Below are 72,089 nucleotides of genomic sequence, written 5' to 3'. Positions count from 1 at the left end.
GCCTTTTCCCATCCCCTCACTTTCAGTCTGTGTGTCTTTAGATATGAAATTATTCTTTTGTAGGGAGTATATAATGTGGGTCTTGTTTTTATAATTATATGTCTTTTGATTGGAGAATTTATCCTTTTCACATTTAAAGTAATTACTTGTACATATGTACTTATTGTCATTTTACTAATTGTTTGGGGGTAGACTTGTTTTGTTTTGGTTTTTTTCAGTTGTTCCTTTCTTCTTTTTTTCTCTTCCCTTGTGATTCAATGACTATCTTTAGTGTTATGTGTGGATTTCTTTCTCTTTCTTGTGTGTATGTATCTAGTATAGATTTTTGGCTTGTGGTTACTACAAGGTTCATATATAGAAATCTATATGTAGCTATCTCTATCTCTATATATGATTATTTTATGTTGCTCATCTCTTAAGCTGAATGCATTTTAAAAACATTTCATTTTTAATCCACACCACTATGTTTACTATTTGTGACATTACATTCTACATCCTTTTGTTTTGTGTATCCCTTATCTACTTATTGTGGATATAGATTATTTTACTACTTTTGTCTTTAACTTTCTTACTAGCTTTATAAGTGTTTGATCTACTACATTTACTGTATATTTGCCTTCACCAGTGAGTCTTCCCCTTCCATAATTTTACCTTTCTAGTTGCAGCCTTTTCTTTTTCACTTAGAAGTCCCTTTACATTTCTTGTAAATTTCTTGTACATTTCTTGTAAAACTGGTTTGGTGGTGCTGAACTCTTTTAGCTTTTGCTTGTTTAAAACTTTTGATGTTTCCATGAAATCTTTGCTAGGTAGGGTGATCTTGGTTGTAGGTATTTTTCCTATCATGCCATTCCCTTCTGGCCTGTAGAGTTTCTGCTGACAGTCTTGAGAGTTACCTTTTATGTAACTTGTTTTTCCCTTGCTGCCTTTAATATTCTCCTTTTATCTTTAATTTTTTTTTCCATTTTAATAATAATACATCTTGAGGTGATTGATCCTGTTTGGGAGTCTCTGTGCTTCCTGGATCTGGATGTCTGTTTTCTTTCTCAGGTAAGGGATGTTTTCAGCTACTATGTCTTCAAATATACTACCTGTGCCTTTCTCTCTCTCTTCTCCTTCTGGGATCCCCATTATGCAAATGTTGTATGCTTGATGTTGTCCCAGAATTCTCTTAAATTTACCCAATTTCTTTTCGTTTTCCTTTTTTCTGTTCAGTTTCTGTAATTTCCACTATTCTGTCTTCCAGTTTGCTTCTATTGTCCTCTGTATTATCTAATCTACTTGTTCATTCCTTCTAGTGTTTTTTTAATTTCAGTTTTCATGTTCCTCAACTTTGTTTGACTCTTTATATTTTCTAGCTCTTGGATAAAAACCTCTAGCTTCTCACTGTAAACATACATTCTTTTCCTGAGTTCTTTGATCATATTTATGGTCATTACCTTAAACTCTTTTGTGCTAGATTGCTTATTTCCACTTCAGTTAGTTCTTCTTCTATGGTTTTATCTTGTTCATTCATCTGGAACATATTTTTATGTCACCTCATTTGTTGTTTCTATTTCTAATTAATTGGTTAGATTGGTTCTATTTCCTAATCTTCAATAAGTGACCTCATGTAGAAAACATCCCATGGGTCCCAGCAGCACACACACCTCTAGTCTCAAGAGCTATATGCTCTAGGTTATGCCCCCTATGTGGGCTGTGTGGGTCCTTCCATTGTGAAAGGCTGACTACCATGGGCAGTTTGGTAGGTCCCTTTGTTTGCCACATCCTGCCTAGTGAAGAGGCTGCTGACTGTTGGTGGGCAGAGCTGGGTCATGAGACAGCTGTGGTGCTCTGGAGGATCTTGGGGGTAATTCTGGCCTACCAAGATGGCTGATTATGGGACTGGGGTGGGGAGGGTCACAGAGTTAGTTTTGGCCTGCTGGTGGCCAGTTCCTGACATGGCTGGCTGTGGGATCTGATGTGTCCCAGTGCTGATATTAGCCTGCTAGTGAGTGGGACTGGATCCCAGGGTGGGTGGCTGAGGGTCCAAAAGCATCTCAAAGCTAGTGTCAGCCTGTAGGGCAGGATCAGGGCATAGGTACTCCTGAGGCTGGTACCTGTCCCTGGTGGATGATGCTGTGTCCTCAGGATAGTGCTGGCCTGCTAGTGAGCAGGGCCATATCTGACAGATTGCTGCATGAAATCCTGGGTTTTCCAGGGTTAATGCAGGCCCTGTGGTGGGCAGGGCTGTGTTCTAGGGTGGCAGAGGTCTTAAGGAGTCCTATGGCAGCCAGCCTGCTAGTGGGAAGGGCTATGTCCACACCTAGCTAGCTGCCTGGCTGGGGTGTCTCAGTACCGGTTTTGACCAGCTAGTGGCAGGATTAACTTCCCAAAATAGCTGCTGCTAGCGTTTATGTCCCCAGGGTAAGTTTTAACTGCATCCTGCTTTTCCAGTAGGTTCTCCAAGATCAGCAGATGGATCTAACCCAGTTTTCTTTTAAATTGCTGTTTCTGCCCTGGGTCTTGCATCTCAGGGCATGCGAGATTTTGTGTACACACCTTAAGAGTGTAGTCTCTATTTCCCACAGCCTTCTGGCTCTCCCAAAGTAAATCTAACTGACCTTCCAAGCCAAACGTTTTGGGGGTTCATCTTGCTGGTGCAGGATCCCCAGACTGGGGAGACTGATGTGGCACTTGGACCCCTCATTTCTTGGGGAGAACCCCTGCAATTGTAATTATCCTCTTATGTGTGGGTTGTCTATGGTTATGGTTATGGTTCTTGACTATACCACAACCCTACCCCTCCTATCAGTCTCATTTTGGCTCCTTCTTTATACCTTTAACTGTAGAAGATCTTTTCTGCCAGTCTTCTGGTTGCTCTCATAGATAGTTGCTCTGAAAATTGTTGCAATTTTGGTGTGCCTGTGGAAGGAGGTAAGGTCAAAGTCTCCCTACCCTGAAATCTTAGCCACTCCTCTAATATGATTTTATAAAAAAAAAATTATAAGAAAATCCTAAAGACTTCCCAATAAACTGTTAGTACTAATTAACAAATTTAGTGAAGTTGCAGGATATAAAATCAACATATAGAAATCAGTTATTTATATACACTAACAACAAAACATCTGAAAAAGCAATAAAGGAAGCAATCTCATTCACAATAGCATCAAAAACAATAAAATACTTAGGAATAAATTTAACCAATGAGGTAGAAGATCTATATATTGTGTTGGCCAAAACTTTCTGTAACATCTTATGGAGAAAGCTGAATGAACTTTTTTGGCCAACCCGCTACTTAAAACTACAACACTTTGATGAAAGAAATTGAGAAAGACACAAACAAATATGAAGATATCCCTTACTCATGGATCAGAAGAAATGATATTGTTAAAACTTCCATACTAGCAAAAGCCACCTATAGATTTAATGCAATCTCAATCAAAATTCCAATGGAAATTTTCACAGTAATATAAAAAAAATCCTAAAAGTTGTATGGAACCATAAAAGATCCCAAACAGCCAAAGCAATCCTGAGAAAGAAGAACAAAGCTGTAGGCATCACAATTCCTACTGTACTACAAAGGTATAGTAATGAAACAGGATGAGATTGGCATAAAAATAGACACATAGACCAATGTAACAGAACTGAGAGCCTAGAAATAAACCTGCACAACTAATATTTGACAAGGGAGACAAGAATATTCAACAAGGAAAAAAATAATCTCTTCAATACGTGGTGTTGGGTGAATGGGATAACCACAAGCAGGAGAATGAAACTGGACCCTTATCTTACACCATACACAAAAATTAACGCAAAATGGATTAAAGACTTAAAAATATAAGAACTGAAACCATAAAACTCCTAGAAGCAAACAGGAAAAATCTCCTTGATATTGTTCCTAGAAACAACTTTTTGGATATGACACCAAAAACACAAGCAACAAAAGCAAAAATTAATAAATGGGACTATGTCAAACTAAAAATCTTCTGCAGAGCAAAAGAAATAATCAATGAAATGGAAAAGCAATGTATGGAATGGGAGAAAATATTTACAAATCATATATTTCAGAAGGGGCTAGTATTTGAAATATATAAAGAACTCATGCAGCTCAATAACAAAAAACTGGACTTCCCTGGAGGCCCAGTGGTTAAGAATCTGTGCTTCCACTGCAGGGGGTGTAGGTTCGATCCCCAGTCAGGAAACTAAGATCCCACATACCACACAGCAAGAAAGAAAAATAGAAAAAATAATAATAATAATCCAATTAAAAAAATAGGCAGAGAAACTAAATAGACATTTTTCCAAAGAAGATATACAAATGACCAACGGGTACATGCAAAGTTCCTCAACTTCACTAGTTATCAGGAAAATGCAAATCAAAACTGCAATGAGATATCACCTCATACCCTTAGAATGACTATCATCAAAATGATAAGTGTAGGTGAGGATGTGGAGAAAAGGGAACCTTTGTGCACTGTTTGTGGGAATGTAATTTGGTGCTATGGAAAATGGAATGGAGATTCCTCAAAAACTTAAAAATAGAGTTATCATAAAATCCACCAATCCCACTTCTGGGTATATATCCAAAAGAAATGAAAACAGGATTTCAAGGAGATATATGAACCCTATGTTCATTAAAGCATTATTTACAATAGCCAAGATATGGAAACAACCTAAGTGCCCATTAATAGATGAATAAAGAAGATGTGTACATATATATAGTGGAATATTATTCAGCTATGAGAAAAAAGAAAATCCTGCCACAAGTAACAACATGGAAAAATTTGAGGGCACTATGCTAAGTAAAATAAGTCAAACAGCAAAAGACAGTTACTCAACATCATCACTTATATGTGGAATATAGAAAGCCAAATTCAGAGAAACAGAGAGTAGAATGGTTGCTACCAGGGACTGGGGGGCTGGGGAAATGGAGAGATGTAGGTTAAAGGGTACAAAATTCCAGTAATAAGATGAGTAAGTTCTTTGGATCTAATGTACAGCATGTTGATTATAGTTAACAATACTGTATTATAGTATTGAAAGTTGCTAAGAAAGTAGACCTTAAATATACTCACCACAAAAAAAGAAATGGTAATTATGTGAGGTGACTGAGTTCTCAGGTAAAGTTATGGTGGTAATCATTTTGCAATATATAAACAAGTGTATCAAATCAACATGTACACCTTAAACTTACAGAATGTTATATGTCAATTATATCTCAATAAAGTTAAGGGAAAGTTGGAAAAGCTACTTTAAAAAGGAAAATAAAGGTCTTAAATGTTCCCATCATACACCAAACAAAAAAATAAAATATTTGCTCTGTCACCTATAGAAGGAATCCTTCCCAAAACTAGTACCTCTAGTTCAGCAGACAATAAATTTAAGGGGACAGGAAACACAAAGTCACTATGAGGGTTACTGACTGAGAAGGGCCACTCTTACCTCTGCACCTTGGTTCTTACTTCCATGTATTCCACCAGTCAGAGATCAATGCTATAAAATAACTGTTGCTTAAATATATTACTACATCTTGAGGGACAGCACCCCAAATAACAGGATGTCATCACTGAACTGGTGCTTTAGTCAAGGCTTTATGAGGTCGTTTCAATGTTCTAATAGGCTGACAGCTAAAGGGTTTAGGGTATATGTCTATATGGTACAACTAGTGGGTCCTGCGACCATGTGCCCATTGTTGCATCTTCTTCACCATCTTCCTTGGTCTGAAACATCATTCTACATGATCTCATGACAAAAATCAGACACTCTGTGAACATTTGGAAAGTGCTGCTGGCCAAAGTACCATGGTTGGCAAGGCAAACCATAAGTCTGACTCACTCCCTGTCTGCGGTAGGACTCCGGTATGAATCTGCCATTGAGTGGCCGGCTTGTGATCTTGAGGGATTGTATCACACCTTCATGGTGATGATGGTCTGACATAATCAACTTGCCTTCACTGGATGGTTAGTGTCCTAAAGGGATGGTATTTCAAAGAAAGGACATAAATGTGAGCTGCATAGATGCAGCAGAGGTAGGTGACTTGGGCTCTGTGATATCCATGTTTGTGACTTATTTGTGCCCTCCAGGCCTGCTTGGGCTTGATCCCAAAGGTACAATTTCCATTGCACTGTGGATTAATGCTGTACCTTATGACTTTGTTGGTATGAAAATACTTAGGGTGTGGTAAGCAGTTCTGATTGCATAGTCACTTGATTTTCCATAGTCAGGCATTCAGCATCCTATAACCACAGAAAAAAACACATAATGGCTATTATTTCAATGTGCACACCACATTCTTAAAGGACTTGCCCCAAATATGCAGGGTACCTTTGCCAAGATAGTGCTTTAGTTGGGCCTTTATGAGGCCACTGCACTCAGGATACTGTATGGCTTCTGCGGATTCACTTCATATATTGGCTATGGGGGAGAGGACAATTTCAGGGGTCTCCACTTGTTTTTTCCTTTATTATAGCTCATATTCCACTAGTCTGGGAACCAATGTGAGTGAATGCTAAGTATGTCCATCCTAATTATGCTTATAATGAACTAGGGAAATGATCATTGGACCAACTATAATGCATACTTGGGCCAAGACTCCATACTTGTGACAAGACTTTCACATGCCACATCTTAACAGCATGGTAGGACCAATTTATCACTGTATATTCAATGAGTGGGGGAAAGGGACATATATTTTAAAATTTATTTTTATTTAGATGTTTCTATATAACATTCTTAAATTTATTTTTATTTTTTATTTACTTTTATTTAGATCATAGGAGCCATATCTGAATCTGATGAGAAGATTGCCTTGACCTTGAACTAGATGCAGTGGTTGGATGGGATAATGAATGTATTCTTTGTGAGGGAGGAAAAGAGAAACAGACACATTGTGACAAGAAAGGAAAGTTCTGAAGTCAATTCCTAGTGCCAGATAGCCATCAGTTCCATTTGGTCTTCTTGGACACACAGGAAGATTATGTATCCCAGCAAACTTTTGGATTAGGCTGGGGCCACCAGATTACGTTCTAACCAATGAAAAGAGTATCACTTCCTGATCTAGAAATTTAATGTGTCACATGATCCTATCCTCTCTCACTTTGCTCATTAGCCAGTAGAATGCAGAATATCCAAGGTCTCTGAGGAGGCTTTAGGAAATAGTGCTACAACACAGAAGGAGCCGAAATCCCAGTCACAATGTAAATAGAGATATGAACAATAAATAAACTTTTATTTTGTTAAGCCATTGCAACTTGGGGGAGGATATATTGTATTGTAGCAGATAACACTGATTATGTGAATACAAGCCCATTTTTGGAGTATTTCTATTCATTACTTGGCTGACTGAAATCCTTTTTCTAATACTTTTATCAAGGAAGCTTAATTGAAACTATATTCCTTGTTTTCTGGCATATTTTTAAATGCCTGTCTGTGGCTTTTATCCTGAAATAATGGTTTTATTGGGCATAAAATTCTTTGTTTATACTTTCTTTCCCTGAGAAATTCACAAGCAATACTAAATTCTGTTCTGACATTTAATGTCACTAGAGAGAAATCTGAGGCCAGTTTGAATTTTTCTGCTTTTTGGGTGAGTTTATTTTTTTTTAACTATAGTCAAAGAGTATTCTTTTTTCCAACAGCTTTATTGCGGTATAATTGACATATAAACATTGTTTATGTTTACAACTTGATGTTTTGATACATGTACATTGTGAAATGATCACAACCAAGCTAATTAATATATACATCACCTCCACATAGTTACCATTTCTTTTTATTTTCTGTGTGTGTGTGTGTGTGTGTGTGTGTGTGAGATAAGAAAACTTAATTTAAAACTATTCTCTTAGCAAATTCCAGATATACATTACAGTATTGTTAACTATAGACACTATGTTGTATGCTAGATCTCAGGAACTGATTAATCTTGCATAACTGATGCTTTCTACACTTTGACCAACATCTCCCCATTTCCCCCTCTACCCTAGCAACAACCATTCTATTCCCGGCTTCTATGAGTTTGACTGTTTTAGATTGTACTTATAAGTGAAATTATTTAGTAATTGTCTTTCTCTCTCTGACTTCTCTCACTTAGCATAATGTCCTCATAGTTTATCTATGTTGTTACAAATGACAGGATTTACTTCTTTTATGAGGTTTCTTTATCCATTCATCCATCAATGAACGTTTAGGTTCTCTCCATATCTTAGCTATTGTGAATAGTGCTGCTCTCTTTTTTGTTGTTTTCTTAAAGTCCAGTAATATTTCTAGGATATGTGTCAATTTTTATTATTCTGCATTTATTTATTTACTTACTATTAAGAATTTTTATGAACAGTTTTAAGTTCACAGCAAAATTGAGGTGAACGTTCAGAGATTTTGCATATACCCCTGCCCCTACACATGTATAGCCTACTCCATTATCAATAGCCCCACCAGAGCAGTACATTTGTTTCAACTGATGAACCTATATTGACACATCATTATCATCCAAAGTCCATAGTTTACATTACCATTCTCTTTTGATGTACATTCTATGGGTTTGGACAAATATACAATGATATGAATCCATCATTACATTATCTGCATTCATTTTTAAGGACAGCTTGCCCTTTGAAACTATAAGTTTAATTCTTCCTTTAGTTTGGAGGAATTTTTTACAGTTATATTTTTGTGTTAGGCAGGATTCTAAAAATGACCCCCAGTATTCCCCATTCCAATCTTTGGATCCTGTGATTATGATGAGTTATCTCTCCCATGATCATGTTACATTAATGGCACAATTTATCTCATAATAAGGAGTTTATCTAGATGAGTCAAATATAATAACATGAGCCCTTTAAAAAGCAGAGTTTTCTCAGGTTAATAGCAGAAGAAAAAGAGAGATTGGAAGCACAAGAATAATCTGATGTGCTGTTGCTTGCTTTGAAGATAGATGCAGTCACATAATGAGGAAGGCATGCAGCTCTCTAAAAGGTGAGGGTGACCCACAGTTAACAGCCAAGAAACAGGGACATCAGTCCTATAGTTGCCAAAAACCTGAATTTTGCCATCAACCTGAATAAGCTTGGAAGCAGGTTTATTCCCAGGTCATTCAGGTAAGAACTTGGTCAAATTGATTTCAGCTTCGTGAAACCCTAAGCAGAAGAACTCAATACAACCATGCTGTATTTCTATTCTGCAGAAGCTATGAGATAATAAATGAGTGTTGTTTTGAGCTATTAAATTTGTGGAATTTGTTATGCAGCAATAGAAAATGAAGACAATTTTAAAGTATTTCTCCTATGTTTTATTCTCTTTTTCAAAACCACCTATTACACTTGGGTTGAATTTTCTTTGTGCCCAGTATATATCTTTCTCTCTATTTTTAATCCTTTGTTCATTACTACTTCATCTCAATCCTGTCCTTATACCTTACATTTTCAATAGTGGCAAGTCTCCCTTGTGCTACTTACAAAATTGTCTTTATATTGAGAATGGTATTTTTTTTCTTTTCTTTCATTCCTGAATTATAACTGCTTCTGTTTATCTCCTCTGGTTGTCATCATGTCTCCCCTACACTCCTAAATATCTACTCTGGATTCATACTTGCAAAATATATTTGTTTTATAAGTCATAGCAATATGTTTGGTCTCTTTTTTTATACAATTTTTAGTAACATTTTTCTAGTGAATGTTCTTCATCTGTCATTTATTTTCCTTATTCCTTTCTTCCATCTTACTTATAGTGTTTTTGTATTGATCCTGTGCTATTATCTTGTTTATATCATTTTTGAATGATAATATTTCTCCCTGGATCATCAATCTGGGAGAGATCTATGTAGAGGGAGAGACCAGGTCAGAATTCCAGGCCAGCAGAAATTCTCCCTGGTATACCTTGAGGTTTCTTTAAATAAAAAGTTGTGCATGTGAGTGAACTGTTTTAGTATTTACATTTCTCTCACAACAGGTTGTCATCATAAGGCTGACATCACTCAAAGATATCCTCTTGCGCTCTGCAAAAATGGCACATCTATTGGTTTCCTCACCATCACCACTGCATCATCCTCATTTCCTTATTCCATCATCCCACCCAAATAGGACGGAAGTTCTGACCACTGGCCCATATACCCTGTTTTTAATTGTTTGAAATAGGAAATTATTTCATTTTTCTCTCAGATTGTGCTTCTTACTTTGTAGAGCTGTTCTCAACTAATTTTTCTGAGATCTACACCTTTCAGCATGCTTTCTAGGTATTCTTCTAAGCCCTCTTCAATCTTAACTCTATTAAGCATATATTGTGGCTTGAGCCAAACTTATAAATGGAGAACTTGTGAGCAGGAAGAAACGTTGACCAGCTTAGACAAATTTCAGACTATTAGAGTTTCATTGGGTTTGTTTGCTTATTTGTTTTTTAAATTCTTTTAGGGAGAAGATGCCTAAAGAAAACAGTATTTTTAAGAAGCTAAAACAGTAATGGATAAGGTATATATGTGAGTGCATATACCTATAGGGTGAAGGGGAAAAAAAGAATGATTAGGCTGTCTACTTGACTGGTAGAAAGTTTTCTAGAAGACAAACAACCTGGCCACATATGCTTTTCACTACATTACTCACTATGATGTACAAAAGCATAAACATCAACATTTTCCAAATACATAATGTGAAGTAGCCATTATTGGATACGTGAAAATAATTCTATCATAAAGGATAACAGAATATGAATGAGGATATGAAAAGCAGTTCAAAAATGTATATAAAACCATCAGAATAATCATTCAAAAGTATTATATTATAGACAGAATTTGTTGGTAAAAATTGTAGGTGTTATCCAAAATATTCTTATGACCCTTAGAATAATTAGTCTTGAATGTTAAATTTCAGATAAATCAATATGAAAGTGGTGGTGGCACTGCTTTCCTAATTATTGGAATCACAAATAGACTTCAAAATATCATTTTAGTCAACAATTCTCACCCAATCAAACATTTGTTATAACAAAGAACCAAATAACTGGTTTCTTTCCCTTCCCTGCATAAAAGTAAATGAATCAATGGAGAGGAATGGTAAAGAAACATGCAGACTCTAAATAACCCCAAACTGACTGTCAAATGTGTTGTGTCACTTGGCTACAGGGAAAATCTTGAACTAAATTGGTCAAAAGTAGAGTTGTTATTAAAAACCTAAAGGTTCTGTTTGTCTTCACTATTCATCAAATAAGACCTTCCTTTGGGAGCTTTAGAACAAACTGCTTTAAAACCTCGATTACCTGTATTATTTACACAAAAACATCTCCACAGTTTCCTCCAGTACTCACACTGATCCACTCACCAACAGCATGGAAGCTACTTGGAAAGTCATTTTTTTTCTTTTTATTCTTTTTCATCTTGTGATTTTTTAAAAAAGAGTTTAACTATTCACTGTAGGCTATCCAGATGTTCTTCAGACTATCTATAAACTCATTTTAGAACTATGTCTTAAAATCTTCTTTTTGCTTTCATTTGTTTCTCTAACCAAACAATCTTCTCTTTTCTATGTTACTTTTTGTCTTGAATGAATATATCAGTAATAATCTCATTCTTAGTTGCATGAGCAGAAGAACTTATTAAATAATTCTTTGTGAAATTTCCAGTGGCTTCCCTCAGGCTTAGAAATAGTATTCTCCCTGACACATCTGCTACAGTATGCTTTAATCACTTTTTTTTTTCACACCATGAGTGCAATGTCATGTATCTCATTAAGTCAGAAGGTAGTAAAAACTAGAGTAGTGTGATGATCTAGTTGAACAGGGTAAAGAAAATTTGGGAGCAAAAAGTGAAGGGCAGAGAGTAAGCATGTTTGTTTCAAATATGCAAATAAAGATTAACCCACTCCCTGTCCCTTAGGAAGAAGTCCCTTTTAGATTATTTTAAAATTAGAATCAAATGAGCCAGGAGAGCATAAACTCAAGCCTGTATGAAAAGACACAGAAAGTTCTAGAATAAGCCCATCTCTTGTTTAATAAAGTGGCTCGCTGACTTCACTTCTCTCTTTGCAGAAGCACTTTTGGAATCAACAACAACAGAGTAACTATAATAGAGAGACCAGAAATGCTCCAATGGAGTTCTCTCCCTAAATAGGTCAGAGGTTAAACAAGATGATCTCTCCAAAGAGGCCTCTTTGGATTTTTGCCCTCCCAGAAGATTAATTACTTTCCAGAAGTATATAATTATTTAATCTCTAAGGCAGATGTAGTACAGATCAAGAAATCAAGGAGGTGACTTTGTCAAATAAATTTTCTCTTTATCAGCCACTTGTAGCAAGAGTATGTTAAGAGAATTTGAAGTGAGAATCACAATAGTGAGATTATTAACTACTTAAAAGGTGGATGGAACTAAAACCATACTAAAGTAGCAAAACTACTTAACAACATTGCCTTAGTGCAACCAAGTTTCTGCAAGTGTCATCAGTTTATGTATTTTATGTAATTCATTATTATATAATGAACTCTGATACAGAACCAAATCAGATCTCACTGGCATTTGTCACTAAGTACTCCTGTCAGATCTTTGATTTCCTAGGAAGATGCCAACTACCCCAATAAGAGACCCCAGAGTATCATATATGCTTATTCATCAATAAGTTTTTCCTTCCAGGTGTTGTTGCTATTTCAACAGGCATTCCAACAGCTGTTTCTAGGTTGACTCTCTTTGGGGTCATTTTCCCATTAGAGGTATTTGGAGTCTGGATAGTACCAAAGTCCTCTGTGGAGAAGAAGGGCACAGTGGACCTCCACTGGGTGCCACCATGTTCCCAGTCCTTTACAGGGCATTCTGTCTGTCCCTCCCAGGTAGAGTGCCGGATTAAAAAAAAAAAAGTCAACATTCTCCAGATTATAACAAGTCCTAGAGTCTACACAATATGAGTCACAAGGTTATATATGCTACCATTAACATATCAATAAATAAATAAACAAAACAAAACAAATGTGACAGATTCTCAAGAGAAAAGACAACCAACAGATACCAACCCTGAGATGACCTGGATGCTGGAGCTGTAATACAAGGATTTTATAGTAGCTATTACAACTATGCTCATTGAAGTAATAGAAAACACACTTGAATTTAATGAAGATAGAAACTCAGCTGAGACATGGAGACTATAAAAAAGGGATAAGTGCAGGTTTTAGGACAAAAAATACAATATCTGAAAATTTTAAAAAGTCTCACTGTGTGGACTTAATAACAGAATTAAAATGTCAGAAGGAATAGTGAGTGAAATTGAAGCCAGGTGAATAGAAATTATCCAATCTGTAAAACAGAGAAAAAATACTGAATAAATGGACAGAGCCTAAATAATGTGAGGCACAATATCAAATGTCTAATATGAATGTAATTAGAGTTTCATGTGAAAAAGAGAAAAACTAAGTCAGGAAAAGTATTTGAAAAATAATGGCTGAAATTATCCCAGATTTACTAAAAGACATAAATTTACAGACTCAAAACATTCAACAAACCCCAAACAAATGAGATCAAAGAAAATCACACCTCAACACATCATAAACAAACTGAGAGAAAATAAAAATACAGAAAAAATTAAGCAACTAGAGAGAAATTATAAGGTACTTACAGGGAAACAACAATTCTAATGACCCTGGATTTCTCATTAAAAACCACAGAGGCTATAAGGTAGAACATCTTCAAAGTGAAGAAATAAAGGAAATGTCAAACCGTATTTCTATAGCCAGTGAAATTATCTTTCAAAAATAAAAATAAAGATATTTTCAGATAAAGAAAAATTAAAGACAAATTTCCTATGAATTGATCTACAAAAGATGCTAAAAGAAGTTCTTCAAGATGAATAAAACTGATACTAGAGGAAAATTATATCTTTGGGAATGGAGGATGAGCAATAGAAATGGTAAGTATTGGGGTGCTGTGAGTTGAATTATTGTGTGCCCCCCCAATAGTAAAGTCCTAACCGCTGTGAATGTTGGAACTTGCGTCTTTACAAATGTAAGTTAAGATGGGGTCATAATGGTGTGGAGGGAGTGCTTAATCTAATATTGCTGGTGTCCTTATAAGACAAGAAAGGCAAAGAGATCAAGGTGGCAGAGTAAGAGGACGTGGAGTTCACCTCCGCCCATGAACACATCAAAAATACATCTACATGTGGAACAATTCCCACAGAAAACTAACTGAAAGCTGGTAGAAAGACTCTTAAACAACTGAGGCTATTAAAAAAAATATACACATAATCAGGTAGGATGGGAAGAAAAGCATTGGGTCAGGACCTGTACCCCTGAGAGGGGACTAAGCAGAAAAAGATCACACTGGTGTACACTTGCACTAGAGAGTAAGTGGGTTGAGCTACATACTGGGCATCCCAGTTCTGGGTCCTATGCATAGGAAATAAGCCCCCTTGGCTGCTTGGAAACCCACTGGGACAGATAGAAAGACTGAAGAAGACTAGATTCCACTTGTGAGGAGCACATAGGTGCTGCCTTGCCTCCAGGCAGGCAGAAAGTGATCTGCCCTAGTAGCTGCTGCCTCACCACATTCTCCATTCCAAGCTGAGTGAACATCACTCTATGCCAGGACTTGGCACTGCATCTAGGGTAGAGATAACCTGGCAAAATACTTTATCTAGGGATGCAGAGGTGACCAGAAGCCTGAGACATAGTCCCAGTGGGGTGACAGAAGCCACTGTCAGCACTTACTCAAGCAAAGCCCCAGAATTAGCTCACACTTCTGACTGTAGCACATCTGCCAGAATTCCTGCGACTGCCTTGCTGTAAGCCTCAGCCCAAGCTGAGGCAATGCACTATCCCCACCCACTGCACACCACAGCCTAGCACTAGAGCTGGGGCAGCCATGACAGGGGAAAAGATGCAACCATGTACTGCATCTCAGCAGAGCTGCAGATGCATACACAGGTAGTCATCAGACTTAGTAAGTTCACAGGCTGCACTTTCTTCAGCACTCCCCTCCTTTGGGACAGAGGCCCCAGTGCAGGGAGAAGGAAAAACACATACTTAAAGGAAACAGAGCCAACTTCAGCTCAACCACCAGGGCTTCTGCTACAGCAACTTGGGAGCAGACCCCACCCCTGACAAGGTGGGGATGACCACTGAGCAGAGAAGTCCTGCCGCACACACTGTGTAGGCTCTAGCTCCTCCATCACCAGCCACAACCCCTACTGAAGTAATAGTGATCAGCACACCCTGAGGAAAGATGTGACTGGTGTCTACATCAAATCCTGCCCTCTTACCAAAGGCATTGGGCAAATGCAGTATACACAGGGGACACTCACACATAAGAAGCCCCCTTCAAGACCACAGTCATTTTCACCTAAATTCATTGAGACAGAGAAAGTTAAATAAAATGAAAAGGCAGAGGAAGTACTCTCAATTGAAATAGTAAGAGAACACGAATGAAAATAAATTAATAATGAAACATAAATAAGCAATCTACGTGACAAAGAATTCAAACATTGGTAATAAAAATGAACTGAATTAGGGAAGAGAACTGATTTAAGAGAGCTCATTTTAACAAGGAACTCAAAACTACAATGAAGACCCAATCAAAAATAGATAATTCAATAGCTGAGATAAAAAGCATCCTAGAAGCAATGAATAGCAGACTAAATGACAAAGAATGCATAAATGATCAGGAAGACAGAATAATGAAAATCACCCAATCAGAACAGCAAACAGAAAGTCAGATTTAAAAAAAAAAAAGAGTGCAACATACAAGATCTATCGGATAACATTAAACATGGCAGCAGTCACATTATAGTGGTTCCAGAAGGAGAATAGACAGAGAGAAGGGTATCAAAATATATGTGAAGAAATTATGGCTGAGAACTTCCCAAAACTAAAGAAGGAAACAGATATCCAGGTTCAGTAAGCATGGAGGGTCCCAAACAAGATGAAGCATAACAGACTCACACTAAGACATATCATAATTAAAATAGCAAAATTTAAAGATATAGACATAACTCTAAAGGCAGAAAGAGAAAAACAAGGAGTCATATATATACAAGGGAATCCCCCTAAGGCTATCAGCTAATTTATCTGCAGAAACATTGCAGGCTAGAGGAAGTGACATGATATATTCAAGGTGCTGAAAGGGAAAAACCTGCAATCTATGATACTCCATCCAGCAGGTTTATCATTTAGAATGGAAGGAGAGATAAAGAACTTCTCAGAAAAGCAAAAACTGAAAGAAATCAATAATACTAAACCATCCAAAAGGAAATTTTGGGGCTTCCCTGGTGGCACAGTGGTTGAGAGTCTGCCTGCTGATTCAGGGGACACGGGTTCTTGCCCTGGTCTGGGAAGATCCCACATGCCACGGAGCAGCTGGGCCCGTGAGCCATGGCCGCTGAGCCTGTGCATCCAGAGCCTGTGCTCCACAATGGGAGAGGCCACAACAGTGAGAGGCCCATGTACCGCAAAAAAAAAATAAAGGAAATTTTGAAGGATCTTTTCTAAATGGAAAGGAGTAAGAACATATAGGAAAGGGAAAGTCCCAACAGGAAAGGCAAATATATAGCAAGGATTAAAGATCACATAAATAAGCCAGTACATAGACTAATAGACAAAAAATTGTAAAAGCAACTATAACTACAATAAACAGCAAAGGAATATACATGAAGATGTAAAATATATCAAAATTACAAAAATGTGGAAGAGTAGGGTAAAACATGTAGCTTTTAGAATGTATTTGAACTTAAATGACTATCAGTTTAAATTAAATAGATAAAACTATGGATCAGCATATATGAACCCAATGTAACCACAAATCAAGAATGTAGAATAGATATACAAAAGCCAAAAAGAAAGGAACTCAAACATACTAGAAAAGAAAATCATCAAATCACAACAATAGAAACAAAAACAAGAAATGAACAGAAAAGAACTACAAAAAAAAGCTGGAAAACAAGGAATAAAATGGCAATAAGTACATATCTATCAATAATTACTCTAAATATCAATGGACTAAGTGCCTCAATCAAAAGACATAAGGTGGCTAATTAGATTAAAAAGAAAGACCCTTCAATTTCTGCCTACAGGAGCCTCACTTCAGGATAAAAGACACACACAGACTAAAGGTGAAAGGATGGAAAAAGATATTTCATGTCAGTGGAAATGACAAGAAAGGGGGCAACAATACTCGTATCAAACAAAATAGATTTTAAAATAAAGGCTATTACAAGAGACAAAGGAGCATTATACAATGATAAAGGGATCTATATAAGAAGAGGATATTAGACTCACTAACATATATGCACCCAATACAGAATCACCTAAATATATAAAGCAAATAGTAGCAGATATAAAAACAGGAAATTGACAATAATACAATAGTAGTAGGAGACTTTAACATCCAACTGACATCAGTGGACAGATCATCCAGGCAGAAAAATAAAAAAAGGAAAGAGCGGACTTAAATGACACAATAGACCAGCTGGACTTACTTGATATCTGCAGGACATTTCATCCAAAAACATCAAAATACACATTCTTTTCAAGTGCACATGAAATGTTGTTGAGGAATAAGTCACAATCCTAAGTGACAAAACAAGCCTCAACAAATTTAAGAAGTTAGAAATTATAAAGTGTTGTCTCCGACCCCAAGAGTATGAAAATAGAAATCAACTACAGAAAGAAAAACAAGAAAAGAACCAAGACAAGGAGAGTAAACTACATACTGCTAAAACACCAATGGGTCAATGATGAAATCAAAGAAAAAAATCATAAAATACCTTGAAACAAATGAAAATGGAAACAAATTGATCCAAAATTTATGGGACACAGAAAAAGTAGTTTTAAGAGGGACGTTCACAGTGATACAGGCCTTCCTCAAGAAACAAAAATATCTAAAATAAACAACATAACCTACCACCTAAAATTAGAAAAAGAATAACAAACAAAGCCCAAAGTCAGGAGAAGGAAGAAAATAATAAAGATCAGAGAGGAAATAAATAAAATAGAGAAAAAAGATAGAAAAGATCAATAAAACCAAGAGCTGGCTTTTTGAAAAGATAAACAAAATTGATAAACCTTTAGCCAAGGTCACCAAGAAGAAAAAAGAAAGGACCCAAATCAACAAAGTAAGAAAGGAAATAGGAGGACGAGCAGTACGAGCACCCAAGATGGCATAGTAGAAAGACCCTGAGCTCACCTCCTCTCATGAACACACCAAAATCACAACTATCAGCAGAACAACTATTAATGAAAAAGACTGGATCATACCAGATAAGATCCTCTACAACTAAAGACATAAAGAAGGAACCACAATGAGATAGGTAGGAGGGGCAGACTCACAATATAATCAAATCCCATACCCCTCGGTGGGCAACCCACAACCTGGAAAATAACTATATTTCAGAGGTTCTCCCACAGGAGTGAGGGTTCTAAGCCTCACATTGGGCTCCCCAGCCCAGGGGTCCTGCACTGGGAAGACAATCCCCAAGAGCATTTGGCTTGGGAGACTAGCAGGGCTTCATTTCAGAAGCCCCATAGGACTGGGAAAACAGAGGCTTCACTCTTAAGAGGTGCAGACAAAATCTCACATGCACCAGGACCCAGAGCAATAGAAGTAATTAGATAGGAGCCTGGGCCAGACATAACTGCTCATCTTTGAGCATCTCTGGAGAGGTAAGGGGAGGAAACAACTCACCCTAGAGACATAGACACTGGTGGCAGCCATATTTGAGAACATATTACATTGTGAACACTGCTGCTGGCAGCTGCCATCTTGACCCATTCTTGCCAAGTCCTGGCTTCACCCAATAGCCTCAGACCAAACAGTTAACTGGGCAGTCCACTCGTCAGCAGAAAGACTGCCTAAAGACTTACTGAGCCCATCTAGATATGCCTGTAGATGCAGCTCTGCCCACCAGAAAGCCAAGACCCAGCCCCACTTACCAGTGGACAGGCACCAGCCCCTCCCTCTAGGAAGCCTGCACTAGCCTCTAGACCAGCCTCATTCACCAGGGAGCAGACACTGGACACAAGAAAACTACAGTCCCACAGTGTACAGACCTAGCCTGCTCACAGCAGGCAAGACCCTATCCTAGAACCAACAGGGCCCTGGCCCTGTCCAACAGCATGCCAACATAAGCTTCAGGACATCCTGGACCCCATACACAACTGCGTCAGGAACTGGCCCCCCTCAACCAGCTATCTGACACAAGCTCTGGGATCCCTTGGCCCTACAGCCAGACTCCACAAACTGGCTCTCTTTGCCAGTAGTCCAGCACTAACCCCAGGATCTGACTTGATTGTCAGTTGGTGGACAACAGCTCCAGAGACTTCAGGACCTTGACTCCACCCACCAGTGAGCCAGCACTAACCCCAGGGCCCCATAGTGTTCTGCAGCCAGCCACCTCATGACCTGGCCCTGCTAAACAGCATCCAGCAGCATCCACACAAGGCAAGGCCTGGCACTCAACTGGGCTAGGAGCCAACCAATCCTACCAGACTGTGCACATAGCCCACCACAAGAGAAGGACACTCACAGCCCTTTAAGAGATAATCCCCAGAGCAAATAGCTTGTGTGACTAGAGGTGAATGCACTGCTAGGAAACATAGAACATCTACAGAAGGCCACTTCTCTGAGGTTGAGAAACATAACCAACCTACCACATATGTAAAATTACAAATATCAACTTAAGACAAAATGAGGTAGCAGAAGAACATGTTCCAGATAAAGGAATAAGATCAAACCCCAGAAGAAGAAATAAGTGAAATGGAGATAGGCAATCTATCTGAGAAAGAGTTTAGAGTAATGATTGCAAAGATGATCAAAGGACTTGGGAGAAGAATGGATACACAGAGCGAGAAGTTAGAAGTTTTTAACAAAGAATTAGAAAATATAATAACCAAACAGATGAAAAATACAATAACTGAAATGAAAAATACACTAGAAGGAATCAATAGGAGATAAAATGATACAAAGGAGTGGATCAGGAAGACAGAATAATGGTAATCATTACCACTGGACAGAAAAAAAGGAATGAAAAGACATTAGGATAATTTATGAGTCCTCTGTGACAACATGAAGTACAGTAATATTCACATTATAGGGGTCCCTGAAGAAAAAGAGATAGAGAAAGGGACTGAGAATTCTTTCCAAATCTGGGAAATGAAACAGTCACTCAAGTCTAGGAAGTTCAGAGTCCCATACAGTTAGAACCCTAAGAGAACCACACCAAGACACAGTGTAATTAAAATTACAAAAACTAAAGATAAGGAGAAAATATCAAAAGCAGTAAGGGAAAATAAATAAATAATATACAAGGCTATCCACTGAATTTTCAGCAGAAATTCTGCAGTCCAAAAGGGAGTGACACAATATACTTAAAGTGATTAAAGGGAAAAATCTATGAACAAGAATATGCTACCCAGCAAGACTTTTGTTCAGATTTGATGGAGAAATTAAGAGTTTTATAGACAAGCAAAAGATGAAAGAGTTCAGTACCATTGAACCAGCTTTACGACAAATGTTAAAGGAACTTCTCTAGGTAAAAAAAAAAAGAAAGGGCCACAACTAGAAAAAAGAAAATTATGAAATGAAAAAGCTCACAAGTAAAGGCAAATATATAGCAATGGTAGTAAATCATCAACTCACAAAGCTAGTAGGGAAGTTAAAAGACAAAAGTAGTAAAATTATCTATATACACAATAAGAAGTTAAGAGATACACAAGACAATTAGGTATAAAATATAATATCAAAAAGAATAATTGTGAGGGGATGAGAGTATAAATATATGGTTTTTGAAATGCATTTGAAATTAAGAAAGCAACAACTTAAAATAATCACATATATAAAACATACTGGTCTACAAAATTCTCATGGTGACCAAAAACAAAAATCTATAATAGATATACACACAAAAAAGGAAAAGGAATCCAAACATAACACTAAAAATAGTCATAAAATCACAAGAGAAGAGAAGAAAAGAAGAAGAAAGGGGGGAAAAAGACCTACAAAAACAAATCCAAAACAATTAACAAAATGGCAATAAGAACATACATATTGATAATTACCTTCAATGTAAACAAACAAAACACTCCAACCAAAAGAAATAGAGTGACTGAATGAATACTAAATCAAGACTTGTATATATGTTGCCTACAAGAGACCCACTTCAGATCTAGAGACACATACAAACTGAAAGGGGTAGAAGAAGGTATTCCATGCAAAAGGAAACCAAAAGAAAGCTAGAGTAGCAATACTTATATCAGACAAAATATACTTTAAAATAAAGACTGTTAGAAGAGACAAAGAAGGACATTACATAATGATCAAGAAATCAGTCCAAGAAGAAGATATACAAATTGTGTATATATATAGAAGCACATCAATATATAAGGCAAATATTAACAGACATAAAAGGAGAACTCGACAGTAACACAATAATAGTAGAGGACTTTAACACCCCACTTACATGCAAGGACAAATCATCCAGAGAGAAAATCAATAAGGAAACACAGGCCTTAAATAACACATTAGACCAAATGGACTTAACGGATATAGAGAGAGCATTGCATCTGAAAGTAGTAGAATACACATTTCTTTAAAGTGCCTATGGAACATTCTCTAGGATAGATCACATACTAGGCCACAAAAGAAGTCTTGGTAAATTTATGAAAATTGAAATCATATCAAGCACCTTTTCTGACCACAACACAATGAAACTAGAAATAAACCACCAGAAAAAAAACTGCAGAAAACACAAACACATGGAGACTAAACAATATGCTACTAAATAACCAATGGATCACTGAAGAAAGCAAAGAGGAAATCAAAAAATACCTAGAGACAAATGAAAACCAAAACAGGATGATCCAAAACCTATGGGACGTGGCAAAAGCGTTTTAAAAGAGAAGTTTAGGGCTTCCCTTGTGGCTCAGTGGTTGAGAGTCTGCCTGCTGATGCAGGGGACACGGGTTCATGCCCCAGTCTGGGAAGATCCCACATGCCATGGAGCGGTTGGGCCCATGAGCCATGGCTGCTGAGCCTGCACGTCCAGAGCCTGTGCTCCACAGTGGGAGAGGCCACAGCAGTGAGAGTCCCACATATCACAAAATAATAAATAAATAAAAAATAAATAAAAGGGAAGTTTACAGTGAAAAAAAGCCTACCTCAGGAAAGAAGAAAAATCTCAAATAAAAAACCCCTAAACTTACACCTAAAGCAACTAGAGAAAGAAGAACAAACAAAACCCAAAGTTAGTAGAAGGAAAGAAATCATAAAGATTAGAGCAGAAATAAATAAAATAGGACTAAAAAAAGAAAAAGTCCAATGAAACTAAAACTCGGTTCTTTGAAAAGAAAAACAAAATTGACAACCCTTTAGCCAGACTTATCAAGTAAAAAGGGAGAGGGCCCAAATCAATAAAATCAGAAATGAAAAAGGAGAAGTTACAACTGGCACAACAGAAATACAAAGGATCATAAGAGACCACTATGAACAATTATATACCAATAAAACAGACAACCAAGAAGAAATGGACAAATTCTTAAAAAGGTACAAGCTCCCAAGACTGAACCAGGAAGAAATAGAAAACATGAACTGACGAATTACCAGTAACAAAATTGAATCAGTAATTTTGCAATTCCCAGCAAACAAAAGTCCAGGACAAGATGGCTTCACAGGTGAATTCTACAAAACATTTAGAGAAGAGTTGACACCTAACCTTCTCAAAATATTTCAAAAAATTGCAGAGGAAGGAATATTTCCAAACACATTTTATGAGGCCACCAACACCCTGATACCAAGAACAAAGATATCACAAAAAAAGAAAATTACAGGGCAATATCACTGATGAACAATGATGCAAAGATCCTCAGCAAAATATTAGCAAACCAAACCCAACAATGCATTAAAAGGATTATATGCCATGATCAAATGGGATTTATTTATAACAGGGATTTAAGAATGCTTCAAATAGCCACAAATCAGTCAATGTGATACATTGCATTAACAAATCAAAGAATAAAAACCATATGATCATCTCAATAGAAGCAGAGAAAGCTTTTGATAAAATTCAACATCCATTTATCATTTATGATAAAACTCTCCAGAAAGCAGGTATAGAGGGAACATACCTAAATATAATAAAGGCCATATATGAAAAACTCATAGCTAATATCATACTCAATTGTGAACAGCTGAAAGTGTCTTCACTAAGATCAGGAATAAGCCAAGGATGTACATTTTCACCTCTTTTATTTAACATAGTTTTGGAAGTCCTTGCCAGAGCAATCAGAGAAGAAAAATAAATAAAAGAATGTCAAATTGGAAACAGAGAAGTAAAACTGTCACTGTTGGGAGATGACATGATACTCAACATCAAATATCCTAAAAATGTTACCAAAAAACTAGTAGAGGTCACTGATGAATTTGGTAAAGTTGCAGGATACAAAATTAATATTCAGAAATCTTTTGCATTTCTATACACAAACAATGAAATATCAGAAAGAGAAATTAAGGAAACCACCCCCTTTACCATTGCATTAAAAAGAATAAAATACATAGGAATAAATCTATCTAAGGAGGCAAAAGACCTGTACTCTGAAAACTATGAGACACTAATGAAAGAAATTGAAGATGAGACAAACAGATAGAAAGATATACCATGTTCTTGGATTGGGAGAATCAATATTGTTAAAATGACCATACTACCCAAGACAATCTACAGATTCAATGCAATCCCTAACAAAATGCCAATGGCATTTTTCACAGAACTAGAACAAATAATTTTAAAATTTGTATGGAAACACAAAAGACCCTAAATAGCCAAAACATTCTTGAGAAAGAAGAACAGAGCTGGAGGAATTACACTCCCAGACTTAAGACTATACTACAAAGCTACAGTAATCAAAACAATATAGTAATGGTACAAAAACAGGCACATAGATCAATGGAAGAGGATAGACAGCTCACTCACTTATGGTCAATTAATTTATGTCAAAGAGGCAACAATATACAATGGTTATAAGACAGTCCCTTTCACAAGTGATGCTGGGAAATCTGGACAGCAACATGTAAAAGAGGGAAATTAGAATTTCTCTAACATCATACACAAAAATAAACTCAAATGGTTAAAGACCTAAATGTAAGACTGGCTACTATGAAACTACTAGGGAAAAACATAGGAAAACACCCTTTGACCTAAATTGCAGCAATAAGTTTTTTGGATCCATCTCTTAAACTAAAGGAAATAAAAGCAAAAACAAACAAATGGGACCTAATTATACTTAAAAGGTTTGCACAGCAAAGGAAACCATAAACCAAATGAAAAGGCAACCTATTGAATGGGAGAAGATATTTGAAAATGATATGATCAATAAGGGGTTAATATCCAACATATATGAACAGCTCATATAACTCAACACAAAAAAACCCCAAACAATCCAATTAAAAAATGGGCATAAATAAACTATACTCCAATAAAAAATTTTAAAAAGCAATTTTAAAAAATGGCAGAACTAAATAGACATTTTCCAGAGGAGATGCAGATGATCAACAGGCACAAGAAAAGATGCTCAACATTGCTAATTGTCAGGGAAATGCAAATCAAAACCACAATGATATATCACCTGACACCTGTCAGAATGGCTGTCATCAAAAAGAACACAAATAGCAAATGTTGGTGAGGATGTAGAGAAAAGTGAACACTTGTACACTGTTGGTGGGAACGTAAATTGGTGCAGCCACTGTGGAAAACAGTATGGACGTTTCTCAAAAAACTAAAAATAGAACTACCATATGACTGGCAATTTCAATCCTGGGTACATATCTGAAAAAAACAGAAAAACTAATTGTAAAAGATATATGCACCCCAATGTTCATAGCAGCATTATTTATAATTGCTAAGAAATGGAAGCAAACTCAGTGTCCATCAACAGATGAATGGATAAAGACTATATATATATATATATATATATACACATATATATATATATATATATATATACACACACACACACATACATACAATAGAATACTGATCATCCATAAAAAAGAATGACATTTTGCCATTTGCAGCAATGTGCTATTAAGTAGCAGACACGGGAGTCAAACCAATGGAGTTCAGCTTCAAAGTCTATATCTTAATTGCCTTACCTAGTCACTGTTGGTTCAGCTATTAAAAAAGATGAGTATCATGGAATTCTAAAAATTCTCTGAAGAAAATACTAGGCCTGAAGCAAATGTTGAAAGTATTACACTTATTTAGCATCTTTAGTTGAATTCATTCAGGTGTAATATAAAGGGAATTGAAATAATTTCTATCCGGAAAATATCAATATATATATAACAAGATCTATTCTTTGATTCTTAGGAAACCATAATTAGAGAATCATTACATTGCCATAAGGTTTCTTGTGCTTTATTATAAGGTAAGTATTCTTGAGAGTAACAAAACATTGATCTTAAACTTTGTGTTTTGTTACAATTCTATAAAATCCTCTCCTGAGTTTGGGGTTTGATTAAGAATGTGAAGAACTGTAGACAGTTTTGATACAGCAGGCAATTGAAGTGGGTTAGGAAAGAGTGAGAATACCATTGGGTAGGAAAATGGAAGAAAAAAATAAGTTGGGGATTTCCAGAAGTCTTTTCCTATTCAACAATTTATCCTAGACAGAACCAACTTTGAAGAAGTTTTTTTTAAATTTAAACATGGAAAATGAACTTTTTGTCATAAATATTGCAAATTCAATGCTTGATTAAAAGCAGTGGAAGCTAGATTACAGCTAGGATTACCAGGAGTTGCTAAGGATGCTTGAAATGATGACTACAGTAGGTATACAATTTGTTTCTGAACACTATCTGCTCTCTACATCCTGCCTTTAACCTATGAGCTATCTTTCGTAAATCTCAGAAAAGTGTGCAATATGCACGCAGTATTCATATGGCAGTCATGCTTCAGCCAGTCACAGTTTTGCCAAGCTAATATTTTCTTGAATATTCAAAGATCTTCCCAGGCATTAAGTCACTATTCTCCACAATAACAATGGGTGGGCTAACCTATTGTACAGATGGAAAGATGGAGACTCAGGCTCTGATCTAAATGTTCCTGGCCAGAAACACGATGGGAAATCTTCCTGAAAATAAATGTAACTTTAAAAATTAACTGAAAAAGTAGTTTCAGATAGTTGAAAAGAGTTTAGTATATTTAAGAAGCTACCTATAGCTCAGCTCCGCATCTTAACATTTTCCACTTGTTATAATAGAAAACCTGAAAAAAAAAAAACAGGTATAAGAAAATAATTAGAATCAAGAGCCAAAAGTGAAAAGGAAAAAAGAAAATAGAGATTTAAACCTTCCTAGAATCCTGTGGGACAATCAGGTTAAAAAAAAAAAAACATATAAGAGAAAATCTTAAAGTGTATATGTCAATAGTTTTAGTACATTAAAAGAATAATAAGCTGTACTGTTTAAAGAGATGTTATCCAAGCAAGTCAGGAAGAGTATTGTTTCTGGCACAACAAATGGCTTATGCAAACCTCAGGGAAAAACTGGAGTGTATGAAGTATAGAATGTTCTTTAAATAGCCAGTTTATTAAAAATTGAGTAAAGCAAGCCTTTCAACACTACCCCTAAAATACATAGGAAAATAAGAAAGATGTATTTTTTTCCCAAATGACTTAGAGTTTGGAGGAAGAGTATTTAAATTTAAGTCGGTTCCATTCAACATGCATTTGAGCAACCCAATATACCTAGTAGCATGGGTTAGGCAACTTGGCAATACCTTTGTGATTTGCACTTTCCCCTAGAAAACACATATGTGAAAAAATCCAAGGGCGATACATGAAACGTGAAACAATATAGAATGCAATGTGGTACAAAAAGTAGAGGTTCAGAAAACTCTGTGCAGTGACATCAGAAAGGAAGGAGTAGCTTTGGACTGATACTCTCTGGGCTGGCTATGCAGAGAACAGGAGGTATCTTCCAGGTTCCATTGTGGTTGGAGGCTGCACTGAGGTTGGCCCAAGCCCAGAATGTCAGATGAATAACATGAGACTGGAAAGCCATGTGTAACTTTCTGGGGGGAAACAGAGGTTTGTACAGATTTTGAAACGAATCATGGTAATGAAAGAACAAAACCAAAGGGACATCAGTGCTGTTATGGAAAAAGTGCTGAACCAAGGTTGGGAAAACGTGGGTCCTACCCATCATGCAGCCACTATTGCACTGCGTGATTCTAGTCCAAGGACTTAACCAATTGTGGTGGAGTGGCGGCACTGTTTCCTCGTCTATAACATAAAGGCATAGAGCCAAGTGGGCTTGAGATGTTCCTTCTCACTTCTAAGAGTGCTTTCCTCAGCTAAATTTAATTCTCAGCTGTAATAATCATTTTATACTAGATTCCTCTTATTTAAGTTGATACCTGAATGCCAGATTTATGCAGAGTGGGTAAAAAATAGCTGGTAGTTCTCTGAGTAGATTTCAAACAGATTAAAACAACAATCTCAATGGTTCTACAAAATGTAGAAGACTGCTGCTTCTTCAAAAAGTCTATGTTCATTTTATGCATGTCATAGAATAAGCCACACTCTTTTATTACTGTCTGGTTATGTGTGTTTTCCAACAGATTATGAAATTCTTGATGGCAGGAGCTGTGCTTTATGCATTTTTGTGTCTTCACTATCTAAGCTTAGAGCTTGGCTCCTAGAAATAGTTAATCATTAAGATGATGGTGATGATTATAATATGGCTAAATATTTTGAGTTATTAATATGTTATGGATACTTTTAAAATAATTTTGTTATTTAATCTGCCCACAAACCATGTAAGATAGGCATTATAATTATCCCCATTTCACAGAGGAGGAAACTGGAGCATACACAGAAGTTAAGCAAATTGTCCAAGTTCACATAACTACTAGATCAGTCAGAAAGCGCTCAAACCCAAGGCATACGGCCCCAGAACTCATGTTTTTAAGTACTTGAAGAGGCTTGATTGATGCTTGTTGAATAAATAAGTGGAGCATCTTTATTACAAAGGGTAAGAGCATCTAACCCAGGGTGGGAAGAGGTGGACTGGGGATGGCAGCCAGTAGAAAAAGCATATCAGTCAGAGGGGAGGCCATTAAAAAAATGCATGGAGAGAAAAAAAGGCATGGTAGGAAAGAAGCAGCAAGCATTCTGGTGTTGTTGAAGATGGGTACAATGTTGTTGTTAAAGAGATAAACCATGGCCATATCACGGAGGGCCTTATACTTTGTGAGTTGTCTGGGAAACCAGGACTATTGAAGAATCTGACAAGTATAAGAATTCTTATGAGGACAATGAGACAAAATATTTGAGAAAAGAGATGCTCTGAAAAATCTTAGCTATGCCCAAATAGTTGCCCACAAAATTTTTTAAAATTCTTCCTTTTACTTTGTATCTTTGCTGTTTCCTCTGCCTCTAGCATCCTTCTTCCTATTTTTCCTTACTCGTTACTCCTGGGTTTTTGAAATGCAGCTCAAATGTTGTCTTCTCTAAGAAATTTCCTTTCTCTCCTTTTCCCCAGTTTCTGACCTACATAGCACCTTGTCATAACATTTATGACATTTCATTGTAATTATTTGTTCACTTGCTTTTTCAGTCTTTTCTCCCTGGCTGTGGACACTTTGCAAGCCAGCATCATACTTCATTCTCTTGTCTATAGGTTTTTGGAGCAAAATAAGGAGTAAGTAAATGCTGTTTAATGAATCAATTGTTAATCTGATTTTTAATCAATTTTTAATAATTGTTAATCTAATTTCAAATTTACAGTCACTTCACTATGATATTTGTATATAGCCTTGGTATAAGATATTCAAAATAACTTCCCTACATTATGTCTACCTCAAGACTACTCCTTATGATATCAAAAGGTTTACACAGCACAAAATAAAATTTCAACGGTAAGCAACTATATTGCAAGTGCATGGAACATCCCAATTCAGTTTGAACATTTAGCACAGGAGAAAATAGTCAGCCCAGCCATCTAAGCTTTACTGACCAATCTCTTCTTTCTTCTTTTCCAATAAAGGCTTATTTCTTGTCAAGACACTGCAGTTTAAAAAACCACCCTTCTCTTCTCCTTTTATTCAGCTCCCAATTGAGTTTACTCCTCAGTTCTTCTTAGCTCAGTCAGGGAGAAATGTCTCCAAGGATCAGAATGATCTCAACTCATCCCCTGTGGTCCTGATATCTTCCTGTGGTCATTCCCAACCATTTCTCCAGGTTGTTATTTATGTATTGTCCACATTATTTATTTGGTGTTCAACAAATATTTACTCTCACTGTGCCAAGAACTGGAGATATGAAGTGGACAAGATACCTACAGACCTTACCCTCATAGAATGTACACTCTCTAGGGTAATTACATAGATGGGAGAAATACAGTGCCACAAGGGCAGAGACAAGGGCACTTTGCCCCATATTTACCTGTCAGGGAAAGTTCTAGCATCTGAATAATAAATTCAAACGAGTTAGGAGAAGGGAAGGAACGAGATGATAGGTTTGGGAAGAAAATGTGAGCAAAAGCAACCAATGCTTGAAGGTTCAGAGGTGGATAAGGGTTGTCAAAATAAGAAACTGAGGATAGCTACAGTATCTAGAGCACAGATGCAGTTAGAGAGACAAGAGTAGAGGCTCAAGAGGTAGCCAGGCCAGAATACTCTGAGTTTTATACACCAGATTAAGGGATTTGGTCTTTGCCTTATTGCAACCACAGCGCAGGATTTAAACTGGATTTGACAGTTCAATTTTTGTTTAAAAAAATCACTCTGGCCTCCCTCCAGAGATAGGATTGAAGAGGGACAAAACTGAGGCAGAGATACCAGTGAAGAGGCTATGGTAGTAATACAAATCAAAAATTTTTATTCACTAAAGTTATGTTCATAAGGATGGACAGGGCTTCCCTGGTGGCGCAGTGGTTGAGAGTCCGCCTGCGGATGCAGGGGACATGGGTTCGTGCCCCGGTCCGGGAAGATCCCACATGCCACAGAGCATCTGGGTCCGTGAGCCATGGCCGCTAAGCCTGCGCATCCGGGGCCTGTGCTCTGCAATGGGAGAGGCCACAACAGTAAGAGGCCCGCGTACCGCAAAAAAAAAAAAAAAAGATGGACAAAATAGATCAAATGTCAGATATTTCATATATAGAACACACTGGAACTGGTGAATAATTGGGAGTGAAGAATGACAGAGAGGGGCTGGGGATGATGCTCTGGACCCCAATAAAATCTCTCCTGTCTGGTTGCCCCAGTCCAATCTGAATCTTCTCCCTTCTGGGTTTCTGGAAATACCTCACATAGTCTCCTCATTTGGTTTGTGTGCTAAATTCGATGCTTTCACTATACTTATCTGCATATGTATATATTGCTAATTCGGCCCTTAAAATCATATGAAATATGATAAGGACTATGGTTGGATTTATTGGTTATGCTCATTTTCTCTGTACTAGGATATTTAAAAACCTCTCTTTGTGCTGGTCACTTCCTCTGTGAAGCCAGCCCTCATTCTCCTGACAGACATTCCTCTAACCTCCCTCATTACAACATTTTGCTGCAATTGTCTGAGTCCCCACTAAATTATAAGGTTTTAAGGGATGATTTCTTTTTATCTTTACATGGCCATTGACTATAAGAGTGCTGGAGAAATTGGTGCAAATTTAATATTCATTCGTTGATTTAATATATTACTTTGTTTCACTGGTATTGCCATTGCAGTTTAGAAAAACTTTTTTCCTGATACTGTGAGGAGCTCTGCTAGAGCAAATAGCTGCCCTATGTCTCTTAAGTCTATTAAGCATTTGTATTAATTTAAAATGAAAAAAACCATCAGGGGAAATAGTCCTAAATTTTTTCCCCAGCTATTTATTGTGCATACTGATGGAACCAATAATAAGAAGGGCAATGGGTATGAGTAGGTTATGGTTTCCTAATGTGCACACGAATCAGATAACTCTCAATATAGACCATTTATAATGTCCTTCACTTTGTGTGCAGGCATTGACAATCAGAAACTAAAGCTGAAAGGCAATGATTCATTCAAAGTAGATCCGACATCCAAACCTTTCCTGAGGTGCTCATCTACATAACTGTATGTGTTATTCGTTTTCTCTCTCAGTCACTCCTCACTCTCTACCATGAAAATGCCATGATAGTCCATTGGCCATCATGGCCCCCAAAGCCTAAAAATCAGAGCTGGGGGGAGAGAGAACAACACAACTAAAAACACCCTGATAGCAGCATTCACATCTTCATGTCATTTCCTGCCAGGCTGGCCTTCCACTTATGTCTGGGTGCCAGTTCTATCAAACTTCTGCCTTGTCTCAATTTTTAGCAGCGTGGATAATTTATTGCATCTAGGATGATAGAAAACCAGCTTTATACATCATTCAGCTTGCAAAAGATGTGTAGCTTCAGTTCCTTAATGGTGTCATTTTGGCTGAATGCTATTAACAGATTACCCCTGCCTAGGGCAGTGGAGCATGTGCGGCAGAAAGATAACCTTGTGTTCATAATTTAATATTAACTGTTTTCTCCATAGTACCTCTTTCCAGTACATTAACAACAAACCAATATGGCCTTGTCCCCTGCGGTTGTATTCTTCAGCGAAAAAAAATGGATTACATGATAGCAAGTTCCTGAAGATTTCCAATGATGTATTACAAATCACTCAACACTCACTCTGCAGAAATGAAAAATAAACAGGCTTAGATTCAATCAAATTTAATTCCTCCAATTTAGCTTTACCACACTTCAAAGGGTGCTCTTATTAATGTCTTGGGGAACAAATTTAACAGTCATTTTTCCTTATTTTATATGAAAGATTTCAGTTGTATTCAACATATAGTGAGATCAAGAAACTATTTTATTTTATTTTTTTAGCAACTACTCTGCCACAGTTTGATATAAAAGTGTAAGCCATTTACAGAAAACTCTTTATGGAATTTCTATCCTATTCCATTCCCGGGAGCTAAATTTATATCCTGCATTAGCTATCATAGCACTAGAGTATTAGTCTTCTCCCTTTGCAAGCAGTTCAGGGCAGTCCGAGGCCCTATCACTCTCCACCACTCACATCCACAGGCATTATGAGTTTATCTCATCTTCTGCAGCAAGTACCAGGCCCAATTCATTCCTTTAGGCTACTTTACTAATAACCTATTCCTTATCAGGGCCTCTCCACCTCAGCTTGTGATCAAAGACCCAATTAATGGAATGGAGAAAGGTGAAGCATTCAAATAATGGAGACAGCTGTTTTTCTCTGTTAGAGAAAATCCATTTGTATTGTTATCACACACACAAGTTCTGCAGCTCCCATTTAATTCAGTCTCCCTCTATTTCTGCTGATGATAAAAAAAAGTCACAATGAACTCCGAAGAGAATGGCAGAAACATCATCGTGTTTCAACTCAGTCTGGGAGTTATCAACTTGAAAGTGAAAATACAAGCAGATAAGGGGGAAAAATGTCCAACGAAGACCATATCAAAAAAAATTTTAAGTTTTTCAAGCAGCATTCTCTATTCATCATTCTGATTTTTTTTGTTCATTTTCTGCCCTCTACTGTATTGCCCAACTGTCTACCTCAGTAAAGCAGAGGCTGATAATATCTTGAGTTCCACATCAGTTGAAAACTAATTAAAGGCAGAGAGTAATCACAATTGGTTGGTGGGGACTTTTTTATGAACTTCATGCACTTATGCGCCCAGGAACTGACTTGAAGTTGGATATTTCTCCACAAGTCACGTCATTTTCCCCTAAAATGGATTATTTTTCCTTTTTTTTTTTTTTTGTGGTACGCGGGCCTCTCACTGTTGTGGCCTCTCCCGTTGCAGAGCACAGGCTCCGGATGCGCAGGCTCAGTGGCCATGGCTCACAGGCCCAGCCTCTCCGCGGCATGTGGGATCTTCTCAGACTGGGACACAAACCCGTGTCCCCTGCATCGTCAGGCGGACTCTCAACCACTGCGCCACCAGGGAAGCCCCCTAAACTTGAATTTTAAACAGTTTATCTTTTTTCCCTGTGCTCAAGGACATGGATACTTTTCTTAACTGAGCCCCAACATGAAAATATTATACAATTCTTAAACACAAAGTATGACCATGACCCCATCATGCCTCTGCTAAGAAATTTTACTTGTCTGTAAATGCTCTGTCCCTTCCACCTGGCAATTGAGCACAAAAGACCTCTTGATTTTAGAGTTAATGTTATGCTGCCTATATTTTCTCATAATAAAAGTCAATCAGTTTCAAAAGCTAGAAGAGAAACAACGATAGTCCTTCACTCTTACTTTGTGTGGAACATATTTCCTTGTAAGGGTCTAAATCCAGGATTGTTTTTGGTTTTGTCAAATAAGAAGAGAAACATGTACATTGTTTTTTCTCCCCTCAGGAGAATTCTCTTGAAAAGCAAGAATGAGAATCACGTATTTGAATTCCTGCCTGAACACATATAACTGAACACATGTTTACAAAATAAACATGTACAAAGCTATAGTATATGCAATGAACAGAGACAGCAAAACCTTAAAGGACTATATTCCCAGGCTGATAGCACACAGGGGATTCCAGGATGTGTGTGAGGCTGAGTGGGAAAACAAGCATTATACATTTGCATGTAAGATGAACATATAAAAAAGATTTTAAGAAATAAAGAATATGGACTGGTAAACAAGTCAGGTTTTTCCATCATTTTTCCTTGACTTCAACCTTTAGAAACAAATTTTTTTTAATTGGCTTTTTACTTCTGTATTAGAATAAAGCAAACCTTCTTTTATTTGCATGTCATAGATCCTTATATCCTTTACTTAATGTTGAACCTAGAGCAAAGAAATATGAAATAAAAACAAATTGCAGGGGCTACCCTGGTGGCGCAGTCGTTGAGAGTCCACCTGCCGATGCAGGGGACACAGGTTCGTGCCCCAGTCCGGGAGGATCCCACATGCCGCGGAGCGGCTGGGCCTGTGAGACATGGCCGCTGAGCCTTCGCGTCCGGAGCCTGTGCTCTGCAACGGGAGAGGCCACAACAGGGAGAGGCCCACGTACCGCAAAAAAAAAAAAAAAAAAAAAAAAAATTGCAGGAGGACTTTCAAGATGGCAGAGGACTAAGATGTGGAGATCAACTTTCCCCCGACAAATACATCAAAAATACATCTACATGTGGAACAACTCTTACAGAACACCTACTGAATGCAGGCATAAGGCCTCAGACTTCCCAAAAAAGCAAGAAACGCCCCCACGTACCTGGGTAGGGCAAAAGAATAAAGAAAAAACAGAGACAAAAGAATAGGGATGGGACCTGCACCACTGGGAGGGAGCTGTGAAGGAGGAAAAGTTTCCACAGACTAGGAAGCCCCTTCGTGGGCAGAGACTGCGGGTGGCGGAGGGGGAAAGCTTCGAGCCACGGAGGAGAGCGCAGCAACAGGGGTGCGGAGGGCAAAGCGGAGAGATTCCCGCACAGAGGATCGTGCCGACCAGCACTCACCAGCCCGAGAGGCTTGTCTGCTTACCCGCTGGGGCGGGCGGGGGGCTGGGAGCTGAGGCTCAGGCTTTGGTTGGATTGCAGGGAGAGGACTGGCAGCGTGAACACAGCCTGAAGGGGTTAGTGCGCCACGGCTAGCCAGGAGGGAGTCCGGGAAAAAGTCTGGACCTGCCTAAGATGCAAGAGACTTTTTCTTCCCTCTTTGTCTCCTGGTGAGCGAGGAGAGGGGATTAACAGTGCTGCTTAAAAGAGCTCCAGAGACTGGCGTGAGCCGCGGCTATCAGCACGGACCCCAGAGACCGGCATGAGACGCTAAGACCTCTGCTGCCGCCACTAAGAAGCATGTGTGCGAGCACAGGTCACTATCCGCATACCCCCTCCAGGGAGCCTGTGCAGCCCGCCACTGCCAGAGTCCCGGAATCCAGGGACAACTTACCCAGGAGAACGCACGGTATGCCTCAGGCTGGTGCAACGTCATGCCAGCCTCTGCCGCTGCAGGCTCGCCCCACATCCGTGCCCCTCCCTCCCCCGGGCCTGAGTGAGCCAGCGCCCCCGAATCAGCGGCTCCTTTAACCCCGTCCTGTCTGAGCGAAGAACAGACGCCCTCCAGCGACCTACACATAGCGGCGGGACCAAATCCAAAACTGAGCCCAGGGAGCTGTGTGAACAAAGAAGAGTAAAGGGAAATCTCTCCCAGCAGCCTCAGGAGCAGCGGATTAAAGCTCCACAATCAACTTGATGTACCTGCATCTGTGGAATACCTGAATAGACAATGAATCATCCCAAATTCAGGAGGTGGACTTTGAGAGCAAGATATATTATTTTTTTTCCCTTTTCTTGCTTTTGTGAGTGTGTATGTGTATGCTTCTGTGTGAGATTTTGTCTCTATAGCATTGCTTTCACCATTTGTCCTAGGCTTCTCTACATCCATTTTTTGTTTTCTTACTTAAAAATTTTCTTTTTCTTAATAATTTTTATTTTAATAACTTTATTTTATTTCATCTTACTTTATTTTATTTTATCCTCCTTCTTTCTACTTTATCTCCCTTTTATTCTGAGCCGTGTGGATGAAAGGCTCTTGGTGCTGCAAATAGGAGTCAGTGCTGTGCCTCTGACGTGGGAGAGCCAACTTCAGGACACTGGTCTACAAGAGACCTCCCAGCTCCACGTAATATCAAATGGCAAAAATTTCCCAGAGATCTCCATCTCGACACCAACACCCAGCTTCACTCAACGACCAGCAAGCTACAGTGCTGGACACCCTATGCCAAACAACTAGCAAGACAGGAACACAACCCCACCCATTAGCAGAGAGGCTGCCTAAAATAATAATAAGGCCACAGACACCCCAAAACACACCACCAGAGGTGGACCTACCCACCAGAAAGACAAGATCCAGCCTCATCCACCAGACCATAGGCACTAGTCCCCGCCACCAGGAAGCCCACACAACCCACTGAACCAACTTTAGCCACTGGAGACAGACACCAAAAACAATGGGAAATATGGACCTACAACCTGCAAAAAGGAGACCCCAAACACAGTAAGATAAGCAAAATGAGAAGACAGAAAAACACACAGCAGATGAAGGAGTAAGATAAAAACCCACCAGACCTAACAAATGAAGAGGAAATAGGCAGTCTACCTGAAAAAGAATTCAGAAAAAGGATAGTAAAGATGATCCAAAATCTTGGAAATAGAATAGAGAAAATGCAAGAAACATTGAAAAAAGGAATAAGCAATGATGAGCAACACAATAAATGAAATTAAAAATACACTAGAAGGGATCAATAGCAGAATAATGGCGGCAGATAAACGGATAAGTGACCTGAAAAACAAAACAGTGGAAATAACTACTGCAGAGCAGAATAAAGAAAAAAGAATGAAAAGAACTGAGGACAGTCTCAGAGACATCTGGGACAACATTAAATGCACCAACATTCGAATTATAGGGGTCACAGAAGCAGAAGAAAAAAAGAAAGGGACTGAGAAAATATTTGAAGAGATGATAGTTGAAAACTTCCCTAATATGGGAAAGAAAATAGTTAATCAAGTCCAGGAAGCACAGAGAGTCCCACACAGGATAAATCCAAGGAGAAACATGCCAAGACACATGTTAATCAAACTATCAAAAATTAAATACAAAGAAAACATATTAAAAGCAGCAAGGGAAAAACAACAAATAACACACAAGGGAATCCCCATAAGGTTAACAGCTGATCTTTCAGCAGAAACTCTGCAAGCCAGAAGGGAGTGGCAGGACATATTTAAAGTGATGAAGGAGAAAAAACAACAATCAAGATTACTCTACCCAGCAAGGATCTCATTCAGATTTGATGAAGAAATTAAAACCTTTACAGACAAGGAAAAGCTGAGAGAGTTCAGCACTACCAAACCAGCTTTACAACAAATGCTAAAGGAACTTCTCTAGGCAAGAAACAAAAGACAAGGAACAGACCTACAATAACAAACCCAAAACAGTTAAGAAAAGGGGAATAGGAACATACATATCGATAATTACGTTAATAGTAATTAGATTAAATGCTCCCACAAAAAGACACAGACTGGCTGAATGTATACAAAAACAAGACCCATATATATGCTGTCTACAAGAGACCCACTTCAGACCTAGGGACACATACAGACTGAAAGTAAGGGGATGGAAAAAGATATTCCATGCAAATGGAAATCAAAAGAAAGCTGGAGTAGCAATCCTCATATCAGAAAAAATAGAGTTTAAAATAAACACTATTACAAGAGACAAAGAAGGACACTACATAATGATCAAGGGAACGATCCAAGAAAAAGATATAACAATTGTAAATATTCATGCACCCAACAGAGGAGCAACTCAATACATAAGGCAAATACTAACCGCCATAAAAGGGGAGATCAAAAGTAACACAATCATAGTAGGGGATTTTAACACCCCACTTTCAGCAATGGACAGATCATCCAAAATGAAAATAAATAAGGAAACACAGCTTTAAATGATACATTAAGCAAGATGGACATAATTGATATTTATAGGACATTCCATCCAAAAACAACAGAATACACATTTTTCTCAAGTGCTCATGGAACATTCTCCAGGATAGATCATATCTTGGGTCACAAATCAAGACTTGGTAAATTTAAGAAAATTGAAATCATATCAAGTATCTTTTCCGACCAAAACGCTATGAGACTAGATATCACTTACAGGAAAATATCTGTAAAAAATACAAACACATGGAGGCTAAAAAGTACACTACTTAATAATAGTGATCACTGAAGAAATTAAAGAGGAAATCAAAAAATACTTAGAAAAAATGACAGTGGAGACATGACGACCCAAAACCTATGGGATGCAGCAAAAGCAGTTCTAAGAGGGAAGTTTATAGCAATACAATCCTACCTTAAGAATCAGGAAACATCTCGAATAAACAACCTAACCTTGCACCTAAAGCAATTAGAGAAAGAAGAACAAAAAACCACAACGTTAGCAGAAGGAAAGAAATCATAAAGATCAGATAAGAAATAAATGAAAAAGAAATGCAGGAAATGATAGCAAAGATCAATAAAACTAAAAGATGGTTCTTTGAGAAGATAAACAAAATTGAAAAACCATTAGTCAGACTCATCAAGAAAAAAAGAGAGAAGACTCAAATCAATAGAATTAGAAATGAAAAAGGAGAAGTAACAACTGACACTGCAGAAATACAAAAGATCATGAGAGATTACTACAAGCAACTATATGCAAAAAACATGGACAACCTGGAATAAATGAACAAGTTCTAGAAATGCACAACCTGCCAAGGCTGAATCAGGAAGAAATAGAAAATACGAACAGGCCAATCACAAGCACTGAAATTGAAACTGCGATTAAAAATCTTCCAACAAACAAAAGCCCAGGACCAGATGGCTTCAGAGGCGAATCTATCAAACATTTAGAAAAGAGTGAACACTTACCCTTCTCAAAGTCTTCCAAAATGTAGCAAAAGGAAGAACAATCCCAAACTCATTCTACGAGGCCACCATCACCCTGATACCAAAACGAGACAAGGATGTCACAAAGAAAGAAAACTACAGGCCAATATCACTGATGAACATAAATGCAAAAATTGTCAACAAAATACCAGCAAACAGAATCCAACAGCACATTAAAAGGATCATACACTATGATCAAGTGAGGTTTAACCCAGGAATGCAAGGATACTTCAATATATGCAAATCAATCAACTTGATACACCATATTAAAAAATTGAAGGAGAAAAGCCATATATTCATCTCAACAGATGCAGAGAAAGCTTTGGAGAAAATTTAACACCCATTTATGATAAAAAGCCCTGCAGAAAGTAGGCATACAGGGAACTTTTGTCAACATAATAAAGGCCATATATGACAAACCCACAGCCAACATCATCTTCAACGGTCAAAAACTGAAAGCATTTCCACTAAGTTCAGGAACAAGACAAGGTTGCCCACACTCACCACTCTTATTCAAGATAGTTTTGGAAGTTTTAGCCACAGTAAATGGAGAAGAAAAGAAAATAAAAGGAATCCAAATAGGAAAAGAAGAAGTAAAGCTTTCATGTTTTCAGATGGCATGATACTATACATAGAGAATCCTAAAGATGCTACCAGAAAAATACTAGAGCTAATCAATGAACTTGGTAAAGTAGCAGGATACAAAATTAATGCACAGAAATCTCTGGCATTCCTATACACTAATGATGAAAAATCTTAAAGTGAAATTAAGAAAACACTCCCATTTACCATTGCAATGAAAAGAATAAAATACCTAGGAATAAACCTACCTAAGGAGACAAAATACCTGTATGCAGAAAATTATACAAAACTGTTGAAAGAAATTAAAGATGATACAAATAGATGGAGAGATATACCATGTTCTTGGATTGGAAGAATCAACATTGTGAAAATGACTCTACTACCCAAAACAATCTACAGATTCAATGCAAGCCCTATCAAACTACCACTGGCATTTTTCACAGAACTACAACAAAAAATTTCACAATTTGTATGGAAACACCAAAGATCCCGAATAGCCAAAGCAATCTTGAGAACGAAAAACGGAGCTGGAGGAATCAGGCTCCCTAACTTCAAACTATACTACAAAGCTACATTAATCAAGACAGTATGGTACTGGCACAAAAACAGAAAGAGAGATCAACGGAAGAGGATAGAAAGCCCAGAGATAAACCCACGCACATATGGTCACCTTATCTTTGATAAAGGAGGCAGAAATGTACAGTGGAGAAAGGACAGTCTCTTCAATAAGTGGTGTTGGGAAAACTGGACAGGTACATGTAAAAGTATGAGATTAGATCACTTCTAACACCATACACAAAAATAAGCTCAAAATGGATTAAAGACCTAAATGCAAGGCCAGACACTATAGGCAGAACACTCTATTACATAAATCACAGCAAGATCCTTTTTGACCCACCTTCTAGAGAAATGGAAATAAAACCAAAAATAAACAAAGGGAACCTAATGAAACTTCAAAGCATTTGCACAGCAAAGGAAACCATAAACAAGACCAAAAGACAACCCTCAGAATGGAAGAAAATATTTGCAAATGCATCCAACTGACAAAGGATTAATCTCCAGAATTTATAAGCAGCTCATGCAGCTCAATAACAAAAGACAACCCAATCCAACAATGGGCAGAAGACCTAAAAAGACGTTTCTCCAAAGAAGATATACAGACTGCCAACAAACACATGAAAGAATGCTAACCATCATTAATCATTAGAGAAATGCAAATCAAAACTACAATGAGATATCATCTCACACCAGTCAGAATAGCCATCATCAAAAAATCTAGAAACAATAAATGCCAGAGAGGGTGTAGAGAAAAGGGAACCCTCTTGCACTGTTGGTGGGAATGTAAATTGATACGGCCACTATGGAGAACAGTATGGAGGTTCCTTAAAAACTAAAAATAAGGCTTCCCTGGTGGTGCAGTGGTTAAGAATCTGCCTTTCAAGGCAGGGGACACGGGTTCGAGCCCTGGTCCGGGAAGATCCCACATGCCGCGGAGCAGCTGAGCTTGTGCGCCACAACTGCTGAGCCTGCGCTCTAGAGCCCGCGAGCCACAACTACTGAGCCCGTGTGCCACAACTGCTGAGGCCCGCGTGCCTAGAGCCCATGCTCCACAAAAAGAGAAGCCACCGCAATGAGAAGCCCGCGCACCACAACGAAGACCCAACACAACCAAAAATAAGAACAAATAAATTAATTAATTAAAAAAAATTTAAAAAATGGAGACAAAAAAAACCCAAAAAAACTAAAAATAGAACTACCATATGACCCAGCAATCCTATTACTGGGCATATACCTGGAGAAAACCATAATTCAAAAAGAGTCATGTACCAAAATGTGCACTGCAGCTCTATTTACAATAGCCCGGAGATGGAAGCAACCTAAGTGTCCATTGAGAGATGAATGGATAAAGAAGATATGGCACATATATACAATGGAATATTACTCAGCCATAAAAAGAAACAAAATTGAGTTATTTGTAGTGAGGTGGGTGGACCTAGAGTCTGTCATACAGAGTGAAGTAAGTCAGAAAGAGGAAAACAAATACCGTATGCTAACACATATATATGGAATCTTAAAAAAAAATGGTTCTGATGAACCTAGGGGCAAGACAGGAGTAAATACACAGACGTAGAGAATGGACTTGAGGACACGGGGAGGGGGAAGGGGAAGCTGGGACGAAGTGAGAGAGTGTCATGCACATATATGCACTACCAAATGTAAAATAGATAGCTAGTGGGAAGCAGCCGCATAGCACAGGGAGATCAGCTCGGTGCTTTGTGACCACCTAGAGGGTGGGATAGGGAGGAGAGAGAGGCTCAAGAGGGAAGGGATATGGGGATATATGTATGCATATAGCTGATTCACTTTGTTATACAGCAGAAACTAAAGCAACATTGTAAAGCAATTATACTCCAATAAAGTTGTAAAAAATTAAAAGAGTATGTAGCTCATAAGATTAAATGGATTAATTCAAGTAAAGTTCTCAGCACAGTTCCTGGACCAATAGACATTAGCAGGAGCCAGATCTTATAGGCCATGGTGAGGGGTTCAGATTGTATGAGAGACAGTTCTAGAGGTAGTATGGAGAAATAAGTAGAAGACAGGCAAGAAGCAGGGATACTAGCTAGAGAGCTTTCGCAAATATTTGGTCAAGAGCTGGTGATAGAACACGGACCTGGTTAACGGAATCGGAGGTAGTTCAAGTTTGGAGAAACTAGAGCAGGGTTCATGGAGGGAAAATATTTAAGCTGAGCCTTGAAGGAAAATATTTCCAAGGGAACCTTGGAGAAAAGCACAGATGACATGTCTTGAGCAGTAAATAGTCAATGTGGTAATGGAAAAAGAAATGGAAGAGGAAGTTGAAAGATTGAGACCAGAAAGGTGAGTACTTTCAGAGCCTTACTTAACCTGTTTATTTGATGCATAAAAGAGCAGTGAGAGAAATTAATAGAACAGAAAGACATGGCTATGTCTTAGGAGTGACAGAGGAAGACCAATCAGATAAGAGGATCAAAGAAAAAGGGGTTATCAACCATGTAAATATTTTGGTAGGATAAAGATTAATGCCACTGATGACTTGAGGCAGATTCAAACTGTAGTGGCTGAAGACAGAATGCAAACAACTAAGCAGGTGGGGAAAACTGCAAGTCTTCATTTCACTACAGGCTCTTTCTTGGATTTCAGCAGTTAAATGTAAAGAACTTTAGCTTGAAAAAAGTACTAGGAGTCTAGGAGGGAGTGGAAGTGGTGGAGGCTGACAAAGGGAAAACCAGAACATGACTGTAGGAGAATGCTTGAAGGTTAAGATGCAGGGCAAGAGAAAAAGCAAAAAAAAAAAGCTGCTGGAGCTCTGTACCAGAGAATGAACATAAGGTACAATGTGATCCAAGACAATGATGGAAACCATGCTTTGTGAAAAGAAGGCTATCAAGCTTCAAAATGTGTTTTTGCCATGGCAATTTTAGAGACTCATGTTTTTATATAAACACCACACTAAAGAAGGAATATCACAAGTGACTTCATGAATCATCAGAATGAGAATTTGCTCTTGAATGTGAACACTTTACTGAATATAAAATCTCTAGATAAAGTTTCACTTTTGTAGCAAGGTCTCTTTGATTATAAGATCACTTATAGAAATTAAATCATTTCACATTATTTTACCTTTTTATTTTCTAAAAATATGTTAGGTAACATGCAGAAAATATGTGAATTTGGGGGCTACCTAAAGTCTTAAATTTCTTTGAGTAAATAGGAAATAGACTCTGGAAGTACCTATAATGAATACCTGTTATATGGCTGTCCAGTATCTATTTTTCTTCCTTCTTGGAGTAATAGCCTGAATTTCTTTTCAGTACCTACCCCGTCCCTCCATTCTCACCGTTGTGATTTAGATGGAAAATGGGCCTCACCTGCCCCAGAGAAAGGCCCTGATTCATAGAGCCAATCTGAATGTGTCATCTCTGAATGTTTTGGAATTGGCACGATTACCTAAGTTGGTCCAATCAGTAACTCTTAGACACTTTCGCTGAATATATGATATAGATTCTCTTTGTTTCACAAAAAGGATTCATGTAATTCTTAGAGTTCCTCAAAGTCAGTTTAGGATTATGAACTGGGGGGTGGGGGGAGGGAGGGAGTTTGTCCAAAAACAGTCAACACCAGGGAAGGGACAGTTAAAAACTGAAAGAAACTAGGTTCTAAGTCACATTATGTGAGCTTCTAGTTTCACTCCTAGCAACATGTATCTCTGTAGTTTCAAAGGAAGTTAATTGGTTCACTCTATGTAAGCCATTCTCAGTTGGGTTTTTCTATTACTTGCTGTACTTGAAAGCTTCCTAGGTGACAGAATCTGTGATCTAGACCCTAAAGCCTATGTGTCACTTTTCCATCAGCTGTCAGGATGTTGATGAACTCGTCTATGGAAATAGATGTCATTTTTATGAAAAGTGAGCATTTTGAGACCCTTATGTATGTTGTATATGTTCTTTAAAATGTTTAGTTTTACAGAGAAACCTTTTTTTTATAATAAAGATATTCAACTCACCATGAAAAGCATAAGAAACTTAGAAAAATAACTAAAACCTGCTTATAGTTGAAGGCCCAACTACACAAAAGTTGGATTTGAAGGTTGTCCCTTATCTATTTTCTGACAGCAAATATTGCAGGATTGTCTGTTTATATTAATGTAAGTTTCAATATATGTTAATTATGAATAGAACAAGCCTAGGAAGTGATAAAACAAATTCACACTCAACTTGTCAAAAGAAATAGTAATAAGATTCTTCCCTTAAGTGAAGCATGTTAACCTCTTCCTCACCCAGGTTCTAAAGTAATTCATAAGTAGACAAGAGGTATGTGGAACATGATGTATTGTCTTTATTACTAATAATGCTCATTCTCTAATTTCAGCCTTATATCTGTGTAAAAGAGGGCTTCCTTACACTGAGGCCCATAATGATACAGACATATGCATCCAGCCACAGACAGCACTGGACACAGACTATTTTGCCACCTGCCCTTGTAATATTTATGGAGAAATGGGGCCCAATGCATGCTTTCTGTGTGCAGCTTATTCCCAAAGAGAGGGGAGAAAGTGCTACTCATGCTCACTTCTTTGTCCCAAACTCAAACAAGTCATCACACCTCTACTAATCTAGGTCCAACCAGGAGACAGACTACGGTAAATTTAACCAGAAATGTTCAGCTATAATAGAGTGAAATAAATACAATTACCCCTCTGTATCCATGGGTTCTGCACCCCGGATTCAACCAACCGTAAATTGAATTGCAGTAGATTGAATCCTTGGATGCAGAATCCTCCAATGTGGAGCCCCAGGGTACTGAGGGCAGACTGTTTTACTCCATTTTATATAAGAGATTTCAGCAATCACAGGGGACTGGGGGGGGGGGCAGGGGGAGACTTAGAACCAATTCCTTGCTCATGCTGAGGGATGACTGCATGTTGAGAACTCTTAACAGTACCCTAGGGCAGAAGGAGAGTACCCAAAAAAGGCAAGCTTGGAAGAGGATCCCCCTCTGGCATTCATACCTATGCTGGAATAAAATTTAAAGGCAGGACAAAAAAAATTAAACACAGAATTCTGTTCGGGCCTTCTCCCTCCCTAATGTCCAGTGTGCATCTGCATTACACATTAAGCAGAGCTCCTCAAATCTTCACAATCTAAAACAGAGAGAGATGATAAATATTTTAGCTACTCAAAACTTGAAAGAGATACTTGTTATATATCTTCTCGCTGTAGACCAGAGAGAGAGCGAAGGTAGAGCAGGTTTCGTTTTAGATCTGACAGAGGTTCTAGAACTACTTCACCCTATTCTCGGTCAGAACGATCCCATTATGACGACTCTCATTATGATGGTCGTTACCATAGGAGTTCCCCTTATCGAGAGAGGGCACGCTAGTCTCTGCCATATACAGATAACAGGTCAAGACAAAGTTCTGACTCGGATGGTTAGTATAAGAAGACATACTCAAGGCGCACCTTGTCTCCTCCTTGCTCTTACAGAGACATAAGACGCCATCCTCCTATTCTAAATCTGATGGAGACTGTAAAACTGAGTCCTCTTACTTAGAGATGGAAAAAAGAGGAAAGGATTCTTCAAAATTAGAAGGAGAATCCAAAAGGACTTCAGAAAATGAAGCAATGAAAAGATGTTATTCTCCCACTAATGAACAGGGATTCCGACGCGGGTCATCATATTCCAAGCACAGTAAGAGTGCTTCCCATTATAAGTCTGCCCTTCAAAACCTGCAACCAAGTCTGATAAATTTAAAAATTCTTTATGTTGTACAGAATTGAATGAGGAAATCAAACAGTCTCATTCTTTTAGTTTACAGACTCCTTGTTCAAAAGGTAGTGAATTAAGAGTGATTAATAAAGTTCCTGAAAGAGAGAAGATTGGGTCGCCATCTCCATCAAATCGATTAAATGATTCACCTACTTTTAAAAAGCTAGATGAATCACCTGTTTTTAAGTCTGAATTTATAGGACATGATAGCTATGACAGTATTAAGGAATTAGACTCTTTATGTAAAGTGAAGAATGATCAATTAAGAAGTTATTGTCCCACCGAATTTAATATAAACGGATCTCCTGGGGCAGAATCTGATTTGGCAACATTTTGCACTTCTAAACGTGACACTGTTTTGATGTCTTCTGATGATAGTGTGAATGGATCAGAGGTATCCCCTTTGGTCAAAACGTGCATGCTTTCATCAAATGGATTTCAAAACATTAATAGATGTAAAGAAAAAAACTTGGATGATACTCGCATGCAGCATAGTAAGTCAGAAAGCCCATTTAGAGAAACAGAACCTCCCGTGTCACCACACCAGGATCAACTCATATCTTTGCCAGTTATGACTATAGATTATTCCAAAACAATAGTTAAAGAACCAGTTGATGTGAGAGTTTCTTGATGTAAAACCAAAGATTCAAATATATACTGTACTTCAAACGACAACTGCACTTCTTTGTGTCATTCGGAGCTGAAAATACTGAGCCTTTAGTAATGAAGATTTCTTCAAATAGCTTTATGAATGTGCATTTGAAATCAAAAACAGTTATATGTGATAATGGAAGTCTGACAGATCAGCACTCAAAATTTGCATGTGGAGAATATATGCAGAGTGTTGGTAGTACTAGTTCAGCTTCTGTTAATCATTTTGATGATTTATTTCCACCTACAGGGAGCTCATGTATTGCTTCATCTCTTCAGAGTCTTACATGAGGGACAAACGTAGACAGTTTAACTCTCTTGCAATGTGGAGAGAATACATCTCCAGTTTTGGATGCTGTGCTGAAGAGTAAAAGCTCAGAGTTTTTTAAAGCATGCAGAGAAAGAAATAATAGAAGTAGCTAGTGGTCTTCCTCATTCAGGAAGAGGATTTGCTTCCTGGGAAAACAGGCATAATAATGGACTATCTGGGAAATGTGTGCAAGAGACTCAAGAAAAAGGGAACTCCATACTGCCTGATAGAAGAGGAAGACCAGAAATCTCTTTAGATGAAGAAGGTGGAAGAGGACATGCACGTACTTCTGATGACTCAGAAGTTGTATTTTCTTCTTGAGATTTGAATTTAATCATGGAGGACAGTGATGGTGTAACATATACCTTAAAATGTGACAGTAGTGGTCATGCCTCAGAGGTTGTATCCACTGTCCATGAAGATTATTCTGGTTCTTCCAAAAGTTCAAGTGATGAAAGTGATTCGGAAGATACAGATTTTGATGATAGCAGTATCCCAAGAAACTGTTTTCAGTCTGTTGTGGTTGTGCCAAAGAATTCTACTTTCCCATGGAAGAAACAAGTCCTTGTTCTTCTCGGAGCAGTCAAAGTTACAGACACTATTCTGACCACTGGGAAGATGAGCGATTGGAGCCAAGGAGGCATTCATATGAGGAAAAATTTGAGAGTATAGCAAGTAAAGCCTGTCCTCAAACTGAGAAGTTCTTCTTTCATGAAGCAACAGAGAAGAATTCAGAAATCTCTTTTACACAGCCCAGCCAAAAACAGATAGATAATCACCTGTCTGAAATTGCTCATCCTCAGAGTGATGGGGTTGATATTACAGTCATACAGACATAAAATATGATCCTCTAGGTCATCCAAACTCTGAGGAAGCAGTGAAAGCCAAAATAACTTCTAGGCAGAAAGAAGAGCTGCCACTTTATTCTTCTGATGATTTTGAAGATGTCTCAAGTAAGTCTCGGCAACAGACCACTTTCCCTAACAGGCCAGATAGTAGACTGGGAAAAACAGAGTCAAATTTTTCTTCTTGTGAGATCTCCCAAGTGGATGGTTTCTGTTCATCATCAGAAGAGCTCGGAAATCTAGGGTGGGACTTCTCTCAACAAGAAAAGCCTACTATCACATATCAGCAACCTGACAGCAGCTATGGAGCCTGTGGTGGACACAAGTATCAGCAAAGTGCAGAACAGTATAGTGGGACAGGTAATTACTGGCAAGGCAATGGCTACTGGGATCCAAGATCAGCAGGTAGACCACCTGGAACTGGGGTTGTGTATGACCGAATTCAAGGGCAGGTACCAGATTCCTTAACAGATGACCGTGAAGAGGAGGAAAATTGGGATCAACGTGGAGGATCTCACTTTTCAGGCCAGCCCAATATTTTTTTTCTGTCCCTTCAGAAGGACAAGGTGTCAGTGCAAGCACCTGAAATAAGCAGCAATTCCATTAAGGACTCTTTAGCTGTGAATGAGGAGAAAGATCTTTTGAAAAACTTAGAAAAAAATGATATGAAAGATAGAGGGCCTCTTAAAAAAAGGAGACAGGAATTGGGGAGTGATTCTGAAAGTGATGGTGAGCTTCAGGACAGAAAGAAAGTTAGAGTGGAGGTAGAGCAGGGAGAGACAGCAGTGCCTCTAAGCTCAGCATTGGTTGGGCCTTTGTGTGTCATGAAGGACTTCAGGGACCCAGAGTGGTGGAAGGAGTGTGCCAAACAAGGGAAGATGCCTTCTTACTTTGATCTGATTGAATAAAATGTTTATTTAACAGAAAGAAAGAAGAATAAATCCCATCGGGATATTAAGCGAATGCAGTGTGAGTGTACACCTCTTTCTAAAGATGAAAGAGCTCAAGGTGAAATAGCATGTGGGAAAGATTGTCTTAATCATCTTCTCATGATTGAATGTTCTTCTCGTTGTCCAAATGGGGATTATTGTTCCAATAGACGGTTTCAAAGAAAACAGCATGCAGATGTGGACGTCATACTCACAGAAAAGAAAGGCTGGGGCCTGAGACCTGCTAAAGACCTTCCTTCGAACACCTTTGTCCTGGAATATTGTGGAGAGGTACTTGATCATAAAGAGTTTAAAGCCCGGGTAAAGGAGTATGCACGAAACAAAAACATCCACTACTATTTCATGGCCCTGAAGAATGATGAGATAATAGATGCCCCTCAAAAAGGAAATTGCTCCCGTTCATGAATCACAGCTATGAACCAAACTGTGAGACTCGAAAATGGACTGTGAACGGACAACTGAGAGTTGGGATTTTTACCACCAAACTGGTTCCTTCAGGCTCAGAGTTAACATTTGACTATCAGTTCAGGAAGGAAGCACAGAGATGTTTCTGTGGGTTGGTTAATTGCCGGGGTTACCTGGGAGGAGAGAACAGAGTCAACATCAGAGCAGCAGGAGGGAAAATGAAGAAAGAATGATCTCGGAAGAAGGATTCGGTGGATGGAGAGCTAGAAGCTCTGATGGAGAATGGTGAGGGTCTCTCTGATAAAAACCAGGTGCTCAGCTTATCCTGGCTAATGGTTAGAATTGAAACTTTGGAACAGAAACTTACCTGTCTCAAGCTCATACAGAACACACATTCACAGTCTTGCCTGAAGTCCTTTCTGGAACGTCATGGGCTGCCTGTGTTGTGGATCTGGATGGAAGAACTATGTGATGGCCGGGAAAGTAACCAGAAGTTTCAGGAAGAGATTATAAAGACTTTGGAACATTTACCCATTCCTACTAAAAATATGTTGGAGGAAAGCAAAGTACTTCCTATTACTCAACGTTGGTCTCAAACCAAGACTGCTGTCCCTCAGCTGAGAGAAGGAGATGGGTATTCTACGGAGAATACATCACGTGCTCACACACTTTCTCTAAGCTGAGCATAGAAGCTGACACAGACACCCCCAAGAAGCTAATGTTTCTCAGACTTAAAATTATAAGTGAAAATGGCATGGACAGTGCGATCTCTGATGCTATCAGTGAGCTAGAAGGCAAGGATGGCAAAGAGGACCTTGAACAGTTAGAAAACGTCCCTATAGAAGAAGAGGAACAACAGCTACTCACACAACAGCTGCCTGAATCAAAGTTGATAGTGAAATTGCTGTGGAGGCCATTAAGCTACCCACATCTGAACCAGAGGCTGACACTGAAATAGAGCCTAAAGAGAGCAATGGCACAAAACTAGCCGAACCTATTGCTGAGGAAACACCATCCCAAGATGAAGAGGAGGGTGTACCTGATGTGGAGAGTGAGAAGAGCCAGGAACAGCCACATAAAACAGTAGATATAAGTGATTTGGCCACCAAGCTCCTGGACAGTTGGAAAGACCTAAAGGAGGTATATCGAATTCCAAAGAAAAAGCAAACTGAAAAGGAGAGCACAATAACCGAACAAGGAAGGGATGCTGTTGGCTTCAGAGATCAAAGTTGCCCCAAAAACTCCTAACAGGTCAAGAAAGAGAGACCCAGACAAACAAACTCAAAATAAAGAGAAAAGGAAATGAAGGGGCTCCCTCTCACCACCTTCTTCTGCCTATGAGCGGGGAACAAAAAGGCCAGGTGGCAGATATGATACACCAACTTCTAAAAAGAAAGTACGAATTCAAGATCGTAATCAACTTTCTACAGAGGAGCGTCGAAAGTTGTTTGAGCAGGAGGTAGCTCAGCGGGAGGCTCAAAAACAACAGCAGCAGATGCAGAACCTGGGAATGACGTCTCCACTGCCCTATGACTCTCTTGGCTACCATGCTCCTCATCACCACTTTGCTGGCTACCCACCAGGTTACCCCATGCAGGCCTATGTGGATCCCAGCAATCCTAATGCTGGTAAGGTACTCCTCCCCACACCCAGCATGGATCCTGTGTGTTCTCCTTCTCCTTAAGATTATTCTCAGCCCTTGGTGGGACATTCTACAGAACCCCTTGCTGCCCCTCCACCTGTGCCAGTGGTGCCACATGTGGCAGCCCCTGTGGAAGTTTCCAGTTCACAGTATGTGGCCCAAAGTGATGGTGTGGTACACCAAGACCCCAGTGTCACCATCCTGCCAGTGCCAGCCCCAGGCCCAGTCCAGGGACAGAATTATGGTGTTTGGGATTCAAACCAACAGTCCATGAGTGTACAGCAGCAGTACTCTCCTGCACAGTCTCAAGCAACCATATATTATCAAGGACAGGCTTGTCCAACTGTCTATGGTGTGATGTCACCCTATTCACAGACAACTCCACCAATTGTACAGAGTTATGCCCAGCCAAGTCTTCAGTACATCCAGGGACAACAGATTTTCACAGCTCACCCATGAGGAGTGGTGGTACAGCCAGCCACAGCCGTGACTACAATAGTTGCACCAGGGTAGCCTCAGCCCTTACAGCCACCTGAAATGGTTGTGACAAATAACCTCTTGGATTTACCACCCGCATCTCCTCCCAAACCAAAAACCATTGTCTTACCTCCCAACTGGAAGACAGCCCGAGACCCAGAAGGGAAGATTTACTACTACCATGTGATCACAAGGCAGACTCAGTGGGATCCTCCTCCTTGGGAAAGCCCAGGAGATGATGCCAGCCTTGAGCATGAAGCTGAGATGGACCTGGGAACCCCAACATATGATGAAAATCCCATGAAGACCTCAAAGAAGCCTAAGACAGCAGAAGCAGATGCCCCCAGTGAGCTGGCTAAGAAAAGCAAAGAAGTATTCAGAAAAGAGATATCCCAGTTCATCGTCCAGTGCCTGAACCCTTACTGGAAACCTGACTGCAAAGTGGGAAGAATTACCACAACTGAAGATTTCAAACACCTAGCTTGCAAGCTACTCATGGCGTTATGAATAAGGAGCTGAAGTACTGTAAGAACCCCAAGGACATGGAGTGCAATGTGAATGTGAGACACAAAACCAAGGAGTACATTAAGAAGTACATGCAGAAGTTTGGGGCTGTTTACATACCCAAACGGGACACTGAATTAGAGTGACCTTCAGGGCCAGGGTGGGAGGATGGGCAAGCTGGTAGGAGAGACTCTGAGGAGAAGAAATCCCGTGGGCCCTCTCTCCCCACCCCACTGTCAGGGCTGTGCTACTGATGACACATCACCCTGGGGAATTCAAACCTGCAGAATGAGCTCACAAAAATGAGCTCCATCTACAACAAGCGGTCCCTGGTTGTGAGCTGTTGGTAGAGGCCATCTGATGCAAGGGTTTAGGCCCTTGAGACCTTCCCTTCTGAGACCCTGGCCAGGCCTGACCCCACTCTCAAGGCTGGGTCTCCTCTTTGGCAGTGCTGTCAGAGCACAGACTCATGTGCATCCTCACCCACGACCCCTTACCCTGACGATCTGTATTATATTTTAAGGTATATGTGAATGTATTGAAAATAATTTGTCTTTCCTGGTTTTTGGCTTTTGTTTTGCTTTTAAGCCTCTGCGTGCTAGGATCACAGAAGACTTTGTAAGTAAGGTTTAAGTTCTCCTGCAAGGTTTAATGTGTTATCATGTAAATATTCCAGAGCAGGCTGCCTTGTGGTTTCGGCCAGCCTTGTGCTATGTTGATAAGATTGATTTACTGCTTAAAATCACTTTACTTGGGCTTCCCTGGTGGCACAGTTGTTGAGAGTCCACCTGCAGATGCAGGGGACACGGGTTCATGCCCCGGTCTGAGAAGATCCCACATGCTGCAGAGCAGCTGGGCCCGTGGGCCATGGCCACTGAGCCTGCGCATCCAGAGCCTGTGCTCTGCAACGGGAAAGGCCACAACAGTGCACTTTACTTTATCCAATTTTTACTGAACTTTTTATGTAAAACAGAATCAATTAAAGAAAAAATAAAAAGGATGTCTATGCCTTCAACTTCTAACAGGTGGAAGAGTTCTCAGTGCTTTCTGAGAATCTGCTTCCCAGGTTATAATAATCAGTTTGGCTCCAGCAGAATCCCTTTTTTCTTAACTTGATAGTTAATTGAATTTTGGAGAAGGTGCAGTTGCAGACAACCACTGGCTGGTGAGAAAATTTGCTGGGTTGCCTGTGCCAGAACTGGTTTATGGTCATGTGATAAAGAGGAAACAATCACCTAGGGCACAGGCAAGCCAAGGCATGTAAGCAGGTTGCTGAGGAAGCTGGGATGTTTCTGCAGATGCCAAGCCAGAGTGGACATTGCCCACCTTGGAAAGGTCTCAGGAACAGCCCTGCAGGGGGCAGGAAAGTCAGGCCTGGTCATGCTTGGGAGTGTGCATGGTGAGGGCTGTGGGTTGCTACAGCATGAAGCCAGAAGCACGCGGTGTGCCTCTTAAGACCGCAGCAAGGTGATCACCAAGGCTCCCGGGCTGGGGCTACAAGGTGGTCAAAGGACTGAGCACTCTGGGTGTGCAATTAGAGAATGAATTTGGAGCTGGGAAGCAATAAGTTCATAAGCAGCTCAGTCGACACCTTTGACTTCTCAGCTTTCATATGCACCATTCTACACACATTTCAATGCCTGTCCAGCAAAGAAACTACATTTTAGCAAGAAACAGCTAACCCTCTGATAAGTGAAGTTCTTGCCCTTCCCCCAGGTAAAACACAAAGCCCCAACGGTCATTGAATCCATTTCTGCCTATATTAATTAGGCCTCAATTTCAGTCTTAGGTCCCACTAAAGACTACATTGTAAAGTTGACCTCCACTTAGTGTTATATAAAATTAAAATGGGAAGGAGAAGTTAGAATAAACACATATATATAACAGAAAATATGCAAAGCTACCAGTCCTGGTTTCTGTAGTTATTCACGAGGTCAGAGTTGACGTCTATAGCTTCCACCTTCACCCACTTATTCCCTGTTTTCCTTGCCCACAGCCAGAACCCACAGCTCCATCCAGATTCCTTACTGGTAGAATGATTCAATCCTTCCCTTCTGAATGGTCTGAATCCTCAATTATCCTGCCTTTTTCCAGTTCCTGTAGCTTTCCATTGATCTTTACTGTTGGCATGGAAGTGTTGAAGGGAACCTCAGAAAATCTCCTGGGTTCCAGAGAAAATCTCCTGGGTTCCAGAAAAAATCCTCCTTGCTTCCATTATAAAGGCAACCAATTTCCTGTGGTAACTGAGTTCATAACACCAGTAGATTAACCTTTTTCACCTGTTGGCTCAGTGGTATAAGAAGTGTAAGATGGCCAGGGGGCAGTCTGTGGTAGGCAGAATTCTAAGATGGCTCCCACAATTCCTTCCCCCTGGGGTAAACACCAGTGTAATTTCCTTTGAGCATTGTAGGGATGTGTAAATACAATTGGATATCACCTTCATAATTATACAACAATATGGCAAAAGGAATTTTGCAGATGAAATTAGGGTCCCTAATAAGCTGACTACAATTCAAAGGGAGATTATCCTGGGTGGGTCCAACTTATCTAATCAGGCAAGCCTTTTAAAAGAAAAAGTTCTATTCTCCAGGATAGATCACATGGTAGGCCACAAGACAAGTCCCAGTAAATTGAAGATTAAAATCATATGTTGGGCTGCACCCCACAGGCCTGCAAGGCTTGTAGTTTCCAGCCTCAAGCCTGAAGAAAGAGCCTAGAGACAGCAAGAGACATCAGTGACTTATTGGACAAGGGATCTTACACACCTGAAGCAAGGTCCTGGAGCAACACCTCACTGTTTGTGGCAGACAGCAAGCAGGACATGGCAGCAGTCTTTGCTACCCAGGGGAGGAGGAGGCTACCATTTATAGGGGGAATTAATGGTCAGGTTGGCTCATAAATCACCAGAGAGACCAGCAGCTGGGGCAGGAAGCAAGCACATAGGCAGTTACTAATTAAGCCCTATAATTAAGAAGATTGGATAGTCATGTGAGTGAAGCAGGTACTGGCTGAACAGGGGATATACGGAGCAAGAGGACAGTCATCTTGAATGGCGTGGTCAAACACTCCACCCTTACATACCCTGTATGACCTCTATGATCTTGGCCCATACTTCTTCTGCTATATTCCCGAGGACAGGTAGGTAGAAGTGCAACTGCAACCAAACACCACAAATGCAATAGAGACAGTCCAACAGGTGGGCTTTGGAACCAGGAGCTTATCAAGTCAATTTTTCATGGACTCTCAGAGGTTGACAATGGCATTTTGCTGTAAAGCCGGCAATCAAACTCATTTCTCAGTGAGGCCACCATTGTCACTCAGTCCACAAACAGATTCCCTTCACTCAGAGTAGGGCAAGCTGCAAGATGTCTAACAGGCACAATATATGGAAGATCATGACCATTAAGCAAAATACAAGCAGTAATATCATTCTGAGGTAATGCCACCCCTCTCTATGCGTTTTGTCCTGGCCTGCAATACCATACCACCTGCCCACCCTCAGTCTCCACAGCCAGTGCCGAATACTGGAGATGTGGTGTAACAGTACACAGAGTTAGTATAATGGTGCCTTTCTACAGTAGAGGCCTGGATTAATTACCTTAGTAATCTGAGGTGGGGCTGGGTAGAAGACAGATGAAATCTGTAAATCCCTTTCTGATCCTATTCCCCAATAGGACAGCAAACCCAAACCACTTACCTGCCAGTCCTAAGGGCTATTTATAATATGCCCCCCTGGGGATAGATCCTGTGAAGGGCAAAAATGAGTTGCTGTCCTGACCTGTAGTTGGCAACAGTCCTTTGGTGGTCAACAGTTGAACTCAAACAGTGTTGACTAGTTACCTCTGGGTTAACATGGCGTCGGCACTGGGATAACTGCTCCTGGGATGTGTCCATGTGTTAAGAGTGAGTTTCCCACCTCAACTGTTGTTTAAGTAGTCTCTTCATAGCCCGGCAGCAGTGGGGTTGTAAGGCAGGTGGAAATGCCCCTGTATGTCCTTTGTATCAGCCCATTCCTGAACTTCATGGTCAATAAAGTAGATTCCTTAGTCACTATCGATGTCCACAGGGATCCTATATGTTGCATACAAATGAATAGTGGTTTTTTGCATGCTCAAAGAATCGGGTAGATTTTTTGTAATGTCTTCCACCTGTTGTAATGTATCGTAAACTGCATATAGCTGTTGTTCCATCACACTCTATCATTGCTCTGCCCCCTTCCATAGTTGGGACCAGAAGCCCAAGGGCACTCTTATTATGTTGCTGTTACCACAGATCTCAACCGTTGCTGTTACCACAGATCTCAACCAAACACTCCCGGGTAACAGGCTATGTTAATTCACAAGCCTGTCTCTGAATTCATATCCCTAAAGCCTGTGTCTCTAATTGTTTAGGGGTGGTAGGTCAGGGGTATGCTTGTATTTTGTAGATAATCCAGGTCCTTGAGTTTTGCCTCTATTCACCAGCCACCCCGTACAGTCAGATGAATGAGGAGCACTGGGCTGCTACTTTTAAACTGGGAAAAGACTGAGGTTAACAGGATATCATCAACATAATGGAAGAAAAAGACATCTCTCGTGGTACACAGCTACCACAAGGCCCCACATGCTAGTAGACGACCTCCTCCTGATCAACTCCACAATTTTCTGTTTCCCATCCTTATGTTCTGACATCTCAGCTCCCAGGAGTTTTTTCACCCAGAGACAGCAACAGAGATATCAGAGATTTATTGGACAAGAGAAACTTACACATGAAGCAAGGTCCTGGAGCAACATCTCACTGTGCGTGGCAGACAGCAGGCAGGACATGGCAGCACTCTTCACCACTCCGGGGAGAAGGTGGCTACCATTTATAGGGTGAATTGATGCCAGATTAGCTCATCAATTACCAGGGAAACCAGCAGCTGCGGCAGGGGGCAAGGAGGTAGGCAGTTACTAATTAAGCCCTATAATTAAGAGGATTAGAGAGTCATGTGAGTAAAGCAGGGACTGGTTGATCAGGGGAGGTACAGACAGCAAGAAAACAGCCATCTTGGGGGCCTGACCATACATCATAGCAAGCATCTTTTCTGACCACAGTGCTATGAGACTAGAAATCAACTACAAGGAAAAAACTATCCAAAACACAAACACGTGGAAGCTAAACAATATGCTACTAAACAACAAATCAGCCATTGAAGACATCAAAGAGGAAATAAGAAAGTACCTGGAGACAAATGAAAATGAAAACACAATCCAAAATCTATGGAATGCAGCAAAAGCTGTTCTAAGAGAGAATTTTATAGTGATACGTCTACCTCAGAAAGCAAGAAAAATATCAAATCAACAATCTAACCTTACATCTAAAGGAACAACAAACAATACCTAAAGTTAGTTAAGGAAAGATATCAAGATCAGAGCAGAAATAAATGAAATAGTGACTAAAAAAAAAAATAGAAAAGATAAATGAAATTAAGAACTGGTTCTTTGAAAAGATAAACAAAATTGATAAATCTTTAGCCAGACTCATCAAGAAGAAAAGAGAAAGCCCCCCAAAATAAAATCATAAACAAAAAGGGGCAGTTACAACAAACACTACAGAAGTACAAAGGATCATAAGAGATTACAATGAACAACTATATGTCAATAAAGTGGACAAACTAGAAGAAGAGGACAAATTCCAATAAAGTACAATCTCCTGGCTGAATCAGGAAGAAGTAGAAAATATGAGCAGATGAATGACCAGGAATGAAATTGAGTCTGCAGTAAAAAATCTGCCAACAAACAAAAAATCCCAGACCAGATGGCTTCACAGGTGAATTCTACCAAACATTTAAAGAAGAGTTAACATCTATCCTTCTCAAACTAGTTCAAAAAATTGCAGAGGAAGGAACTCTTCTGAACTTATTCTATGAGGCCAGCATCACCCTGATAGCAAAACTAGACAAAGAGAGCGCAAGAAAACAAAATTACAGGCCAATATCACTGATGAACACAGATGCAAAAATCCTCAACAAAATATTAGCAAACTGAATTCAACAACACATTAAGAGGATCATACACCATGATCAAGTGGGATTTATTCCAGGGATGAAAGAGATTCAATATCTACCAACCAATCAGTGTGACACACCACATTAACAAACTGAAGAATAGAAATCATATGATCAGCTCAATAGATGAAGAAAAATCTTTTGACAAAATTCAACATCTATTCACGAAAAAAAAAGGCCACCTACTGAATGAAAGAAGATATTTACAAAGACAAATATTGTTTGGTTTCACTTATATGTGGAATCTCAAAAACAAAACAAATGAGCAAGTACAACAAAACAGAGTCATAGATTCAGAAAACAAACAGCTGGTTGCCAACCAGATTTATCATGGCGATTATTTTGAAATGTATAGAAATATCAAATCACTATATTGTACAAAAGGAACTAACATAGTGTTGTAGGTCAATTAGGTTTCAAAAAGAAACAGACAAACTTATGGAAAAAGAGATCAGATTTGTGGTTACTAGAGGTGGGGATTGAGGGAAGGGGGAAGTGGATGAAAATAGTCAAAAGATACAAACTTCCAGTTATAGAAATAAGTACTAGGTATGTAATGTACATGATAAATGTAATTAACACTGCTGCATGTTATCTGTGAAGGCTGTTAAGAAAGTAAGTAAGTTCTCATCAGAAGGAGAAAAAAAATTTTTTTTCCATTTCTTTTATTCTGTATCTATTTGAGATGATGGAGGTTCACTAAACTTATTGCGATAATCATTTCAAGATGTACTTAAGCCCAATCATTATGCCATGCACCTTAAACTTATACAGTGCTGTATGTCAGTTATATCTCAAGGAAACTGGAAGGAAAAAAAACAGTTTCATAATATCCCATGCTGGCTAGGGTAGGGAGAATAGAAATTCTCCAACACTATTGGCAGGAGTGAAAATTGTCATAATAATTGACGGTAAGTCAGTAATATATCAAAATTTGAAACATGCTTCCTCTTGGACCCAGGGATAATTTGCCCTACAGGCACTCTTGCAGAAATGCACCAGGACATACTGTGTGTGCAAGGAAATTTCACTGCAGCATTGTTTGAAACAGTGGGAATAGAAAACAATGTTAACAGTCAGTCAGTCACTAGGGTCTAGCTAAATAAATGATGATCTATTACTACAATGGAATGCTGTGCTGCTGTTTACGAGGATGAGGTAAACATTCATTTGTCTACATGAAAAGACATTCTTGGGACTTCCCTGGTGATCTAGTGGTTAAGACTCTGTGCTTCCACTGCAGGGGAGAATGGATTTGATCCCTGGTCAGGGAACTAAGACCCTGCATGCTGCATTAGCAGCCAAACAAAACAAAACAAAACAAAAAATCCCACCAAAACAACAACAACAACAAAAAAATTTCTTAATGTTAAATGAAAGATAAAAACAGAACAGATGGTTCAGAACAATACAAAAGCAGAAGAGTTCTCTTGCTAGTCTGGAAGCAAAACAGCCATGTTGAGATAGGAGGGGCCGCATGGCAAGGCCCTGAGAATGACCTCCATGTGCTGAGAGCCATCCCCAGCTGACAACAAGAGAACAGGGACGTTAATCATGTAGCTGCAAGGCACTGAGTTCTGTTAACAACCACATGACCTGTGCAGAGGACCCAGAGCCCCAGATGAGATTGCAGAGAGTCCCATACAGGTTACATCCAAGGAGGAACATAACAAGACAGATATTAATCAAACTATCAAAAATTAAATACAAAGAAAAAACATTAAAAGCAGCAAGGGAAAAGCAACAAATAACATACAAGGGAATCCCCATAAGGTTAGCAGCTGATCTTTCAGCAGAAACTCTGAAAGTCAGAAGCAGTGGCAGGACATATTTAAAGTGATGAAAGGGAAAAACCTACAACCAAGATTACTCTATCCAGCAAGAATCTTATTCACATTCGAATGAGAAACTAAAACCTTTACAAACAAGCAAAACATAAGTGATGAAAGGGGAAAACCTACAACCAAGATTACTCTACCCAGGAGGGATCTCATTCAGATTTGACAAAGTATTAAAACCTTTACAGACAAGCAAATTCAAGCGAATTCAGAGCCACCAAACCAGGTTTACAACAAACGCTAAAGGAAATTCTCTAAGCAGGAAATAAAAGAAGGAAAGGACCTACAAAACAAACCCAAAACAATTAAGATAATGGTAATAGAAACATACATATCAATAATTACTTTAAATGTAAATGGATCAAATGCTGCAAACAAAAGATATAGACTGGCTGAATGAATAAAAAAAACAAGACCCATATATATATAGTCTGCAAGAGACCCACTTCAGACCAAGGGACACACACAGACTAAAAGTGAGGGGATGGAAAAAGATATTCCATACAAATGGAAATCAAAAGAAAGCTGGAATAGCAATTCTCATATCAGAAAAAAATAGACTTTCAAGTAAAGACTATCACAAGAGACAAAGAAGGACACTATATAATGATAATGGGATCAATCCAAGAAGATATAAAAATTGTAAACATTTATGCACCCAACATAGGAGCAACTCCATACATAAGGCAAATACTAATAGCCATAAAAGAGGAAATCAACAGTAACACAATAATAGTGGGGGACATTAAAACCCACTTTCACCAATAGACAGATCAAGCAAAATGAAATAAATAAGGAAACACAAGCTTTAAATGACACATTAAACAAGATGGAGCTAACTGATATTTATAGGACATTCCATCCAAAACAACAGAATACACTTTCTTCTCAAGTGCTCATTGAACATTTTCCAGGATAGACCAATCTTGGGGAACAAATCAAGCCTTGGTAAACTAAAGAAAATTGAAACTGTATCAAGTATCTTTTCTGACCACAATGCAAAGAGACTACATATCAATTACAGGGGGAAAAAAAGTATAAAATACACACATATGGAGGCTAAACAATATGCTACTAAATAACAAGAGATCACTGAAGAAATTTTTAAAAACCTAGAAATAAATGACAATGAAAACACACCAGCCCAAAACCTATGGGATACAGCAAAAGCAGTTCTAAGAGGGAACATTATACCAGTATAATCCTACCTCAAGAAACAAGAAAAATCTCAAATAAACAACCTAACCTTACACCTAAGGCAATTAAAGAAAGAAGAACAAATAAAAACAAAAGTTAGCAGAAGGAAAGAAATCATAAAATCAGAACAGAAATAAATGAAAAAGAAATGAAGGAAATGATAGCAAAGATCAATAAAAAAAGAAGCTGGCTCTTTGAGAAGATAAACAAAATTTATAAATCATTAGCCAGACTCATCATGAAAAAAAGGGAGAAGACTCAAATCAACAGAATTGGAAATGAAAAAGGAGACGTAAAAACTAACACTAAGCAACTATATGCCAATACAATGGACAAATTCTTAGAAAAGCACAATATTCCGAGACTGAACCAGGAATAAATAGAATATATAAACAGACCAATCACAGACACTGAAATTCAAATTCTGATTAAAAAATTTTCCAACAAACAAAAAGCCCAGACCAGATGGCTTCACAGGCAAATTCTATCAAACAGTTAGAGAAGAGCTAATACCTATCCTTCTCAAACTCTTCCAAAATATAGCAGAGGGAGGAACACTCCCAAACTCATTCTACAAGGCCACCATCACCCTGATACCAATACCAGACAAAGATTTCACAAAAAAAAGAAAACTATAGGGCAATATCACTGATCAATATAGATGTGAAAATCCTCAAGAAAATACAAGTAAACAAAGTCCAGAAGCTCACTAAAAGGATCATAAACCATGATGAAGAGGAGTTTATCCCAGGAATGCAAGGATTCTTCAATATATGCTAATCAATCAATGTGTTACTACATATTAACAAATTGAAGAATAAAAAACACATGATCATCTCAATAGATGCAGAAAAAGATTTCAACAAATTCAACACAATTTACGAGAAAAAGTCTCTAGAAATTAGGCATAGAGGGAACTGAACTCAACATAATAAAGGCCATATATGACAAACCCACAGCCAACATCATTCTCAATGGTGAAAAACTGAAACCTCTTTCACTAAGATCAGGAACAAGACCAGTTTGCCCACTCTCACCACTACTATTCAACATAATTTTGGAAGTTTTAGCCACAGCAATCAGAAAAGAAAATGAAATAAAAGGAATCAAAATCAGAAAAGAAGTAAAACTGTCACTGTTTGCATATGACATGATACTATACATAGAGAATCCTAAAGATGTTACCAGAAAAATACTAGAGCTAATCAGTGAATTTGGTAAAGTAGCAGGATACAAAGTTAATGCACAGAAATCTTTTGCATTCCTATACACGAAGGATGAAAACTCTGAAAATGAAATCAAGAAAACACTCTCATTTATCATTGCAACACAAAGAATAAAATACCTAGGAATAAACCTACGTAAGGAGACAAAAGACCTGTATGCAGACAACTCTAAGACACTGATGAAAGAAATTAATGATGATACAAACAGATGGAGAGATATACTATGTTTTGGATTGGAAGAATCAACATTATGAAAATGACTATATTACCCAAAGCAATCTACAGATTCAATGCAATCCCTATCAAACTACCAATGACATTTTTCACAGAACTAGAACAAAAAATTTCACAACTGGTATGGAAACACAAAAGACCCCACATAGCAAAAACAGGCTTGAGAAAGAAAAACGGAGCAGGAGAAATTAGGCTCCCTGACATCAGACTATACTACAAAGTTACAGTAATCAAGACAGTATGGTTCTGGCACAAAATAGAAATATAGATGAATGGAACAGGATACAAGGCCGAGAAGTAAACCCACACTCATATGGTCATCTTATGTTCGATAAAAGAGGCAAGAATATACAATGGAGAAAAGACAGCCTCTTCAATATGTGGTTCTGGGAAAGCTGGACAGCTACATGTAAAAGAATGAAATTAGAACACTTCCTAACAACATACACAAAAATAAACTCAAAATGGATTAACGACCTAGATGTAATGCCAGACACTATAAAACTCTTAGAGGAAAATAAAGGCAGAACACTCTGTGACATAAATCACATTAAGATCTTTTTTGACCCACCTCCTAGAGAAATGGAAATAAAAACAAAAATAAACAAATGGGACCTAATGAAACTTAAAAGCTTTTGCACAGTCAAGGAAACCATAAACAAGACAAAAAGACAACCCTCAAAGTGGGAGAAAATATTTGCAAACAAAGAAATGGACAAAGGATTCATCTCCAAAATATACAAGCAGCTCATGCAGCTCAACATCAAAAAAAACAAACAACCCAATCTAAAAATGGGCAGAAGACCTACAGAGAGATTTCTCCAAAGAAGATATACAGATTGTCAACAAACACATGAAAGGAAGCTCAATGTTACTAATTTTTTGAGAAATGCAAATCAAAACTACAATGAGATATCACCTCTTACCAATCAGAATGGCCGTCATCAAAATATCTACATAGAATAAATGCTGGAGAGTGTGTGGAGAGAAGGGAACCCTCTTGCACTCTTGTAGGGAATGTAAATTGACACAGCCACTGTGGAGAACTGTATGGAGGTTTCTTAAAAAACTACAAGTAGAACGACCATATGACCCAGCAAACCCACTACTGGGCATATACCCTGAGAAAACTGTAATTTAAAAAGAGTCATGTAGAACAATGTTCGTTGCAGCTCTATTTACAATAGCCAGGACATGGAAGCAACTTAAGTATCCATCAACAGATGAATGGATAAAGAAGATGTGGCACATATATACAATGGAATATTACTCCGCCATAAAAAGAAATGAAATTGAGTTATTTGTAGTGAGGTGGATGGACTTAGTGTGTATCATACAAAGTGAAGTAAGTCAGAAAAAGAAAAACAAATACTGTATGCTAACACATATATATGGAATGTAAAAAAAAAAAGAAAAGAAAAAGGTTCCAAAGAGCCTAGGGGCAGGACCGGAATAAAGACACAGATGTAGAGAAGGAACTTGAGTACACGGGGAGGGGGAAGGGTAAGCTGGGATGAAGTGAGAGAGTGGCATTGACATATGTACACTACCAAATGTAGAATTGATAGCTACTGGGGAGCAGCTGCATAGCACAGGGAGATCAGCTCGGTGCTTTGTGACCACCAAGAGGGGTGGGATAGGGAGGATTGGAGGGACACAAAAGAGGGAGGTGATATGGGGATATATGTATACATAAAGCTGATTCACCTTGTTATACAGCAGTAACTAGCACAACAATGTAAAGCAGTTATACTCCAGTAAAAATGTTAAAAAATGAAAACAAAAAAAAATTGCAAGAATACATAAAATTGTAAAAGCAGAACTATCAATTATCTCCCTTACACAACATTGTAAAGCAACTATATGCCAATAGAAATTAATAAAAAATTAAGAAAATAAAATAACAAAACATTGTAAAGTATACTCCAATAAATATTAATAAAAGATAAATAAAATAAAAATAATCTCCCTTAGGCATACTAAAAATATAGATACACTATTGGTGTCATTGGAGTATAAAAAAATAAAACAGATTATGAAATGTGGTGTTAATCCTTCACTCACAAAAGGAACGTTCTATAAGCCTTTTAGTTGTTAATATATTTTAACTTTATCTATGTAAGGGCAATAACATAGTCTTATAGTAACTTTTTCCAAACAATTTCAGAATTATGGGAAAAAATTCCCTTTTTTAAAAAGTACATGGACTTATTCAGGATATCCTGGATTATATTGTGCTAATAATCAACCACAAAAATTTCAGTAGTTTAAAATATTTATTTCTCATTCACAATGTATCCAGTAGGGATCAGCTGGGTGAGCTGCCATCACAGGTGTTCAGGGACATAAAATGACAAAGGTTCCATTATCTTATGTTGCTGCATTTTCAGAATGATGCTTCAGAATCTACCTAGGAACAGATTAAAGCATGAAAATCATGGCCACCAACCATTACAGACTTTGGCCTAGAAGTGATCTTCCTCACTTCCATCTAAATTTCACCAAAGCAAGTCAGAAGACCAGACTTGATTCCAAGAGTGTACGTTCCCAGGAGAACTAAGAATCGTGGTGCGCACTCATGTCTACCACAGCAACTATTTGTATTTGCTCCAATGTTTAAGAATGGGGAGGATAGTTAAGGCAAGGTATGTTTTCTGTAAATCCCCCTGTTATAAAAGATGCTACAATAATATGAGGTATGGGAACCAGATTCCAAGTTTGCTTTATTTTTTTAAGATATATGTTATATATATTATGTATAAGAAACGAGATCCTACCAAAGTACAAGTAAGGTTGTAATATAAAAAAGTCTTGCAGCTCTACTCTCCACCAGTCCTTCCCAACAGGAAACTTCCACAAGCCTCTTAGACAGACTCATCCATCAGACGGCAGACAGCAAAAGCAAGAAGAACTACAACCCTGCAACCTGTGGAACAAAAACCACATTCATAGAAAGATAGACAAGATGAAAAGGCAGATGGCTATGTACTAGATGAAGAAACAAGATAAAACCCAGAAAAACAACTAAAAGAAATGCAGATAGGCAATCTTCCAGAAAAAAAATTCAGAATAATGATAGTGAAGATGATACAGGACCTCAGAAAAAAAATGGAGGCAAGGATCGAGAAGATGCAAGAAATGGTTAACAAAGACAGAGAAGAATTAAAGAACAAGCAATCAGAGATGAACAACAAATAACTGACATGAAAAATACAGTAGAAGGAATCAATAGCAGAATAACTGAGGCAGAACACATAAGTGACCTGGAAGGCAGAATGGTGGAATTCATGGCTGCAGAACAGAATAAAGAAAAAAGAATGAAAAGAAATGAAGACAGCCTAAGAGACCTCTGGAACAACATTAAACGCAACAACATTCACATTATAGGGGTCCCAGAAGGAGAAGAGAGAGAGAAAGGACCCATGAAAATATTTGAAGAGATTATAGTCAAAAACTTCCCTAACATGGGAAAGGAAATAGCCACCCAAGTCCAGGAAGCACAGAGAGTCCCATATAGAATAAACCCAAGGAGAAACACGCTGACACACAGAGTAATCAAATTGGCAAAAATTAAAGACAAAGAAAAATTATTGAAAGCAACAACAGAAAAATGACAAATAACATACAAGGGAACTCCCATCAGGTTAACAGCTGATTTCTCAGCAGAAACTCTACAAGCCAGAAGGGAGTGGCATGACATATTTAAAGTGATGAAAGGGAAGAAACTACAACCAAGATTATGCTACCTGGCAAGAATCTCATTCAGATTCGAAGGAGAAAACAAAAGCTAGGAAAATTCAGTACCACTAAACCAGCTCTACAACAAATGCTAAAGGAATTTCTCTAAGTGGGAAACACAAGAGAAGAAAAGGACCTACAAAAACAAAAAACCCCAAAATTAAGAAAACGGTAATAGGAACATACATATCAATAATGACCTTAAATGTGAATGGATTAAAATCTCCAACCAAAAGACACAGGCTTACTGAATGGATACAAAAACAAGACCCATATTTATGCTGTCTACTAGAGACTCACTTCAGACCTAGGGACACATACAGACTGAAGGTGAGGGGATGGAAAAAGATATTCCATGCAAATGGAAATCAAAAGAAAGCTGGAGTAGCAATACTCATATCAGATAAAATAGACTTTAAAATAAAGAATCTTATAAGAGACAAGGAAGGACACTACATAATGATCAAGGGATCAATCCAAGAAAAACATAAAACAATTATCAATATATATGCACTCAACATAGGAGCACCTCAATACAGAAGGCAACTGCTAACAGATCTAAAAGAGGAAGTTGACAGTAACACAATAATAGTGGGGGATTTTAACACCTCACTTACACCAATGGACAGATCATCCAAACAGAAAATTAATAAGGAAACACAAACTTTAAATGACACAATAAAACAAGTAGATTTAATTGATATTTATAGGACATTCCATCCAAACACAACAGATTACAATTCCTTCTCAAGTATGCATGGAACATTCTCCAGGACAGATCACATCTTGGGTCATAAATCAAGCCTCAGTAAATTGAAGAAAATTGAAATCATACCAAGCATCTTTTCTGACTACAACGCTATGAGATTAGAAATCAATTACAGGGAAAAACTCGTAAAAAAACAAACACATGGAGGCTAAACAACACATTACTAAATAACCAAGAGGTCACTAAAGAAACCAAACAGGAAATCAAAAAATACCTAGACACAAGTGACAATGAAAACACGACGATCCAAAACCTACGGGATGCAGCAGAAGCAGTTCTAAGAGGGAAGTTTATAGCTGTACAAGCCTACCTCATGAAACAAGAAAAATCTCAAATAAACAATCTAAACTTACACCTAAAGGAACTAGAGAAAGAAGAACAAACAAAACCCAAAGTTAGCAGAAGGAAAGAAATCATAAAGATCAGAGCAGAAATGAAAGAAATGGAAACAAAGAAAACAATACCAAAGAACAATAAAACTAAAAGCTGGTTCTTTCAAAAGATAAACAAAATTGATAAACCATTAGCCAGACTCATCAAGAAAAAGAGGGAAAGGACTCAAATCAATAAAATTAGTAATGAAAAAGGAGAAGTTACAACAGACAACGTAGAAATACAAAGCATCCTATGAGACTACTACAAGCAACTCTATGCCAATAAAATGGACAACCTGGAAGAAATGGACAAATTCTTAGAAAGGTATAACCTTCCAAGACTGAACCAGGAAGAAATAGAAAATGTGAACAGACTAATCACAAGTAATGAAATTGAAACTCTGATTAAAAAGCTTACAACAAACAAAAGTCCAGGACCAGATGGCTTCACAGGTGGATTCTATCAAACATTTAGAGAAGAGCTAACACCCATCCTTCTCAAACTCTTCCAAAAAAATTGCAGAGGAAGGAACACTCCCAAACTCATTTTATGAGGCCACCATCACCCTGACACCAAAGTCAGACAAAGATAATACAAAAAAAAAAACAAAATTACAGACCAATATCACTGCATTTAGATGCAAAAATCCTCAACAAAATACTAGCAAACAGAATCCAACGACACATTAAAAGGATCATACACCACGATCAAGTGGGATTTATCCCAAGGATGCAAGGATTCTTCAATATATGCAAATCAATCAATATGATACACCATATTAACAAATTGAAGTATAAAAAACATATGATCATCTCAATAGATGCAGAAAAAGCTTTCAACCAACTTCAACATCCATTTATGATAAGAACTCTCCAGAAAGTGGCCATATAGGGGGAACCTACCTCAACATAATAAAGGGCATATATGACAAACCCACAGCAAACATCATTCTCAATGGTGAAAAACTGAAAGCATTTACTCTAAGATCAGGAACAAAACAAGGATGTCCATTCCCACCACTGTTATTCAACATAGTTTTGGAAGTACTAAGCATGGCAACAAGAGAAGAAAAATAAATAAAAGGAATCCAAATTGGAAAAGAAGAAGTAACCCTGTCACTGTTTGCAGATGACATGATACTATATAGAGAGAATCCTAAAGTTGCCAGCAGAAAACTACTAGAGCTAATCAATGAATTGGTAAAGTCGCAGGATACAAAATTAATGCACAGAAATCTCTCACATTCCTATACACTAATGATGAAAAATCTGAAAGAGAAGTTAAGAAAACACTCCTATTTACCATTGCAACAAAAAGAATAGAATATCTAGGAATAAACCTACCTGAGGATACAAAAGACCTGTATGCAGAAAACTATAAGACACTGATGAAAGAAATTAAAGATGACACAAACTGATGGAGAGGTACACCGTGTTCTTGGATTGGAAGAATCAATATTGTGAAAATGACTATACTACCCAAAGCAATCTACAGATTCAATGCAATCCCTATCAAATTACCAATATCATTTTTTACAGAACTAGAACAAAAAGTCTTAAAATTTGTATGGAGACACAAAAGACTCCCAATACCCAAAGCAGTCTTGAGGGAAGAGAAAAGGAGCTGGAGGAATCAGACACCCTGACTTCAGACTCTACTACAAAGCTATCGTAATCAAGACAATATGATACTGGCACAAAAACAGAAATATAGATTAATGGAATAGCATAGAAAGCCCAGAGATAAACCCACGCACCTATGGTCAACTAATCTATGACAAAGGAGGCAAGGATATACAATGGAGAAAAGACAGTCTCTTCAATAAGTGCTGCTGGGAAAACTGGACAGCTACATGTAAAAGAATGAAATTAGAACTCTCCCTGACACCATACACAAAAATAAACTCAAAATAGATTAGAGACCTAAATGTAAGTCCAGGCACTACAAAACTCTTAGAGGAAAACATAGTAGGAACACTCTTTGACATAAATCACAGCAAGATCTTTTTTGATCCACCTCCTAGGGTAATAGAAATTAAAACAAAAATAAACAAATGGGACCTAATGCAACTTAAAAGCTTTTGCAAAGCAAAGGAAACTACAAAGAAAACGAAAAGGCAATCCTCAGAGTGGGAGAAAATATTTGCCAATGAATCAACGGACAAAGGAGTAATCTCCAAAATATATAAATAGCTCATGCAGCTCAATATTAAAAAAACACAGTACCCAATCAAAAAATGGGCAGAAGACCTAAATAGACATTTCTCCATAGAAGACATACAGATGGCCGAGAAGTACATGAAAAGCTGCACAAAATCACTAATTATTAGAGAAATGTAAATCAAAACTACAATGAGGTATCACCTCACACCAGTTAGAATGGGCATCATCAGAAAATCTACACACAACCAATCCTGGAGAAGGTGTGGAGAAAAGGGAACCCTCTTGCACTGTTGGTGGGAATGTAAATTGATACAACCACTATGAAGACCAGTATGGAGTTTTCTTAAAGAACTAAAAATAGAATTGCCATATGACCCAGGAATCCCACTACTGGGCATATACCCAGAGAAAACCATAAATCAGAAAGACACATTCAGGGCTTCCCTGGTGGCGCAGTGGTTGAGAGTCCACCTGCCAATGCTGGGGACGTGGGTTCGTGTCCCGGTCCAGGAAGATCCCACATGCCGTGGAGTGGCTGGGCCCGTGAGCCATGGCCGCTGAGCCTGCGCGTCCGGAGCCTGTGCTCCGCAAGGGGAGAGGCCACAACAGTGAGAGGCCCGCGTTCTGCAAAAAAAAAAAAAAAAGACACATGCACCCCAGTGTTCATTGCAGCACTATTTACAATAGCCAGGTCATGGAAGCAAACTAAATGCCCATCAACAGACAAATGGATAAAGAAGATGTGGTACATATATATAATGGAATATTACCAGCCATAAAAAGGAATGAACTTGGGTCATTTGTAGAGACATGGATGCATCTAAAGACTGTCATACAGAGTGAAGTAAGTCAGAAAGAGTAAAACAAGTATCGTATATTAACACATATATGTGGAACCTAGAAAATGGTACAGATGAACTGGTTTGCAGAGTAGAAATTGAGGCACAGAAGTAGAGAACAAACATAAGGACACCAAGAGGGAAAGCAGCGGGTGGTGGGGATTGTGGTGTGACGAATTGGACAATTGGGATTGACATGTATACATCGATATGTATAAAATGGATGACTAATAAGAAAAATAATTAATTAATTAAAAGTCTTTATGCTGGAGTTTCAACTCATTTTATAATATAAAGTTCTTGAGGGCATACATGTAGAAATTTCCTGATTCAAATCTAGTTTTGCTGAATAAAAGCACTTTTATGCCCTCTCCGATTTGTAGTTAGATTACAGTTGATCCTTGAACAACATGAGTTTGAACCACGTGTCCACTTATATGCACAGTTTTTTCAATAAATACAGTACTACCTGATCCATGGTGGATTTGGAAGCTCAGATAGGAATAAGGGACTCAGCTGGCTGAATGTGGGATTTGAGCATCCACAAATTTTGTTATCCCCAGTGGGTCTTGGAAACAACCCCTCACAGATACTGAGGGAAGACTGTATATCATCTTGCTGAATAGTTTCTAGGATAGAGTATTCTTGCATAGAATATTTAAATCTATATTATTTTCCTTCCTCCCTTCTGCCATTCATACATTTATCTGTTCACATTTATTCCATAAATATGATTGATAACCAGATACTTATTAATTTTTCATATCCAAGGATCAGAAAGAAAACAGGTTCTTTAGTCCTCCAGAAACCCAGTTTAGGGAAGGAATCAGAATATAAACTACATCTATATCATATGAGGAGAAAAGAAAGGAGCCATTATTTTTTCTAATAACTTACTAGTACTAATAGCTAAAAATTGTAAACATTTAATGTCAGGCTACTCACTGTATTTTTATTAAAAAGTGGATAGCAACTTGATTACCTTGAGAAAATATGGGTAGCCACCTCTTCCAACTAAGGTCTATTTGTTCTTCTTCCTGCTTCTCTGGGTTGCTCTACAACCAAGCACTTATCTAATGTTCCCTCACTTACTGCCAGCACCACTGCTCACAGGGTTTGCCTTCGGTGCTTGTCTTCCTTTGACTTTGTAAATGTCCTCTGTTTCTCTACTTCTTCAGTACTCTACTCTAGAATCCCCTCTCTTCAGTCCCATTATGAGCTCTGAGCTCTAAAGTTTATTAAAATTTTGCTATTTGACTATTATATACATAAAAAAATGTCTCTATGCACTGACCAGACTTTATAATAATCTTGATTGTCTGGGAGGCCAAAAGTCCTTTGCCTCTTATTCACACCATGGCATAACACTTAATCACAGCCCCATGCCCAAGTTGTATATTGTGCCTCATGTTGTCTATATCTGAGCTTGAATATATGAAATTCCTCAAAAGTGTAGTCTTCCCTCAAAATTCTCATTTTTGCTAATGCTACATCCAGGGCATAAAACTTTTGACTCACTTCTTTACCTCCAAGTCAATCACCAAATACTTTGAGATCCTTCCTATAAAATACATCCTTGACTTTTATTACTTAACTTCTATAGCTCTACAAGAGCATGTTAACAGTGTGTTAACATTGCTTCTCATCTGCCTTGCCTCTAACCAGTTAACCCACTACTACAACTCAATATTTCTAAAGGGAAGGTTTTTTTAAAAAATATGTTATATTGTTCCCTATTCAACAATTGTGATGATTAGTTTTATGTGACCTGACTGGGCCACAGGCTGTCCAGATATCTGGTTAAATATACTTTCTGAGTGTGTCTGTGAGAATGTTTCTGGAAGAGATTAGCATTTGAATCAATAAACTGAATAAGGCAGATAGCTTCCCCAGTGTAGTGGGCAACATCCGATCTGTTGAGGATCTGAATAGAACAAAAAGGTGGAGGAAGGTTAAATTGGCTCCCTCTACCTGACTTTGAGCTGAGACATTGGTCTGCTCTTGACCTCGGACTAAAACTTACACCATTAGCACTTTCGGTTCTCGGGCCTTTGAACTTGGACTAGAATTTACACCACCAACTTTCCTGGGTCTCCAGCTTTCAGACAACAGATTATAGGACTCCTCAGCCCCCATAATCACATAAGCCAATTCCTTATAATAAATCTCATTATGTTTTATTTATATATGTAATATTATGGATATAGATTAGATATAGATAGGTTCTGTTTCTCTAGATAACCCTGACTAATACAACAAATGACAAAAATTTCTCATTGTCTGCAGTTAAGATCAATGCCTTTGCCCAGATTTTAAGGCATTCCATAGTCTGGCACCTCTAATGCTCCCTCCATCCTCTCCCTCCAAGCTATCCAAACTTTACAATACACAAATCCTCTGCTCCATTTGAGTTCTCAGCTTTTTATAGAAATGGAGTCCATGCTTATTTCAGTTTACAAGTCACTGCTCACGGTGTTTAATGAATTGAAAAATCCTACCTAGTCTAAAATATAGCTCAAAGAGGGAGGGGATATGTGGATATATGTATAAATATAGCTGATTCACTTTGTTATACAGCAGAAACTAACACAACATTGTAAGACAATTATACTCCAATAAAGATGTTTAAA

At 38.4% G+C, this 72,089-nt stretch overlaps 1 pseudogene across 1 annotated transcript; it reads left to right on the top strand.

The window, feature by feature from the left end:
• Positions 1 to 27,034: 27,034 nt before the first annotated feature.
• LOC307176357 (histone-lysine N-methyltransferase SETD2-like) lies at positions 27,035 to 51,199 on the top strand (annotated as a pseudogene). Its single transcript has 2 exons — positions 27,035 to 27,098; positions 44,623 to 51,199. The product of its transcript is annotated as a histone-lysine N-methyltransferase SETD2-like (transcript).
• Positions 51,200 to 72,089: the final 20,890 nt, after the last annotated feature.

This window comes from Stenella coeruleoalba, assembly GCF_951394435.1.
Source record: "Stenella coeruleoalba genome assembly, chromosome: 17".
In the NCBI taxonomy this organism is placed as follows: domain Eukaryota; kingdom Metazoa; phylum Chordata; class Mammalia; order Artiodactyla; family Delphinidae; genus Stenella; species Stenella coeruleoalba.
This window is presented reverse-complemented; position numbering and strand designations above follow the sequence as displayed.